This window comes from Coregonus clupeaformis, chromosome 29, assembly GCF_020615455.1.
Source record: "Coregonus clupeaformis isolate EN_2021a chromosome 29, ASM2061545v1, whole genome shotgun sequence".
NCBI classification, from domain to species: domain Eukaryota; kingdom Metazoa; phylum Chordata; class Actinopteri; order Salmoniformes; family Salmonidae; genus Coregonus; species Coregonus clupeaformis.
Genome location: NC_059220.1, coordinates 14,255,483 through 14,327,571, shown reverse-complemented (window position 1 = coordinate 14,327,571; position 72,089 = coordinate 14,255,483). Strand labels below are relative to the sequence as shown.

Below are 72,089 nucleotides of genomic sequence, written 5' to 3'. Positions count from 1 at the left end.
CAAGGCTAGCTGTTGTTTAGTCAGGCCGTGGTCATTGAGGTTTCAGGTTGTGTGTGTAATTTGTTGATGAGGAGTAAATTAGTTATAATGAAAAAATATACAGTAGGCTCATTTCATGCAAAAAAATCTATAGACTACTTTGTTACATTATTGCACAGAGGGAGAAAGTGCAAACTAACCCACTTTCCAACTGCCATGCCATCCCCCCAATACAACAGTTGTCAGTAACTGTTTTACATTATCTTGAGCTTATGGCTGCGTTTAGACAGGCAGCCCAATTCTGATATTCTTTTCACTAATTGGTCTTTTGACCAATCAGATCAGTTCTGAAAAAGATCTGATGTGAAAAGATCTGATGTGATTGGTCAAAAGACCAATTAGTGGAAAAAATATCAGAATTGGACTGCCTGTCTAAATGCAGCCCATGTCAAAATAACAAGGAAACAATGCTATTGCACAAGCTCAGTGGCCTTATTAGAGTGTTTGCCTTGAGATTGGAAGGTTGGGGTTTCAATCCCCGGTCGAGTCATACCAAAGACCAATGCCTCTCTTTATGGCACTCAGCATTAAGATGGATTGGGGGTAAGAGTCCTGTGCTGAAATCACGTTGCCTATCTCTACAGAAACAGGAGATAGGCTCCTGCCCTAAGGGCACTTCTGGCTCGGACAAGGCTTACTAGCTTCACTATTGCTTAGTGATTGAATTAGCAGTACAGTGAACACTGATTACAGTACGTTTTGTATACCTCAATGAATCTCCATGTATAGGAGGTAATCTCTACAATAGTATGGTGTGTCTCAGTGGTTGAGGGTGTGTGCTGAGTACTGTGTCCTCTGCAGATATGACTCTAACTCAGGAGGGGAGCGGGAGATCCAAAGGACTTTGCTGGAGCTTCTCAACCAGCTGGATGGCTTTGACTCCAGAGGAGATGTTAAGGTCATTATGGCCACCAACAGGATAGAGACCCTGGACCCTGCACTCATCAGACCAGGTACACAAGAACATTATCATATGGAAAATACAATACAGGCTATGCCCACCTAAATTCATCCTGAATTTGCGCAAGTAATGATTGGAGAGATCTTATATGATTGCCCCATGAGGCATCTCCTCTGATTTTGACATATCATTGTGTCCCCCCCCACTCCTCAGGCCGTATTGACCGTAAGATAGAGTTCCCCCTGCCTGATGAGAAGACCAAGCGAAGGATCTTCCAGATCCACACCAGCAGGATGACTGTGGCAGACGATGTGATCCTGGACGACCTGATCCTGGCCAAGGATGACCTCTCCGGAGCTGACATCAAGGTGCAATACTGACGTTACAGCAATCAGCTGGGACATAGTAATTAGACTAACTGTGAAAATGCAGCCTACTGTATACACCTCTTTCTGGAAACCAAACATTTATTTTACTTTCACCTTCTGGTTTTGCTGTCATCCTGTGGCACCTTAATGAATTTTCACTGTTAGTGTTTGTAACTTTGTCTCTCTCTCTCAGGCCATTTGTACAGAGGCAGGGCTGATGGCGCTGAGAGAGCGCAGGATGAAGGTGACTAATGAGGACTTTAAGAAGTCAAAGGAGAACGTGCTGTACAAGAAACAGGAAGGGACACCAGAGGGATTGTACCTCTAAACACGGGCAGAACTCACCTCGGCAACATCCTAGTCTTTCACTTACTGCTTCGAAACTGTTATTATCGCCCAGTAAAACTTTTCATATCTATTCATTGTATCGTTGGGTCTAGATGTAGCCAGCTGTTTGGTAGTCAATTCTGCAGCTATTAAATGAAAGTTTGATTTTGAACAAATGAACGATCTGTATTCTGGTCTTACCATAACCTTCTAAGTATTACCCCTTGAAGTACAATAATAACAAATAAACCATTTGGGAAACTGTTTGTTCTGTAGTTCAGATTTTTATTTCAAATAAAGTACATATTTATATTTTGAGTTAACCATGGTAAATTCTTGTTTTACTATTTGATTAAAGGAATGTTAGAATTCATGTTAAGAAAACAAACAATTAGAATATTTCCATAATGTGCAGCTGACTGCTGTTTTCAATCAGGGAGGAAGGAGATAAGTGGATAACAACTTTGCATATAAATAAACTGAGTGACAACTTAGACACATGTAAAGACAATTAACAAACCTACTACAACCAACAAAAATATTAAAGTGCAATGCCACAAAGTATGTCAATCCATCAAATATATTTATAAAGCCCTTTTTACATCAGCAGAAGTCACAAAGTGCTATACAGAAACCCAGCCTAAAACCTCAAACAGCAAGCAATGCAGATGTAGAAGCACGATGGCTAGGAAAAACTCCCTAGAAAGGCAGAAACCTAGAGAGGAACCAGGCTCTGAGGGGTGGCCAGTCCCCTTCTGGCTGTGCCGGGTGGAGATTATAACTACATGGCCAGATTTTTCTCCAAAATGTTCAAACGTTCATAGATTTTAGAGGTTGAAATAGCAGGTGTGGTAGAAAGAGAGAGTTGAATACAGCAGGTCTGGGGCAAGGTAGTACGTCAGGGTTCCATAGCCGCAGGCAGAAGAGTTGAAACTGGAGCAGCAGCACGACCAGGTGGACTAGGGACAGCAAGGAGTCATCAGGCCAGGTATTCCTGAGGCATGGTCCTAGGGCTCAGGTCCTCCGGGAGGGGAGGGAGAGAGAGAGAGAATTAGAGGGAGCATACTTAAATTCACACAGGACACCAGATAAAACAGGAGAATAACACCAGATATAACAGACTGACCCTAGCCCCCCGGCACATAGACTATTGCAGCATAGACACTGGAGGCTGAGACAGGGGGGGGGTCGGGAGACACTGTGGCCCCGTCCGACGATGCCCCCGGACAGGGCCAACCAGGCAGGATATAACCCCACCCACTTTGCCAAAGCACAGCTCACACACCACCAGAGGGATATCAACAGACCACCAACCTACTACCCTGAGACAAGGCTGAGTATAGCCCACAAAGATCTCCTCCACTGGTAGCTTCTTGCTGCTCCAGGTGGTTGTCCTGCCCTTGAACCTGCATTTAAAAAAGGACAGTACCATACGGGACAAAACATTATAAGAGGTCAGATTAATGCAGCAGTTTACTGTTATCAGTTATTGTTTATTCTCAATGACTTCAAACTGGAATCTCCTTTTCTCCAGCTGAGCTTTCCTTCGTACCACCACCTAGCAGTAGTGATGGACAAAGAGATAGGGAGAAGTTGTGATGAAAGGGTAGCAGTGGTAATGCATTGAATCTAGTGTAAAAGGAGTTTTGCTTTAATGCGTTCAGACTCACTCAGAAACACCAATAATAATGTCCAGAGCAAGGATGAGGGCAACAAAGCCTGGATTGATGGTCTTCATGTCCATGTGTGGGTGCTCATGGTGAAAGAATAGGATCTTGACGGAGTCCCTCGCCACCTCTAGTCTCCGGCCGTCCATCTCGAGCCCAAACGTTTTGCTTTTCAACTAGACGGGATGGCAACACAGTTACATTTCACTGCGTAGTTAAAGCAAAATATCACCAGACATACCAGCTTGACCAGACCTTTATACAAAACACCTTTCCTTTGAATTATTTCTTAAAATATGAAGCCCTTAAATAGAACGTTACAAAGAGATATTCAATGAATTTACAATCAAACAGAGAGCCTTTTTGAAGGGTCTTAAAGCAGATAAAGCTCTTACATTAAAATGTCTCATCTCAATGTAGTAGGCCACAGTTGCTATGTTCACTGGCTCTTTGTCTGTCCTGTTGTCAGTCAGGCAGATGGACACTACCTGGTACAGCTCCTGCACCTGAGGAGGGGGCCGACCGGCACAGATGACACATTCATAAAGACAGATCTCTCTCACACACACAATCCCAAACAATCATGTATTAGAAAACGTGCCTGCTTACTCACACATATGTATAAGATCTGTGTTGTATCCAGTGTCCAGCTTTAATACCAACAGTGTTATTTAATAAAAAAATGCAAAGGAAGGATGCATACCTTCGTATCTAATTCTTGGTTTTTGCAACAGTTGTGAACTCCACTTTAAATATGAATTGAATATCAATGACAATACAAATGAAAGAGAACATAATTATTGATCACTTAGCATATATTTTACAAATATTAATACACTGTAAAACATTAACAATAAATTGTTTCCTTCATGATTTTACTCACTGGACTGTGACGTCTGTCATCCATGAGGGGGCTCCGTGTCTTGTCAGGTCTGAACCTACCAGCTCCATCACAGTCTGATTGGTTATTTTCCCTGAACTCCCCCCAGGTATCATAGTACCTGTCTTGTGCTTAGCCAGTATCTCCAGGTTTATTAGACGACACTTGGGAGTCACTGATGAAGAGTTCAATAACATGAGATATTTCCAATTTCATGTATAATTCCAAACTTACTCAGGTCACCCAGAGAAGACATCAGATAGACATAGCCTACAGAGTAATGTGTGTGTATTTATACAAAGGAAACCATTGCCCACTTAATTTATGTCCAAGCCTGTCTAAAATCATACTGATATACATGGCAAATCCCACTGCAGATCAGACATATGAGCCAATACTATAGAAGACTGTGGGTGCGTTCGAGTGGATCACTTTTGTCTAGTCAGTGACCATAATTGGTCACCGCTTTTCAAAGTGTGTTGCATTATGGGGATAAAAATTGTCAGACTTACGCCTACAGTACATGTCGACTGCATGGACTTTACAAAATTAATGTGATCAAAGGTCATGAAGTTGACGGCAGCCGACTGAAAGTTTCTGCAGTTGCTCTTCTCCAACTTCATCCTGCAGCCATCGCCTGCATTGTGGGAGGCTCTTTTGTCAACCAATCATTAGGGTGTTTTTGTTTGACCCACGTGAACGTGACCAAAGACGTGACTGAAACAGGGACCAACTCTGCCGCAATTCATGTATACAGTGGATATGTACAAATAAATGTGATTTGAGGCTCTCACCAATTGATTGTACAATGTACACACATATTTACAGTTTGTGAGTCTGTGATATGGGGGTTGGAGAACTGTTGATTCCGATATTTTATTTATTTAACCTTTATTTAACCAGGTAAGCCAGTTGAGAACAAGTTCTCATTTACAACTGCGACCTGGCCAAGATAAAGCAAAGCAGTGCGGAAAAAACAACAACAACACAGAGTTACATATGGGGTAAACAAAACGTACAGTCAGTGGCGGTTCTAGACACATTTTACTAGGGGGGCCAAGGAGGGGCCAGTGTTTAATCAGGGGGGCACACATAAAAAAACTGGCAACACATGATATTCAAAGATTATAAACTTTATTTTACTTTAAAATCATATGACATTTATTATAACACGTATTTTGTACAAGAGTGCAGATGCAAGAGAGATAGTGCCATAAAAATGAAAAAAAATAAAAATAAATAAAAATTAAAAAGTACAGGGTACAAATACAGGGTTCATATTCAATGTGAACAAAACTCCAGGATACAACAAAGGGTACAACAATGTGCCATTTCCTATTTATGGAAGCCCCACTACTGTGGACAGTTGATTCCACATTTTGTTTTAAGAAAGAAAACTTTCTGAGTGATTTATAAACAAAACACACTACCCTGTATCCATTTAGGTAAAATAAACCAAATCAGAAAAGAAATTCAATTCAAAGAGGCTTTAATAGCATGACCATATTGACATACAGTATTGCTAAAGCACATAAACAGGGAAACGTGTTACACATTAACATCCAGTAGTCCAATAGGATGCAGACAATAAACATTAAGTTAACATTCGTTTAAAAGCAACAATCATGTCAACACAATGTAGCAATATGAACAACACTGATGGATATCAGCAACAACATGAAAACAAGAATATTACAGGTGTCTGTGTGTGTGTGTGTGTGTCTGTGTCTTTGTGTACTTCACTGTCAGTTGATGAGCAGGTGTACAAAAAAAGGCTTTACAACATATATGGGCAAGTCCATTTAGGACAGCACATTTCCACCATAGTTCACATTAGGAAAAAATGACAGCATGAATGCTCACTAAACAAACATATACTACATATACCTTTTTATACACATTTTTTTCAGTAATTTTTTAAGAGTGAAAGGGAAGTAAGCAATCGCTCATCATAGGATCATACATATTTCAGTTACAATATTAGTTACAATATTAGTGTTAGTTAGATCATCATGTCAAAGCTGGACCTGCAAAGTCTGAACGACACAAGTGTGCAATGATTGGAGTGATTTTGTTTCTTTTTTTTCTTGCTTTGCTTGTTTTCAAAAGGAAAAATCATAGTTGGTAAAAAATAAAATAAACTTTCGTTGAAAGGTATCACACTGTATAATTTACAAATATCTAAAGAGGTTTAGTGGATGCCATAAAACATCTGTGGAGCTTGAAGATTTGTAGTACATAGATGTTTGGCAGAGATAATTCAAAAGAATAAAATCATAAACTCTATCTATCTATCTATCTATCTATCTATCGAGAGAGAGAGAGAGAGAGAGAGAGAGAGAGAGAGAGAGAGAGAGAGAGAGAGAGAGAGAGAGAGAGAGAGAGAAGTGTTTCCTTAGAGCAGTACATGCAGCAATCACTTAATGGAGTGATGTCATAATGGGCCACAAAACTTTGGGGATGTGGATGGAAAGTTACAGGCAGGAGAGGGGAACCAACAGAAGCAGGTCTTGAGACATGAGTTTGCCCCTTTTTGAAAACCTCTTGAGAGAGGATTGGTGGGATATATATACATACATACAAACATACATACACTCTAGTAGTGTGTGGAACTACTGGTACTGTGAGGAAAAAAAGATAGATGATGTAAAATGAAAAATAAAACAAGCTTCAGCTTCTTAAGACACGGTGGGTTCATCTAAGTAGACACATGTAACTTCATGTGGACACCAGACTGTCTTTGTCTACACATCTAACTTCATATGGACCCCAGACCGTCTCTGTTTACACATGTAACTTCATATGGACACCAGACTCTTTGTCTACACATGTAACTTCATATGGGCACCAGACTGTCTCTGTCTACACATGTAACTTCATATGGACACCAGACTGTCTTTGTTTACACATTTAACTTCATATGGGCACCAGACTGTCTCTGTCTACACATGTAACTTCATATGGACACCAGACTCTTTGTCTACACATGTAACTTCATATGGGAACCAGACTGTCTCTGTCTACACATGTAACTTCATATGGACACCAGACTGTCTCTGTCTACACATGTAACTTCATATGGACACCAGACTCTTTGTCTACACACGTAACTTCATGTGGACACCAGACTAACTCCATTCATTTTACCGGTGGTATTGAGAACAGATAAACCCACCGTGTCTTAAGAAGCTCAAGCTTGTTGTTTTATTGTTCATTATATCTATTTTTCCTCACAGCGGCACTCATACGCTACTAGCGTATATATCATATAGATACACTACAGCAACAGGATACGGCGGTTGTGCTGTCTGGCAAAACGGTCCACAAATACATCAAGATCCAGAGCCTTGGCCCTTCTGGACTCTATGCTCAGGACACCAAGATCACTGAGTCTCTCATCACTAGTGGTGGACCGCAGGAAGGTTTTTTATCAGTTTCAGTGTGGAGAAACTGCGTTCGCGTTCGCAGATGGCAGGATACAGTTTTTGGGTGCGCCACTCTAATTTACCCGTGTAGAACGTTGCCGTGTAGAGCGTTGCATTAGTTCCGCTTTTGGCGCTCGCGTGTAAAATAGTTATACATTCATAATTTTTTATTTGGTCAGCACGGGGGGGCCACAGGGGTGGCCAGGGACATTTCCAGGGAGGCACGGGCCTCCCCCGGCCTCCGTGTAAAACCGCCACTGCGTACAGTCAATAACACAATAGAAAATCTAGATACAGTGTGTGCAAATGTAGTAAGTTATGGAGGTAAGGCAATAAATAGGCCATAGTGCAAAATAATTACAATTATAATTTAGTATTAACACTGGAGTGATAGATGTGCAGAAGATGATGTGCAAATAGAGATACTGGGGTGCAAATGAGCAAAATAAAAAACAATGTAAATAACAATATGAGGATGAGGTAGTTGGGTGGGCTAATTACAGATGGGCTGTGTACAGGTGCAGTGATCGGTAAGCTGCTCTGACAACTGATGCTTAAAGATAATGAGGGAGATAAGTGTCTCCAGCTTCAGAGATTTTTGCAGTTCGTTCCAGTCATTTGCAGCAGAGAACTGGAAGGAATGGCGACCAAAGGAGGTGTTGTCTTTGGGGATGACCAGTGAGATATACCTGCTGGAACGCATACTACGGGTGAATGTTGCTATGGTGACCAATGAGCTAAGATAAGGTGAGGATTTGCCTAGAAGGGATATAAATAACTTTTATAAACAATGGAAACACTGCCATGTTGCACTATGCCTTGCTGTTGGAAAACCACATCGGTGTCTGACTTTCGGCTATCGCAGATGCACCTCCTAAACTTGTCTATAGTAGGTTGCTTTCGCCTTAACACTCAAACGAACCCATTCTCTTGCTTACACTGGATGCAGTTGACAGTGATGTTGTCATAGCACAGGTGCAACAGCAGTTGATATGGCAGGTGAGTCATCACAACAGACTGAGGTGACATACTGGTTGTGAGGACATACATTCAGCTTCTCCATACTGAGTTAGATTTGCTCAACTCTTGCGTCCTCTCTCGCTTCACTTTGAGAAAGTTATTAGAGGAGAGGCTGCGAGGAGAATGAATGTGGAAGAAAATGAGCTTGTATCGCGGGTCATCAGGCAACACAGTTCACAGTTCTGGGTGACTTTAACCTCCCTACATCTGCCTTTGACTCATTTCTCTCTGCCTCCTTCTTTCCACTCCTTTCCTCTTTTGACCTCACCCTCTCACCATCCCCCCCTACTCACAAGGCAGGCAATACGCTTGACCTCATCTTTACTAGTTGCTGTTCTTCTACTAATCTCACTGCAACTCCCCTACAAGTCTCCGACCACTACTTTGTATCCTTTTCTCTTTCACTCTCCTCCAACACTACTCACTCTGCCCCAACTCAGTCGCAATCTTCGCTCTCTCCTGCTACTCTCTCCTCTTCCATCCTATCATCTCTTCCCTCTGCTAAATCCTTCTCCCTCCGGTCTCCTGATTCTGCCTCGACCCTCTTCTCCTCCCTTTCTGCATCTTTTGACTCTCTATGTCCCCTATCCTCCCGGCTGGCTCGGTCCTCCCCTCCTGCTCCGTGGCTTGACGACTCATTGCGAGCTCACAGAACAGGGCTCCGGGCAGCCGAGCGGAAATGGAGGAAAACTAGACTCCCTGCGGACCTGTCATCTTTTCACTCCCTCCTCTCTACTTTTTCTTCCTCTGTTTCTGCTGCTAAAGCCACTTTCTACCACTCTAAATTTCAAGCCTCTGCCTCTAACCCTAGGAAACTCTTTGCCACCTTCTCCTCCCTGCTGAATCATCCTCCTCCTCCCTTCTCCCGCTCTGTGAATGACTTCGTCAATCATTTTGAAAAGAAGGTTGACGACATCCGATCCTCATTTATTAAGTCAAATGACACCGCTGGTCCTGCTCACACTGCCCTACCCTATGCTTTGACTTCTTTCTCCCCTCTCTCTCCAGATGAAATCTTGAGACTTGTGACGGCCGGCCGCCCAACAACCTGCCCGCTTGACCCTATACCCTCCTCTCTTCTCCAAACAATTTCCGGATACCTTCTCCCTTACCTCACCTCGCTCATCAACTCATCCTTGACCGCTGGCTATGTCCCTTCCGTCTTCAAGAGGGTGAGAGTTGCACCCCTCAAAAAACCTACACTCAATCCCTCCGATGTCAACAACTACAGACCAGTATCCCTTCTTTATTTTCTCTCCAAAACTCTTGAGCGTGCTGTCTCTAGCCAACTCTCCTGCTCTCTCTCTCAGAATGACCTTCTTGATCCTAACCAGTCAGGTTTCAAGACTGGTCATTCAACTGAGACTGCTCTTCTCTGTGTCACGGAGGCTCTCCGCACTGCCAAAGCTAACTCTCTCTCCTCTGCTCTTATCCATCTAGACCTATCTGCTGCCTTTGATACTGTGAACCATCAGATCCTCCTCTCCACCCTCTCCGAGTTGGGCATCTCCGGCGCTGCTCACTCTTGGATTGCGTCCTACCTGACAGGTCGCTCCTACCAGGCACCACGTGCTCTCACCACTGGTGTCCCCCAGGGCTCAGTTCTAGGCCCTCTCCTATTCTCTCTATACACCAAGTCACTTGGCTCTGTCATATCCTCACATGGTTTCTCCTATCATTGCTACGCAGACGACACACAATTAATTTTCTCCTTTCCCCCTTCTGATAACCAGGTGGCGAATCGCATCTCTGCATGTCTGGCAGACATATCAGTGTGGATGTCGGATCACCACCTCAAGCTGAACCTCGGCAAGACGGAGCTGCTCTTTCTCCCGGGGAAGGACTGCCCACTCCATGTTCTCACCATCACGGTTGACAACTCCATTGTGTCCTCCTCCCAGAGTGCAAAGAACCTTGGCGTGACCCTGGACAACACCCTGTCGTTCTCTGCTAACATCAAAGCGGTGACCCGATCCTGCAGGTTCATGCTCTACAACATTCGCAGAGTACGACCCTACCTTACACAGAAAGCGGCACAGGTCCTAATCCAGGCACTTGTCATCTCCCGTCTGAATTACTGCAACTCGCTGTTGGCTGGGCTCCCTGCCTGTGCCATTAAACCCCTACAACTTATCCAGAACGCTGCAGCCCGTCTGGTGTTCAACCTTCCCAAATTCTCTCATGTCACCCTGCTCCTCCGCACACTCCACTGGCTTCCAGTTGAGGCTTGCATCTACTACAAGACCATGGTGCTTGTCTACGGAGCTGTGAGGGGAACGGCACCTCCTTACCTTCAGGCTCTGATCAGACCCTACACCCAAACGAGGGCACTACGTTCATCCACCTCTGGCCTGCTAGCCCCCCTACCTCTACGGAAGCACAGTTCCCGTTCAGCCCAGTCAAAGCTATTCGCTGCTCTGGCACCCCAATGGTGGAACAAGCTCCCCCACGACAGCAGAGTCACTGACCACCTTCCGGAGACACTTGAAACCCTACCTCTTTAAGGAATACCTGGAATAGTATAAAAGTAATAGGATCTGGGTGTTTGAGCAACAGGGCAGAGGTGAAACGCCCCTTCAGTAGACGGAAGGCCTCATCGGCAGCAGGACCACCTTTGAGGAGAGAGTTGAGAGAAGAGGCGATGGAGCTGAAGTTAATGAAGCGGCAGTAGAAGTTGGAAAAACCCAAAAAACGTTGTCCCTTTATGGTGGTTGGGACTTGCCATGACCTGACTGCGTCGACCTTCCTCTCCTCCATAACCACTCCCTGCGGGCTGATCCGATATCCCAAGAAGGAGACAGCGGCCTGATGCAACTGGCACTTCTCCGCTTTGACGTACAGATGGTTTTCCAGGAGGCGTCCCAGGACTACCCGGACGTAGGCGATGTGATCCTCCAAGGTGGCCGAGTAGATCAGGATGTCGTCGATATACATGACCACCTGACTCCAAAGCATGTCCCAGAACACCTTGTTGACGAATGCCTGGAACACAGACGGAGCATTGGCTAATCCATAAGGCATCACCAAGTACTCATAGTGCTCAGACATCGTGCTAAAGGCTATTTTCCATTCATCCCCCTCCCAGATTTATGAGATTGTAGGCACTCCACAGGTCCAGTTTAGTTAAAAAAACGGGCCGCGTGGAGCTGTTCGATGGCGGCCGACACCAACAGGAGAGGGTAGCGGTACTTGGTGGTGATGGAATTGAGACCTCTGTAGTCGATGCACGGACGTAGACCTCCCTCCTTGGCCACGAAGAAGAAGCCTACCGACGCAGAGAAGGTGGATGGGTGGATGAAACCCTGTTGGAGAGCCTCCTGGATGTACTCATCCATGGCCTTGGTTTCAACCACCGACAGGGGGTAGGCTCGGCTGAGCGGAGGTGTAGATTCTGCTAGCAGGTCGATGGCACAGTCCCAGAGGCGATGAGGAGGGAGACAGGTGGCGCAGGTCTTGGAGAAAACCTCCCGGAGATCCTGATAAACCTCCTGGATGTTGTGCTGGAGGGCACCAACGTGGCTTCAATATTTTCGTGAGGCAGTATTCTGTAACATATACAGTCGTGGTCAAAAGTTTTGAGAATGACACAAATATTAATTTTCACAAAGTCTGCTGCCTCAGTTTTTATGATGGCAATTTGCATATACTCCAGAATGTTATGAAGAGTGATCAGATGAATTGCAATTCATTGCAAAGTCCTTCTTTGCCATGAAAATGAACTTAATCCCCAAAAACATTTCCACTGCATTTCAGCCCGGCCACAAAAGGACCAGCTGAAATCCTGTCAGTGATTCTCTTGTTAACACAGGTGAGAGTGTTGACGAGGACAAGGCTGGAGATCACTTTGTCATACTGATTGAGTTAGAATAACAGATTGGAAGCTTTAAAATGAGGGTGAAATCATTGTTCTTCCTCTGTTAACCATGGTTACATGCAAGGAAACACGTGCCGTCATCATTGCTTTGCACAAAAAGGGTTTCACAGACAAGGATATTGCTGCTAGTAAGATTGTACCTAAATCAACCATTTATCGGATCATCAAGAACTTCAAGAAAGTCCAGCAAGCGCCAGGACCGTCTCTTAAAGTTGATTCAGCTGCGGGATCGGAGCACCACCAGTGCAGAGCTTGCTCAGGAATGGCAGCAGGCAGGTGTGAGTGCATCTGCACACACAGTGAGGCGAAGACTTTTGGAGGGTGGCCTGGTGTCAAGAAGGGCTGCGAGGAAGCCACTTCTCTCCAGGAAAAACATCAGGGACAGACTGATATTCTGCAAAAGGTACAGGGATTGGACTGCTGAGGACTGAGGTAAAGTCATTTTCAATGATGAATCCCCTTTCCGATTGTTTGGGGCATCCGGAAAAAAGCTTGTCACCTTACACCTTAGCCAAATACATTTAAACTCAGTTTTTCACAATTCCTGACATTTAATCCCAGTAAAAATTCCCTGTCTTAGGTCAGTTAGGATCACCACTTTATTTTAAGAATGTGAAATGTCAGAATAATAGTAGAGAGAATGATTTATTTCAGCTTTTATTTCTTTCATCACATTCCCAGTGAGTCAGAAGTTTACATACACTCAATTAGTATTTGGTAGCATTGCCTTTAAATTGTTTAACTTGGGTCAAACGTTTTGGGTAGCCTTCCACAAGCTTCCCACAATAAGTTGGGTGAAGTTTGGCCCATTCCTCCTGACAGAGCTGGTGTAACTGAGTCAGGTTGTAGGCCTCCTTGCTCGCACACGCTTTTTCAGTTCTGCCCACACATTTTCTATAGGATTGAGGTCAGGGCTTTGTGATGGCCACTCCAACACCTTGACTTTGTTGTCCTTAAGCCATTTTGCCACAACTTTGGAAGTATGCTTGGGGTCATTGTCCATTTGGAAGACCCATTTGCGACCAAGCTTTAACTTCCTGACTGATGTCTTGAGATGTTGCTTCAATATATCCACATACTTTTGCTTCCTCATGATGCCATCTATTTTGTGAAGTGCACCAGTCCCTCCTGCAGCAAAGCACCCCCACAGCATGATGCTGCCTCCCCCGTGCTTCACGGTTGGGATGGTGTTCTTCGGCTATACAAAACAAAAGTTGTCCGATGATGTGCTTTCAGAAAAAAAGGAAATACAGCTATGAGAAATCACTACATAGGATCAGCAAGACTACTTGATATCCATATCTTACCATATATTTCACTAATGAAATTCTACATCACCATAGCATAGCCTGAGTAGTATGTAGTAAAGGGAGAGGCCAATCCAGTAAATTCACAGAGGAACATCAGAAGCGTCAGACTCACCGAGACAGCCAGAGTAGATGCTCTACTACTCTGAAAGACAAGCACTAATGAGACTATACAAAGCTTCTCTACCCTCATCTCGGTGTTTCCTCTCTCCTTCCCGACTCTGAAGTGTACACTCAGGTGTGCTCCTTTCCACACTGTTAAGCTGTGATGATGTCGTCATCCACGCAGGAAATGTACACAAGCATCCCTCAGGGTTCACATTGGCTGAAACCTCAGAGCTCATTCTTAAATAAAGGTTGATAAGCCAGTATGAGGAAACAAAACGTTTAGTTCAAATAAACACTGTTTTTATCAGTTTCACAACAAATCTTTGACATAAAAATAGGATATTTAAACCATCAAAATATGGATTAAGAATCCATAAAAAGCTGGAAATATAAAAATATGGAAATATGGATATGCATTCCATCAAAATATTGAATTAACACTAATACGTGTAACATCATTTATTCACACATCTGTTTGAAAAGTAAAATGCATGAGGACACTTGGTCGTTCTATTGGTCAGTGCACAACTTCTGGGTGTCCACAGTGGAGTGTCTGAGGAAGCCAGGCCCCAGTGCACTGTGGGAAGGGTTTTAGAGCCTCAGTCCTCCAGCAGTATGTCCACCTCCTCCATGGGAACCCTCAGTCTGAGCTCCTTCTCTGTCATCAGATCCAGGAACTCCTGCACGTGCTCAGGGAAGAGCTGCACCGCGTCCATGTATAAACCCTTTGGATGGATGGACGCGCACACACACGTCAGAAACCATGTCATATATTTTGACCAAAACACACCAAAGAGCTAACTAATTATCACAGTTTCATAATTTCATCGGTCACTGTGCTCACCTTGGCCCATGGGACGTCCTGAAGAGCCTTGTAGAAGATCCCTCTTCCCTTCTCCACCTTCCCCTCTGACACCTACAGTACACAAAACAACAGACGTCAGCTACAACACAACAAAACACCAGACGTCAGCTAAAGAACACAACGAAACACCAGACGTCAGATATAGTACACCACAACAAAACACCAGACGTCAGCTGCAGTACACCACAACAAAACACCAGACGTCAGCTAAAGAACACCACAACAAAACACCAGACGTCAGCTGCAGTACACCACAACAAAACACCAGACGTCAGCTAAAGAACACCACAACAAAACACCAGACGTCAGCTGCAGTACACCACAACAAAACACCAGACGTCAGCTACAGTACACCAGAACAAAACACCAGATGTCAGCTACAGTACACATCAACAAAACACCAGACGTCAGCTACAACACACGACAAAACACCAGACGTCAGCTACAGTACACCACAAAACACCAGACGTCAGCTACAACACACGACAAAACACCAGACGTCAGCTACAACACACGACAAAACACCAGACGTCAGCTACAACACACGACAAAACACCAGACGTCAGCTACAGTACACCAAAACAAAACACCAGACGTCAGCTACAGTACACCACAACAAAACACCAGACGTCAGATACAGTACACCACAACAAAACACCAGACGTCAGCTACAGTACACCACAACAAAACACCAGACGTCAGCTACAACACACAACACCAGACGTCAGCTACAACACACAACACCAGACGTCAGTTACAACACACAACACAACACCAGACGTCAGCTACAACACACCACAACACAAGACGTCAGCTACAACACAACACTAGACGTCAGCTACAACACAACACCAGACGTCAGCTACAACACACAACACAACACCAGACGTCAGCTACAACACAACACCAGACGTCAGCTACAACACACCACAAAACACCAGGCATCAGCTACAACACACAACACCAGACGTCAGCTACAACACACAACAAAACACCAGACATCAGCTACAGTACAAAACACCAGACGTCAACTACAACACAAAACACCAGACGTCAACTACAACAAAACACCAGACGTCAGCTACAGTACACCACAAAACACCAGACGTCAGCTACAGTACACCACAAAACACCAGACATAAGCTACAACACACAACACCAGACGTCAGTTACAACACACAACACCAGACATCAGCTACAGTACAAAACACCAGACGTCAACTACAACACAAAACACCAGACGTCAACTACAACAAAACACCAGACGTCAGCTACAGTACACCACAAAACACCAGACGTCAGCTACAGTACACCACAAAACACCAGACGTCAGCTACAGTACACCACAAAACACCAGACGTCAGCTACAGTACACCACAAAACACCAGACATAAGCTACAACACACAACACCAGACGTCAGCTAAAACACACAACACCAGACATCAGCTACAACACACAACAAAACACCAGATATCAGCTACAGTACAAAAGACTGGACATCAACTACAACAAAAACACCAGACGTCAGCTACAACACACAACAAAACACCAGCCGTCAGCTACAGTACACCACAAAACACCAGACGTCAGCTACAGTACACCACAAAACACCAGACATCAGCTACAACACCAGACGTCAGCTACAACACACAACAAAACACCAGACGTCAGCTACAGTACACCAAAACAAAACACCAGACGTCAGATACAGTACACCAGAACAAAACACCAGACGTCAGCCAAAGTACACCACAAAACAGCAGACGTCAGTTACAACACACAACAAAACAGCAGACGTCAGATACAACACACAACACCAGACGTCAGCTACAACACACAACACCAGACGTCAGTTACAGCACACCACCAGACGTCAGCTACAACACAAGACGTCAGCTACAACACACAACACAACACCAGACGTCAGCTACAGTACACAAAAACAAAACACCAGACGTCAGCTACAGTACACCACAACAAAACACCAGACGTCAGCTACAGTACACCACAACAAAACACCAGACGTCAGCTACAACACACAACACCAGACGCCAGCTACAACACACAACACCAGACGTCAGTTACAACACACAACACAACACCAGACGTCAGCTACAACACACCACAAGACGTCAGCTACAACACAACACTAGACGTCAGCTACAACACACAACACCAGACGTCAGCTACAACACACAACACAACACCAGACGTCAGCTACAACACACGACAAAACACCAGACGTCAGCTACAACACATGACAAAACACCAGACGTCAGCTACAGTACACCAAAACAAAACACCAGACGTCAGCTACAGTACACCACAACAAAACACCAGACGTCAGCTACAACACACAACACCAGACGTCAGTTACAACACACAACACAACACCAGACGTCAGCTACAACACACCACAACACAAGACGTCAGCTACAACACAACACTAGACGTCAGCTACAACACACAACACAACACCAGACGTCAGCTACAACACACAACACAACACCAGACGTCAGCTACAACACAACACCAGACGTCAGCTACAACACACCACAAAACACCAGGCATCAGCTACAACACACAACACCAGACGTCAGCTACAACACACAACACCAGACATCAGCTACAGTACAAAACACCAGACGTCAACTACAACAAAACACCAGACGTCAGCTACAGTACACCACAAAACACCAGACGTCAGCTACAGTACACCACAAAACACCAGACGTCAGCTACAACACACAACACCAGACGTCAGCTACAACACACAACACCAGACATCAGCTACAACACACAACACCAGACATCAGCTACAACACACAACAAAACACCAGATATCAGCTACAGTACAAAAGACTGGACATCAACTACAACAAAAACACCAGACGTCAGCTACAACACACAACAAAACACCAGCCGTCAGCTACAGTACACCACAAAACACCAGACGTCAGCTACAGTACACCACAAAACACCAGACATCAGCTACAACACCAGACGTCAGCTACAACACACAACAAAACAGCAGACGTCAGATACAACACACAACAAAACACCAGACGTCAGCTACAGTACACCAAAACAAAACACCAGACGTCAGATACAGTACACCAGAACAAAACACAAGACGTCAGCTACAGTACACCACAACAAAACACCAGACGTCAGCTACAACACACAACACCAGACGTCAGCTACAACACACAACACCAGACGTCAGTTACAACACACCACCAGACGTCAGCTACAACACAAGACGTCAGCTACAACACACAACACAACACCAGACGTCAGCTACAGTACACAAAAACAAAACACCAGACGTCAGCTACAGTACACCACAACAAAACACCAGACGTCAGCTACAACACACAACACCAGACGTCAGCTACAACACACAGCACCAGACGTCAGTTACAACACACAACACAACACCAGACGTCAGCTACAACACAACACAACACTAGACGTCAGCTACAACACACAACACAACACCAGACGTCAGCTACAACACAACACCAGACGTCAGCTACAACACACCACAAAACACCAGGCATCAGCTACAACACACAACACCAGACGTCAGCTACAACACACAACAAAACACCAGACATCAGCTACAGTACAAAACACCAGACGTCAACTACAACACAAAACACCAGACGTCAACTACAACAAAACACCAGACGTCAGCTACAGTACACCACAAAACACCAGACGTCAGCTACAGTACACCACAAAACACCAGACATAAGCTACAACACACAACACCAGACGTCAGCTACAACACACAACACCAGACATCAGCTACAACACACAACACCAGACGTCAGCTACAACACACAACACCAGACGTCAGCCAAAGTACACCACAAAACAGCAGACGTCAGTTACAACACACAACAAAACAGCAGACGTCAGATACAACACACAACAAAACACCAGACGTCAGCTACAGTACACCAAAACAAAACACCAGACGTCAGATACAGTACACCAGAACAAAACACAAGACGTCAGCTACAGTACACCACAACAAAACACCAGACGTCACCTACAACACACAACACCAGACGTCAGCTACAACACACAACACCAGACGTCAGTTACAACACACCACCAGACGTCAGCTACAACACAAGACGTCAGCTACAACACACAACACAACACCAGACGTCAGCTACAGTACACAAAAACAAAACACCAGACGTCAGCTACAGTACACCACAACAAAACACCAGACGTCAGCTACAGTACACCACAACAAAACACCAGACGTCAGCTACAACACACAACACCAGACGTCAGCTACAACACACAACACCAGACGTCAGTTACAACACACAACACAACACCAGACGTCAGCTACAACACACCACAACACAAGACGTCAGCTACAACACAACACTAGACATCAGCTACAACACACAACACAACACCAGACGTCAGCTACAACACAACACCAGACGTCAGCTACAACACACCACAAAACACCAGGCATCAGCTACAACACACAACACCAGACGTCAGCTACAACACACAACAAAACACCAGACATCAGCTACAGTACAAAACACCAGACGTCAACTACAACACAAAACACCAGACGTCAACTACAACAAAACACCAGACGTCAGCTACAGTACACCACAAAACACCAGACGTCAGCTACAGTACACCACAAAACACCAGACATAAGCTACAACACACAACACCAGACGTCAGCTACAACACACAACACCAGACATCAGCTACAACACACAACACCAGACGTCAGCTACAACACACAACACCAGACGTCAGTTACAACACACCACCAGACGTCAGCTACAACACAAGATGTCAGCTACAACACACAACACCAGACGTCAGCTACAACACACAACAAAATACCAAGACATCAGCTACAGTACAAAACACCAGACGTCAACTACAACACACAACAAAACACCAGACGTCAGCTACAGTACACCACAAAACACCAGACGTCAGCTACAGTACACCACAAAACACCAGACGTCAGCTACAGTACACCACAAAACACCAGACATCAGCTACAACACACAACACCAGACGTCAGCTACAACACACAACAAAACACCAGCCGTCAGCTACAGTACACCACAAAACACCAGACGTCAGCTACAGTACACCACAAAACACCAGACGTCAGCTACAGTACACCACAAAACACCAGACATCAGCTACAACACACAACACCAGACGTCAGCTACAACACACAACAAAACACCAGACATCAGCTACAGTACACCACAAAACAGCAGACATCAGTTACAACACACAACAACACCAGATACAACACAAATCACCAGACATACACTACAACACACAACAAAACACCAGACGTCAGCTACAGTACACCAAAACAAAACACCAGACGTCAGCTACAACACAACACCAGACGTCAGCTACAACAACACCAGACGTCAGCTACAACACACCACAAAACACCAGGCATCAGCTACAACACACAACACCAGACGTCAGCTACAACACACAACACCAGACGTCAGATACAGTACACCACAACACCAGACGTCAGCTACAGTACACCACAACACAACACCAGACGTCAGCTACAACACCAGACGTCAGCTACAACACTAGACGTCAGCTACAGTACACCACAACACAACACCAGACGTCAGCTACAACACCAGACATCAGCTACAACACACAACAAAACACCAGACGTCAGCTACAACACACGACAAAACACCAGACGTCAGTTACAACACACAACAAAACACCAGACGTCAGCTACAGTACACCACAACAAAACACCAGACGTCAGCTACAGTACACCACAACAAAACACCAGACGTCAGCTAAAGAACACCACAACAAAACACCAGACGTCAGCTAAAGAACACCACAACAAAACACCAGACATCAGCTACACCACAAAACACCAGACGTCAGCTACAGTACAACAAAACACCATACGTCAGCTACAGTACACTTCAAAACACCAGACGCCAGCTTCAGACATACTTCCAAGTCTCCTTCATCACTTGATTACTGGAACAAACCTGAGGTTCTGATAACTGTAATGATTTAAGGGTGTTTTAAAGAGGTGTATTAACAGGAAGTTAATGTTTTAAAGAGGCGTCTTACCAGGAAGTTAATGTGTTTTAAAGAGGTGTCTTACCAGGAAGTTCATGTACATCCTCCACAGCAACGGGCAGTGGACCCCGTGCTCCGTTGCTATGGCATTCTCAAACAGCGAGCGGATACGGTTGCTCAGGCCGTTCTCTGGCAGGGTGGAGAGGGTGTCGCCATAGCAATTAGACCTGCCAAGAAGAAAACAAGACCTCATCAAAAAACATCCAGTTAGTTAACGAAATGAATCTAAATGTGAGCTACTATAGTAGTACTTTCCATTTGTGTGTGTGTGTGTGTTCTGTTATTGACATTATTAAGTGATACTGATTAGAGCCTTCCATCTTCAGTGTTCTCACCTCTGAACAGAGTCCACCAGCTGCTTCCTCTGCTGCTCTGCACTGATGGCGAACAGGCGTGGCATGACACTGGCACTAGCCTTGGTCAAGCTGTGGAAGAAGCGTCGAGCCCTGCCGGCGCTGTGGTAGCGGTTCTCCACCTGCACGTACAACTGCCACAGGGGGGCGCTAGAGGCAAAGTGGGCCAGGGCCGAGGTCAGCGCCAGTCTGATATGGCTAAGTGGGTACACGTTGGTGCTGGTGTGGTAGCGCAGCAGCGCCGCCTGCTGGACAGCCAGGGCCTCACAATCTGAGACAGCGCTCTGTGTCTGTATGTCACTGATAACTTCACTGCTAGATGACTCCTGTGCTGACATACTGGAGTGTTGCTCCAGCCTCTTCCTGGCCAGACTGTAGACTGCATCAGCAGCATCGACCCCCACAGTCAGGTACTGGAACAGGGCGTAACACCCCACCAGACCTTTGACCCGCCTGGGCTTCTTGGAGTGCCCCTGCCCCGCGGCCCCCTCCTCCAGCCCAGGCAGGGAGCTCACCACAGCCTGCTCATAGGCCTTCCTGGCCTTCAGAACGGCCACTGGAGCCAACTGTCCCAAGAAGGGGGCATACGAACTACCCTCTGCTAGCTTGGTGAGGATATAGACCGCTGGTGAAGACATGGCGGTCGTAACAGTTGTCCCTGCTCCGCCCGTACCCCTTCGCCAGGCCTCCTCTACCTCCAGCTGGGCGTAGAGCAGGCAGAGGTCACACAGGGCAGGGTCTGCCAGCCCTCCTGCCACGCCCAGTCCCAGGGCTGTGTCGAACACCTTGTGGGCCTCATCCAAATTCCCTAGCAGCCACTCCAGGTGGGCATACTCCCTCCACAGGCTGAGGCGGCCCCGGTTCTCTGGCTCCTTCAGCAGGCGCTTGGCCAGGCGTTTGCTCCTCTTCCCCTGGAATTTCACATGCCTCTTGTTCCTGCCGCGCACGCACCTCAGCACCTTAATGTTACATACAGAGTGGGAGGACAGGAGAGACAGGAGAGACAGGTGCATTAGTGGGAGAATCTCAATGGAGAATGAGAGGGAGAAGGACACAAAGTTCGGCATTAAAATGGAATGAAAATACGTAAATTTCATCCTGACTTTACAATTAGGTTTAAATTCCTTCACGATTGAAGAAAGCCTCTCAAACCAAAGTAATCGCACATGGCTGAGCATATGCTTGCCTGGCTCTAAAGCTTATAGCTTGGGTAACATGGGTTTACCTTGAGCTTCTCATACTGGATCCAGTGCAGTGAGAGGACAGCTCTCTCCTGAGCAGAGAACAGAGGCAGAACCATCTGGAACACGTTGTCTAGAAATTCCTCCCCCTGCTTACACAGCCCCGCCCCCCTCCTGGCACCCTGCAGAGAGGTCATGTGACCCACGGGGCTGACCCCAGGGACAGGGAGGTCATAGGAGGTCAGAGGTGAGTCAGGGTGGTGAACATCCCCCAGCAGAGCCTGGTCGTCCAGCAGCAGGCTCCAGGAGGGGGCACTGTAACAGGAAGTGTCAGCAGGCAGACCCAGAAAGTGCAGGAAGGACAGAAGAAGACGCAGCTGGAGGTCTGGGCGGACCAGCCGGATCAAAGACGGCCCAATGTCATCAAACAGCACCTACATGGAACACACACATGCAGGCAAGTGGTAAGACATAAATAGCAACCCGTTTTTAATGGTAGATATATCCCAGTTTTGGCACCACTATCACCAGTAATCACAGCCAATACCTGTCGGTCCGGGTCCTCACAGTCCTCCACCGATTGGCCCTTGGTTTTGTCCGGCCTCCACGGCAGCCAATGGATGGCCTCGCGTGATGTCTCCACGTCCAACCAGATCCTCCACTTGGGCCATGTCTTATCCTTCACCTCCGATTCTTCCTGATCTTCATCATCTTCATCATCTGTCACATAGAGGTTCCAAAGGTTAACATTACATTTTAGTCATTTAGCAGACGCTCTTATCCAGAGCAACTTACAGGAGCAATTAGGATTAAGTGCCTTGCTCAAGGGCACATCGACAGATTTTTCACCTAGTTGGCTCGGGGATTAGAACCAGCGACCTTTCGGTTACTGGCACAACGCTCTTAACCACTAAGCTACCTGCCGCCCCAGACGGGTGCTAAAGTAGGTTGGACCAGTGAGGATGGACACACTATGATTTAGTGTTGTAACGTTACAACACTGTTACTAGTGTAATTACAGTGTTATAACACAGAAATAAGAGCAACCATGTAAAGTGTTAGCACAGGTTTTAGTATAGGCAAGGCTATAAAGTTGTTAACCTTGTTCACTGGGTTGGAGCCAGCCCCCTCTCTCCTGCTGGGTCATCCAGGCTCTCCATCCACTGGCCCCTCTCTCCCCGACACGGGGCTCCCCACTGTCCCAGAATGGCTCAAAGAACTCCACCTGGAGGACCACAAAGGGCAAAGGCCAATGGGATGGTTTAATACAACACAGATATTTATATAAATCAATCCCTCAATAATACAGTAATTAATACTGTACAATCACACAGAGGGTGGAGGAGAGGGAATGTCAGGTATTACAAAAATGTAATAATTTCAAACATATCATGTTTCATGGGTTGATGGGCAGTTGTCTTTATCTACACTGAGGTCAGCAGTTCTCCTGACAGGAAGAACAACATTAGGCTGCACTGCAGGACAGCCTGCAGGTCAGTAACTAGATGTAATGAATTAGCCCCTCCATGCTAGTGCGTGTCTCTCTCTGCAGACCAGACCTCCATGGAGAACAGTAGAAACTCATTAGAGTGTGGAATAAAATGTGGTCCTGTTTAATACTGCAATCGTTTCTGGAGGAGACACTGCTTAGATCATTTTCTAATAATCAGATGATTACAGAGTAAAGCCACAGAGAGTCTCTCTTGTCGTCATTAAGATTAATTTATTTTGCCTGAAAAGGAGATCTTCTTTCTAATTACTTGGTGACGAATCCAACAGCAGAAGCATTTTATATATCCATATAGTCATCTTACATTTGGTGGCAGCGTTGGGATCCAACCCATTTATATTCTTACTAAATAAGAACACCGTCTCTGAGACAAAAGACAGACAGGCTCTGAACATGGAGCTTTGGGTATCAGTACTTCCAAATCTGGTAGAAATCCTATATGGTGTGATATCTTAACAGTACAGAGCTAAATTGGCCTAGGCTGTGTTCCAATAGCCACACAATCCATACCACTTTAAATGCATGGCCAATACATATTGCTTCATGATAGCGCTACGCTAGTATGGACCTTGGAACAGAGACGTAGTGTTAAGGGACTGGACGATCTCTCATCAAAAAAATACAGCCCTGATCAATTAAAACAGTTAATGAAAGCTAATGCTGGGTTTACCATGCGGACACACACACAGCAACATGTCCTTCCTTCATTCGAGGTATTATACATTCATAATCATGTCTCCATTATCTAATGCTGCTGGTGCTGGGGGGGACAGTGAGCTGTGAGCCACTGCAGCAGTCCTGACAGAAGAGAAAACAGGCCATTATGTGTTCTTTCTCGAATTAGAATGCCCCACTGCTGGAAAAAAGTATCTATTAAAACCTGGTCATGCATTTTAAACGCCCCCCTTAGTAAAGTTTCCATGTAGTGTGTAAAGTGACAAGGCCCAGACCAGTCTGAAGGGCACTCTCTGGAGAGGGCCCCAGCACTGCTTTAATGCCAGTGACAGAAAACAAACAGCATTGGTGCACTGGCTTTGGATCAACAGCCAATACAGTAACACAGACCCCAATTCATCATCAGTCTATTCTGGAGGGAGCTACCAGCTGTATATGCGTGCATGTGTTTGAACATGTGTGTTCTTTGCAGAGGTACTTGGGGAATGACTGTGTGTGTGTGTGTGTGTGTGTGTGTACCTGTTGTCTGGTGGGTAGGTCCTTGACAGTGTCTGGCTTGAAGAAGGTGAAGTCCAGCAGGCCCTGGAACAGACACACAGCTTTCTCTGAGTGGCCGGCCTGCCTGAGGAAATGACACTGCTGGAGGAAGATGGCTGCAGAGAGAGGGGGAGAGACCATACAATACCACATCATTAATTATAATAATTCCTTCCACAAAGCACCCAGTTCAGTTCCACCTATTAGAACCAGCACATGTGCATTAGTTTAGTATGAGCTCTTAAAAGATGAATACATTGAAAAATCCTCAGACTTTGAGAAAAAAAATAGTATGATGAGGAAGACAGTGAGAGATTGAAGATTATTATATTTTTTAAGTAATAACAGATAGACAATCTTCTCTGAATGAAAAATTCAGCAGGCGAATTAAAGCCGCACATCCCTGAGGTCACATGATATGGCAGCTTCTCAAAAGCTTTTTATTGCCCCTCACAGTCGTCTTCATTATTCATCTGAATAATTATCAAGTTATAATTAATGCAGCCGTCTCCTGCAGATGTTCCCTTTAAGTTCGGGTTACATTGCCCTGACTTGTAACCTGGTCCCAGATCTGTTTGTGCTGTCAATGGCCATAGGAGTTGGCAAGACAGCACAAACAGATCTGGGACGAGGCTACCTGCCTTGTACTGCCAGTACAGAGACCGTATTTATTTTCTAAAAGGAACCAAACAGTCAGAGACCAACAGTCTCCCTCAGAGGTCAGGTGGAGATATATGCCCAACATTGCTATGTAAGCAGAGGCTACGGTCGAATTTTTGTACATACGGCGTACATCTCCCACACTGTTTGATCTGTCCACAGTGCAGCTTCAGATATGCTAGAAATATGTACTATTCAACCACAAGAGGGAGTCTGGGACCACCATCTTATAACAGGAAAATCACAAAAAATCAAAGAGCTTCTGTATCAATTAGGTTGATTTGAGAAAACAAAAGATGCCACGAGTGATGACATATTTGAACCTGAAACAGCCTATTTTCTATGAGTTGCAGCAGGTGATCTATGAACCTACACTACCATTTCAAAAGTTTGGGGTCACTTAGAAATGTTCCTTGTTTTCGAAAGAAAAGCAATTGATCAGAAATACGGTGTAGACATTGATAATGTTGTAAATGGCTATTGTAGCTGGAAACAGCTGATATTTTATGGAATATCTATATAGGCATACAGAGGCCCATTATCACCAACCATCAGTCCTGTGTTCCAATGGCACGTTGTGTTTGCTAATCCAAGTTTATCATTTTAAAAGGCTTAGTGATCATTAGAAAACCCTTTTGCAATTACAGTTGAAGTCGGAAGTTTACATACACTTAGGTTGGAGTCATTAAAACTCGTTTTTCAACCACTCCACAAATTTCTTGTTAACAAACTATAGTTTTGGCAAGTCGGTTAGGACATCTACTTTGTGCATGACACAAGTCATTTTTCCAACAATTGTTTACAGACAGATTATTTAATTTATAATTCACTGTATCACAATTCCAGTGGGTCAGAAGTTTACATACGCTAAGTTGACTGTGCCTTTAAACAGCTTGGAAAATTCCTTGAAAATGATGTCATGGCTTTAGAAGCTTCTGATAGTCTAATTGACATCATTTGAGTCAATTGGAGGTGTACCTGTGGATGTATTTCAAGGCCTACCTTCAAACTCAGTGCCTCTTTGCTCTTTTTCATGGGAAAATCAAAAGAAATCAGCCAAGACCTCAGACATTTTTTTATAGACCTGGTTCAACCTTGGGAGCAATTTCCAAACGCCTGAAGGTACCACTTTCATCTGTACAAACAATAGTACGCAAGTATAAACACCATGGGACCACGCAGCCGTCATACCGCTCAGGAAGGAAACGCGTTCTGTCTCCTAGAGATGAACTTACTTTGGTGCGAAAAGTGCAAATCAATCCCAGAACAACAGCAAAGGACCTTGTGAAGATGCTGGAGGAAACAGGTACAAAAGTATCTATATCCACAGTAAAATGAGTCCCATCTTGACATAACCTGAAAGGCCGCTCAGCAAGGAAGAAGCCACTGCTCCAAAACCACCATAAAAAAGCCAGACTATGGTTTGCAACTGCACATGGGGACAAAGATCGTACTTTTTGGAGAAATGTCCTCTGGTCTGATGAAACAAAAATAGAACTGTTTGGCCATAATGACCATGATGTTTGGAGGAAAAAGGGGATTGATTGCAAGCCGAAGAACACCATCCCAACCGTGAAGCACGGGGGTGGCAGCATCATGCTGTGGGGGTGCTTTGCTGCAGGAGGGACTGGTGCACTTCACAAAATAGATGGCATCATGAGGAAGGGAAATTATGTGGATATATTGAAGCAACATCTCAAGACATCAGTCAGGAAGTTAAAGCTTGGTCGCAAATGGGTCTTCCAAATGGACAATGACCCCAAGCATATTTCCAAAGTTGTGGCAAAATGGCTTAAGGACAACAAAGTCAAGGTGTTGGAGTGGCCATCACAAAGCCCTGACCTCAATCCTATAGAAAATGTGTGGGCAGAACTGAAAAAGCGTGTGCGAGCAAGGAGGCCTACAACCCTGACCAGCTCTGTCAGGAGGAATGGGCCAAAATTCACCCAACTTATTGTGGGAAGCTTGTGGAAGGCTACCCAAAACATTTGACCCAAGTTAAACAATTTAAAGGCAATGCTACCAAATACTAATTGAGTGTATGTAAACTTCTGACCCACTGGGAATGTGATGAAAGAAATAAAAGCTGAAATAAATAATTCTCTCTACTATTATTCTGACATTTCACATTCTTAAAATAAAGTGGTGATCCTAACTACCTAAGATAGGGAATTTTTACTAGGATTAAATGTCGATTACAGGCTCACAGGTCCTCAACTGGCAGCTTCATTAAATAGTACCCGCAAAACACCAGTCTCAACGTCAACAGTGAAGAGGCGACTCCGGGATGCTGACCTTCTAGGCAGAGTTGCAAAGAAAAAGCCATATCTCAGACTGCCCATCTTAATCTTTTATTGGCCAGTCTGAGATATGGCTTTTTCTTTGCAACTCTGCCTAGAAGGTCAGCATCCCGGAGTCGCCTCTTCACTGTTGACGTTGAGACTGGTGTTTTGCGGGTACTATTTAATGAAGCTGCCAGATGAGGACCTGTGAGGCGTCTGTTTCTCAAACTAGAAACAAATGTATTTGTCCTCTTGCTCAGTTGTGCACTGGGGCCTCCCACTCCTCTTTCTATTCTGGTTAGAGACAGTTTGCGCTGTTCTGTGAAGGGAGTAGTACACAGCGTTGTACAAGATCTTCAGTTTCTTGGCAATTTCTCACAAAATGTGCACCCAGGGGGGCCAGGTCCGAGTTTGGGAAACCCTGGGCTAAAGAACGTGAGGCACTGGGCTTAGGTTTCTGTTTGTTTAAACCTTATCATTACCTCCTGTCAGTGGTCAGAAACATGATGCAGCACAAACCTGTTTAGGGGTCTGTTCAGGAGAATGAAAGATGTTACAGAACATTGCAGATACAGTGCATTCGGAAAGTATTCAGACCCCTTCACTTTTTCCACATTTTGTTACGTTACAGCCTAATTCTTAAATGGATGAAATTGCTTTTTTTCCCCCTCATCAATCTACACACAATACCTGGACATAATGACAAAGGATAAACAGGTTTAGAAAATGTTTCAAATGTATAAAATAAAATAAACAAGTATTCAGACCCTTAACTCAGTACTTTGTTGAAGCACCTTTGGCAACGACTACAGCCTCTTCTTGGGTTTGATGCTACAAGCTTGGCACACCTGTATTTGGTGAGTTTCTTCCATTCTCTGCAGATCCTCTCAAGCTCTGTCAGGTTGGATGGGGAGCGTTGCTGCACAGCTATTTTCAGGTCTCTCCAGAGATCGGGTTCAAGTCCGGGCTCTGGCTGGGCCACTCAAGGACATTCAGAGACTTGTCCCCAATCCACTCCTGCATTGTCTTGGCTGTGTGCTTAGGGTCATTGTCCTGTTGGAACGTGAACCTTCGCCCCAGTCTGGTCCTGAGCGCTCTGGAGCAGGTTTTCATCAAGGATCTCGCTGTACTTTGCGCAGTTCATCTTTCCCTCGATCCTGATCAGCCTCCCAGTCGCTGCCTCTGAAAAACATCCCCACAGCATGATGCTGCCACCAACATGCTTCACTGTAGGGATTGTGCCAGGTTTCCTACAGATGTGACGATTGGCATTCAGGCCAAAGAGTTCAATCTTGGATTCATCAGACCAGATAATCTTGTTTCTCATGGTCTGAGAGTCCTTTAGGTGCCTTTTGGCAAACTCCAAGCGGGATGTCATGTGCCTTTTACTGAGGAGTGGCTTCCGTCTGGCCACTGTACTATAAAGGCCTGATTGGTGGAGTGCTGCAGAGATGGTTGTCCTTCTGGAAGGTTCTCCCATCTCCACAGAGGAACTCTGGAGCTCTGTCAGAGTGGCCATCGGGTTCTTGGTCACCTCCATGGCCAAAGCCCTTCTCCCCCAATTGCTCAGTTTTGCCAGGCAGCCAGCTCTAGGAAGAGTTTTGGTGGTTCCAAACTTCTTCCATTTAAGAATGATTGAGGCCACTGTGTTCTTGGGGACCTTCAATGCTGCAGAAAAGTTTTGGTACCGTTCCCCAGATCTGTGCCTCGACACAATCCTGTCTCGGAGCGCTACTGACAATTCCTTCCACCTCATTGCTTGGTTTTTGCTCTGACATGCACTGTCAACTGTGGAACCTTACATAGACAGGTGTGTGCCTTTCCAAATCATGTCCAATCAATTGAATTTACCACAGGTGGACTCCAATCAAGTTGTAGAAACATCTCAAGGATGATCAATGGAAACAGGATGCACCTGAGCTCAATTTCGAGTCTCATAGCAAAGGGTCTGAATACTTATGTAAATAAGGTATTTCAATTTTTTATTTGCAAACATTTCCAAAAACCTGTTTTCGCTTTGTCATTATGGGATATTGTGTGTAGATTGATGAGGGAAAAAAGTAATGTAATACATTTTAGAATAAGGCTGTAACGTAACAAAATGTTGAAAACGTCAAGGGGTCTGAATACTTTCCGAATGCAAACAGATATAATTGTCGGTCATGTGAAGGAATCATGTCAGTTCTATTTGACATTTAGATCTGCAAAATTCCACAATGTTTGCCTACTGAACGAGTCCCTGTGCGCCATGGCTCTGCCACACCCACAGACATCTGGCAATGGCATTAAGATGTACATATAACCACAATAATGGAGCTAGCTAGCCAGCTAATTCAATTTAGTCTGTCACGAGCTAATTCAACCACATCAAATCCATACCAAAGGCTTCTGGAAGGAGTTTAAAGGAGATACAGTGCTGAGAAAAAGTATTTGCCCCTTTCCTGATTTTCTATATTTTTACATATTTTTGATACTGAATGCCATCTTCAACCAAAACCTAATATTAGCTAAACGGAACCGGAGTTTACAAATAACAAAAAAAACATGGATTCTTATTTTATTTATTTAATTAACAAAATTATGCAACACTCAATTCCCCTGTGTGAAAAAGTAATTGCCCCCTTACACTCAATAGCTGGTTGTGCCACCTTTAGCTGCAATGACTGCAACCAAATGCTTCCTGTAGTTGTTGATCAGTCTCTCACATTGCTGTGGAGGAATTTTGAGGAATTTTGGCCCACTCTTGCATGCAGAACTGCTTTAACTCAGGGACATTTGTGGGTTTTCAAGCATGAACTGCTCGTTTCAAGTCCTGCCACAACATCTCAATTGGGATTAGGTCGGGACTTTGACTAGGCCATTCCAAAACTTCAAATGTGTTGCTTTTTAACCATTTCATGTAGACTTGATTTTGTGTTTTGGATCATTGTCTTGCTGCATGACCCAGCTGCGCTTCAGCTCACAGACGGATGGCCTGACATTCTCCTGTAGAATTCTCTGATACGGAGCAGAATTCATGATTCCTTCTATTAAGGCAAGTCGTCCAGGTCCTGAGGCAGCAAAGCATCCCCAAACCATCACACTACCACCACCATGCTTGACCGTTGGTATGAGGTTCTTACTGTGGAATGCAGTTTGGTTTTCGCCAGACACAATGGGACCCATCTCATCCAAAACGTTGAGTCAAGTTTGCCAAAAAGCACCCGGATGATCATCAAGACTCTTGGAAGAATGTTCTATGGACAGATGAGTCAAAAGTATAACTTTTTGGGTGTAAGGGGGCAATTACTTTTTCACACAGGGGAATTGGGTGTTGCATAACTTTGTTAATTAAATACATAAAATAAGTATCACTTTTTTTGTTATTTGTAAACTCAGGTTCCCTTTATCTAATATTAGGTTTTGGTTGAAGATCTGATCAAATTTAATTAGAAAAATATGCAAAAATAGAGAAAATCTCTGTCCTCTGTCTATTATGCAGAAGCTATCTCAGGGGAAGTCCTTAATTTATATAAGTTATTCATACAAACATAATTATATATAGAGTATATAGTATGTGGCTTGGACCATTACCCAGCATGTGCTCATCAGTGCCCGGCAGCACCTGGTGAGAAACCATGCTCCCATCCTGCACCGCCGCCAGCGTGCTCAGACACTTCCCGTACACCGCGTTGACCTTTGACACAGAGAAGGTGCTGAAGTGGCTCTGCGTGAACAGAAGGTACTTCCTCCACAGGGGGGCGCTGTTGGGGTGCAGGAACACAAGCTTTTTCCACTCCTTCAGCAGGGCTGCCGGCTCCCACAGCTCCCTACAGAGCCGCAGTCGCTCCAGCTTCAGTTCCACGCAGCTGGGGTTATTCTCCACTGCTCGATCCAAAATGGCTACCTTCTTCTCCAGCGTGGCCCGCACTGACCTCTTCCGCCGCTCTGTCTCGTTCTCAGAGATGTCACCAAACACCCCAGGCGCCCCAGCTACCTCGTCCTGTAATACAGATCGGGAAGTTATCATGTGATTTGATGTATCAAGATACAGGCCAGGGACGGGAGTTTTTCCCTGACACGTTGAAATGTCCCGGAGAAACTCCTGGCCCTAGTGAAATGTAATGTGATTTGATGGGACTGATTGGTGTGGTGTGTAATTGTGGGGTTTTAACGTTGAGTAGTGTACCTGGAAGTGGACAAACTGAAGCCAGGTGTGTGTGTCCGTGGGGGTTTCCCTCAGCCTCCTGTTGAAGTCCTCCACCCGTTCAGACAGCATGGCAGCAGCATTGTCCCTGGGAGTAGAAGTTTGTTCCTCTACCTTGCCCTGCTCCGCCTTCCCTTTCCCCTGGAGCCACAGGGAGGTGGAGGAGTCATACACCCCCAGAGGGTTGACCCAGGAGCCCTGGCCCAGGGCAGAGCCACCCCCCTCTGCCTCACCTTCCAGGCAGGAGGGCACAGGGATGAAGGGTAAGGCGGTGGTGGTGCCCTCTGGTGGAGATCTAGGCAGCGTGGGTTTGCCATCAGACCTCAGCAGCTGGCGGACGTTGGGTGAGAAGTAGCGGTTGGGTCTCTGTCTCCTGTCCACTCTCTTCTTCTCTGGGCCAGACTCAGCCCAGCTCACGGCCTGAGACCGCAGGTCCAAACCCAGAGAGGAACAGCCTTTCCTCTTGTACCTTTAAAGACATTACAGTCACATGTAGAATCACTGTAAAGAGAAACAGCAATGTATTGAGAGCGTTGTGAATTGGGGTGCAGCTCAGTGAAGGAGGGCAGGGTGAGAAAGAGAGAAAAGGGGAGAAATAAAGTGAGTTGTCTGCATCAACTGACCTCCTCCAACAAGGAGCAATACGCCAAGCACCAGTCCAATCATGGTTATATTGATCACATTTCACGTCGCTTGCTGTGGTGTGTGTGTGTGTGTGTGTGTGTGTGTGTGTGTGTATCGACTCCACATTAAACCCGATATCATCTGGATATCAACTGGAACTCCATTTTTTGCCCTTGTCCAGTTAATAAAAAAGTTCAGTGGGTCCTACTACACCGCTTCTGTGGACATGCATATATATTGTGGCAGATCAGGGGGTTGGGTCAAGACGTTTACACAGATCAGACACGGACAGAGTATGATTAGCTCGGTTTCAAGGGTGTTTATTAATAAAATAATCAAAAGAAAAGGTTAGGTCTCCCCAATGAGACCCTCTCCAGGATACCATCTCCAACTACACAGAAGTGACCTTACTTCCCCCAGTCCTCTCCCATGTGCTGCCCTTCTGGCAGCTTTATGGGCCTTGCACAGCAGGTGAGCAATCCGCCCTTAATTACTCACCAGCTCCCAATCAGCCCCAATTAGTCCTGTCAGAGGAGCCCGTCGAGACCTGGCACGTCCAGCAGATGGAGCCACCGCCTCGTGATGTATACCCCATCTGTTACCAGGCCTCGACGAGTCTCCCCCGGTGGCTGACCTGCTGTACGCCACAATATATATACACACAGTTGAAGTCGGAAGTTTACATACACTTAGGTTGGAGTCATTAAAACTCGTTTTTCAACCACTCCCCACATTTCTTGTTAACAAGTCGGTTAGGACATCTACTTTGTGCATGACAAGTAATTTTTCCAACAATTGTTTACAAACAGATTATTCCACTTATAATTCACTATCACAATTCCAGTGGGTGTAAGTCGCTCTGGATAAGAGCGTCTGCTAAATGACTAAAATGTAAATGTAAAATGTCAGAAGTTTGCATACACTAAGTTGACTGTGCCTTTAAACAGCTTGGGAAATTCCAGAAAATGATGTCATGGCTTTAGAAGCTTCTGATAGGCTAATTGACATCATTTGAGTCAATTGGAGGTGTACCTGTGGATGTATTTCAAGGCGTACGTTCAAACTCAGTGCCTCTTTGCTTGACATCATGGGAAAATCAAAAGAAATCAGCCAAGACCTCAGAAGAAAAATTGTAGACCTCCACAAGTCTGGTTCATCCTTGGGAGAAATTTCCAAACGCCTGAAGGTACCACGTTCATCTGTACAAACAATAGTACACCATGGGACCACGCAGCTGTCATACCGCTCAGGAAGGAAACGCGTACAGTCTCCTAGAGATGAACTTACTTTGGTGCGAAAAGTGCAAATCAATCCCAGAACAACAGCAAAGGACCTTGTGAAGATGCTGGAGGAAACAGGTACAAAAGTATCTATATCCACAGTAAAACTAGTCCTATAATCGACATAACCTGAAATGCTGCTCAGAAAGGAAGAAGCCACTGCTACAAAACCACCATAAAAAAGCCAGACTACGGTTTGCAACTGCACATGGCGACAAAGATCATCCTTTTTGGAGAAATGTCCTCTGGTCTGATGAAACAAAAATAGAACTGTTTGGCCATAATGACCATCGTTATGTTTGGAGGAAACTGGGGGTTGATTGCAAGCCGAAGAACACCATCCGAACCGTGAAGCACGGGGGTGGCAGCATCATGCTGTGGGGGTGCTTTGCTGCAGGAGAGACTGGTGCACTTCACAAAATAGATGGCATCATGAGGAAGGAAAATTATGTGGATATATTGAAGCAACATCTCAAGACATCAGTCAGGAAGTTAAAGCTTGGTCACAAATGGGTCTTCCAAATGGACAATGACCCCAAGCATACTTCCAAAGTTGTTGCAAAATGGCTTAAGGACAACAAAGTCAAGTTATTGGAGTGGCCATCACAAAGCCCTGACCTCAATCCTATAGAACATTTGTGGGCAGAACTGAAAAAGCGTGTGCGAGCAAGGAGGCCTATAAACCTGACTCAGGTTACACCATCTCTGTCAGGAGGAATGGGCCAAAATTCACCCAACTTATTGTGGGAAGCCTGTGGAAGGCTACCCGAAACGTTTGACCCAAGTTAAACAATTTAAAGGCAATGCTACCAAATACTAATTGAGTGTATGTAAACTTCTAACCCACTGGGAATGTGATGAAAGAAAAAAGCTGAAATAAATACATCTCTCTACTATTATTCTGACATCTCACATTCTTAAAATAAAGTGGTGATCCTAACTGACCTTTGACAGTGACTTTTTACTAGGATTAAATGCCAGGAATTGTGAAAAACTGAGTTTAAATTTATTTGGCTAAGGTGTATGTAAACTTCCGACTTCAACTGTGTGTATATATACAGTGGGGGAAAAAAGTATTTAGTCAGCCACCAATTGTGCAAGTTCTCCCACTTAAAAAGATGAGAGAGGCCTGTAATTTTCATCATAGGTACACGTCAACTATGACAGACAAAATGAGAAAAAAAATTCCAGAAAATCACATTGTAGGATTTTTTATGAATTTATTTGCAAATTATGGTGGAAAATAAGTATTTGGTCAATAACAAAAGTTTCTCAATACTTTGTTATATACCCTTTGTTGGCAATGACACAGGTCAAACGTTTTCTGTAACTCTTCACAAGGTTTTCACACACTGTTGCTGGTATTTTGGCCCATTCTTTCATGCAGATCTCCTCTAGAGCAGTGATGTTTTGGGGCTGTCGCTGGGCAACACGGACTTTCAACTCCCTCCAAAGATTTTCAATGGGGTTGAGATCTGGAGACTGGCTAGGCCACTCCAGGACCTTGAAATGCTTCTTACGAAGCCACTCCTTCGTTGCCCGGGCGGTGTGTTTGGGATCATTGTCATGCTGAAAGACCCAGCCACGTTTCATCTTCAATGCCCTTGCTGATGGAAGGAGGTTTTCACTCAAAATCTCACAAAACATGGCCCCATTCATTCTTTCCTTTACACGGATCAGTCGTCCTGGTCCCTTTGCAGAAAAACAGCCCCAAAGCATGATGTTTCCACCCCCATGCTTCACAGTAGGTATGGTGTTCTTTGGATGGAACTCAGCATTCTTTGTCCTCCAAACACGACGAGTTGAGTTTTTTTAACCAAAAAGTTATATTTTGGTTTCATCTGACCATATGACATTCTCCCAATCCTCTTCTGGATCATCCAAATGCACTCTAGCAAACTTCAGACGGGCCTGGACATGTACTGGCTTAAGCAGGGGGACACGTCTGCCACTGCAGGATTTGAGTCCCTGGCGGCGTAGTGTGTTACTGATGGTAGGCTTTGTTACTTTGGTCCCAGCTCTCTGCAGGTCATTCACTAGGTCCCCCCGTGTGGTTCTGGAGTTTGGAGTGTGACTGTTTGAGGTTGTGGACAGGTGTCTTTTATACTGATAACAAGTTCAAACAGGTGCCATTAATACAGGTAACGAGTGGAGGACAGAGGAGCCTCTTAAAGAAGAAGTTACAGGTCTGTGAGAGCCAGAAATCTTGCTTGTTTGTAGGTGACCAAATACTTATTTTCCACCATAATTTGCAAATAAATTCATTAAAAATCCTACAATGTGATTTTCTGGATTTTTTTTCTCATTTTGTCTGTCATAGTTGACGTGTACCTATGATGAAATTTACAGGCCTCTCTCATCTTTTTAAGTGGGAGAACTTGCACAATTGGTGGCTGACTAAATACTTTTTTTCCCCACTGTATATACACACAGCTGTGGAAAAAATTAAGAGACCACTGCACATTTTTCTTAAATCAGCATCTCTACATGTATGACAGCCATTCCATTCTAGTGTCTGTTGAATTCCAACACAGGCACCCCTCATTCTACTGAATTAGGTACTGATTAGGTGATCACATGAAACAAAATCTTATTTAACGAGGAAAAGTATAAAAACCACTGCTGTGATCATCACTATCCTCTTGCAATAGGACCAGCTGGATGGCAAAAACAGTGCTAATTGAACCTCAAAAGTAATATTGATCAAAAAATAAAACTATTGACCATGCCAAAAGAGTTGAAAAGGAAAGTTTTGAGTGAGGAAAAGAAGGGTTCAATTCTGGCTTTACTGGCAGAGGGATACAGTGAGCGTCAGGTTGCTTCCATCCTTAACATTTCAAAGACGGCGGTTCATAAGAACAAGGTCAAGCAGCAGACATTGGGGACAACAAAGCTACAGACAGGCAGAGGGCGAAAACAACTCTCTACTGACCGGGATGACCGCCAACTCATTCAAATGTCACTCAACAACTGTAGGATGACATCAAGTGACCTACAAAAAGAATGGACAACGGCAGCTGGGGTGAAGTGCATGGCGAGGACGGTTCGAAACAGGCTCCTAGGGGCAGGGCTGAAGTCGTGCAAAGCTAGAAAAAAGCCCTTCATCAATGAGAAGCAAAGAAGAGCCAGGCTGAGTTTTGCAAAAGACCATAAGGATTGGACCGTAGAGGACTGGAGTAAGGTCATCTTCTCTGATTAGTTCAATTTTCAGCTTTGCCCAACACCTGGTCGTCTAATGGTTAGACGGATACCTGGAGAGGCCTACAAGCCACAGTGTCTCGCAACCCACTGTGAAATTTGGTGGAGGATCGGTGATGATCTGGGGGTGCTTCAGCAAGGCTGGAATCGGGCAGATTTGTCTTTGTGAAGGACGCATGAATCAAGCCACATACAAGGTCATCCTGGAAGAAAACTTGCTTCCTTTTGCTCTGACATTGTTCCCCAACTCTGAGGATTGGTTTTTCCAGCAGGACAATGTGCCATGCCACACAGCCAGGTCATCAAGGTGTGGATGGAGGACCACCAGATCAAGACCCTGTCATGGCCAGCCCAATCTCCAGACCTGAACCCCATTGAAAACTTCTGGAATGTGATCAAGAGGAAGATGGATGGTCACAAGCCATCAAACAAAGCCAAGCTGCTTGAATTTTTTCACCAGGAATGGCATAAAGTCACCCAACATCAATGTGAAAGACTAGTTGAGAGCATGCCAAGACGCATGAAAGCTGTGATTGAAAATCAGGGTTCTTCCACCAAATATTGAGTAAAGTTAAAACATTACTATTGTGTTGTTTAAAAATTTACATTAACATATTTTCTTTGCATTATTCGAGGTCTGACAACACTGCATATTTTTTGTTATTTTGACCAGTTGTCATTTTCTGAAAATAAATGCTCTAAATGACAATATTTTTATTTGGAATTTGGGAGAAATGTTGTCAGTAGTTTATAGAATAAAACAAAAACGTTATTTTTACCCAAACACATACCTATAAATAGTAAAACCAGAGAAACAAATAATTTTGCAGTGGCTCTTAATTTTTTACGCAGCTGTATATATATTATATAAAAAAGACACATCCTTAGAAATACGCTAATGAAGACAACTATATCTCATTCCAAAATCATTGGCGTTAATATGAAGTTGGTCCCCCCTTTGCTGCTATTACAGCCTCCACTCTTCTGGGAAGGCTTTCCACTAGATGTTGGAACATTGCTGTGGGTACTTGGTTCCATTCAGACAAGAGTATTAGTGAGGTCGGGCACTGATGTTAGGCCTGTCTCGCAGTCGCCGTTCCAATTCATCCCAAAGGTGTTAGATGGGCTTGAGGTCAGGGCTCTGTGCAGGCCAGTCAAGTTCTTCCACACCGATCTCGACAAACCTTCTCTGTATGGACCTCGCTTTGTGCACGGGAGCATTGTCATGCGGAAACAGGAAAGGGCCTTTCCCAAACTGCTGCCACAAAGTTGGAAGCACAGAATCGTCTAGAATGTCATTGTATGCTGTAGTATTAAGATTTCCCTTCATTGGAACTAAAGGGCCTAGCCCGAACCATGAAAAACAGCCCCAGACCATTATTCAATATGGCACTATAAATTCGGCAGGTAGCGTTCTCCTGGCATCCGCCAAACCCTGATTCGTCCTTCAGACTGCCAGATGGTGAAGCGTGATTCATCACTCCAGAGAACGCGTTTACACTGCTCCAGAGTCCAATGGTGGCGAGCTTTACACCACTCCAGCAGACGCTTGGCATTGCGCATGGTGATCTTAGGCTTGTGTGTGGCTGCTCAGCCATGGAAACCCATTTCATGAAGCTCCCGACGGACAGTTCTTGTGCTGACGTTGCTTCCAGAGGCAGTTTGGAACTCGGTAGTGAGTGTTGCAACCGAGGACAGACGATTTTTAAACGCTACGCGCTTAAGCACTCACCGGTCCCGTTCTGTGAGCTTGTGTGGCAGAGACCTTTTTGCTCCTAGACGTTTCCACTTCACACTAACAGCACTTACAGTTGACCGGGGCAGCTATAGCAGGGCAGAAATTTGACGAACTGACTTGTTGGAAAGGTGGCATCCTATGATGGTGCCACATTGAAAGTCACTGAGCTCTTCAGTAAGGCCATTCTACTGCCAATGTTTGTTTATGGAGATTGCATGGCTGTGTGCTCGATTTTATACACCTGTCAGCAACGGGTATGGCTGAAATAGCCAAATCGACTAATTTGATGGGGTCTCCACGTACTTTGTGTATATAGTGTATTCGGAAAGTACTCAGACCCCTCCCCTTTTCCACATTGTGTTACGTTAACAGCCTTAGTCTAAAATCGATAAAAAATGTCCCTCAATCTACACACAATATCCCATAATGACAAAGCGAAAACAGGTTTTTAGCATTTCATTTTCAAATTTACTAAAAATAAAAAACATAAATACCTTTTTTACATAAGAATGGGAGAAACTCCCCAAATACAGGTGTGCCAAGCTTGTAGCGTCATACCCAAGAAGACTCGATGCTGTAATCGCCGCCAAAGGTGAGTCAACAAAGTACTGAATAAAGGGTCTGAATACTTATGTAAATGTGATATTTCCGTTTGTTTTTTTATTTTTATAATGGGGTATTGTGTGTATATTGATGAGGGGGAAAAACAATTTAATCCATTTTAGAATAAGGCTGTAACAACAAAATGTGGAAAAAGTCAAGGGGTCTGAATACTTTCCGAATGCACTGTATGTATGACAACAATATATACCCCACCACGAGCACACATCCTATCCACGTCATTATTCAACATAGAGAGCGCGCTTTGACAGGAAAGAAGGAATTTACACCCTGACTGTGGGCTGAAGGCAGTCAGATGGCTGAAGTAGTAAAACTGCCTGTGAGAGATGGATTACTGCAGCGCTGCAGACCCAAAACTCTCAATGCAGCTTTTATTATCAACACCCCCAACCCCGCCCACCTACCCCTGCTCTCTGGCCACCCAAGCCCCCGTCTCCATTGCGATGATGCGTACTGTAATGGAGGCTCTGGCACCTGCAGCTGACTGACTCCCTCTCTGACTGACTCCCTCTCTGACTGACCTTGCATTGGGAACAGAACCAGGCTGGAGGGTAAACTAAACACTGCTGACCAACAGATACGCTTTTAACACTATCGTGCCAACCTGAACCGTACGGTGCTGGCTCAGATATTTTCGTTTCCGCATTGTCCTTTCCAGTGCACTTCCAGCAACTGTGGTGGATGCACAGCCAAGCCAGTGCAGTATAGCTCAGCTCTGTCCAGCTCAATGGTGTGGACAGGGTAAGTGTGGGTTGATGACAGCTGACGGGCAACTACACCAGAGCTGAGATGGCAGTAGAGTGTGTGAGAGAGAGAGCGAGAGAGGGGAGAGGAAAGGTGGGGAGAGAGCAGGGTGTAGTAGCCAGGGCTGTGGGAGGAGAGAGAGAGAGAGGTGGTGCAGAGATGAGGGGGAGGCGGAGGGTGGAGCAGTGGAGGGGGAAGGGACGTTACCTACCTAGCGATATCTCCTCTGTAAAGTGATTTGTACTCCCAGTTGGCACGGTCTGCTCTCCTGTCCACGCAGAAGGGCCGATCGGTGGGGGTCTGGAGGTCGTCCAACCACACAAAAGACCCCTCCATCTGAAACTGCGCCTCCTCACTACAGACAGAGATAGTCAGGATCAATGCAGAGTATAGGCCACAGGAGGTGTTTGGTAAGACTTAGCGAATCAGCGTTTTCATGATTGGAACAAAAGACAATATAGGGCTAGTGGTGCTACCTCACACAAACATGATGCCATAACTATAACGGAAATTGATAAGAAAGCCTTTCATAAAACAGACATAATCGTTAAACATTGACAGTACAGTAACAGATTAGTCGTTAAATATTGCCAGTACAGTACAGATAAAAAAGAATGGCATCATTAGGCTAATTTGACTGTAGGATAAGTTACACAAGTCTCCTGTGGAGGAGCCAGTCCTTGAAAGAGAGAAAGACATAGAGACAGTGTGTGGGTGTGTATACAGTACCAGTCAAAAGTTTGCACACTCTTGGCATTCTCTCAACCAGCTTCATGAGGTAGTCACCTGGAATGCAATTAAATTAACAGGTGTGCCTTCTTAAAAGTTAATTTGTGGAATTTCTTTCCTTCTTAATGCGTTTGAGCCAATCAGTTGTGTTGTAATAATAATAATATGCCATTTAGCAGACGCTTTTATCCAAAGCGACTTACAGTCATGCGTGCATACATTTTTTTGTGTATGGGTGGTCCCGGGGATCGAACCCACTACCTTGGCGTTACAAGCGCCGTGCTCTACCAGCTGAGCTACAGAGGACCAGTTGTGACAAGGTAGTGGGGGTATACAGAAGATAGCCCTATTTGGAAAAAGACCAAGTCCATATTATGGCAAGAACAGCTCAAATAAGCAAAGAGAAACGACAGTCCATCATTACTTTAAGACATGAAGGTCAGTCAATACGGAAAGTTTTCAAGTGCAGTCGCAAAAACCATCAAGCGCTATGATGAAACTGGCTCTCATGAGGACAGCCACAGGAATGGAAGACCCAGAGTTACCTCTGCTGCAGAGGATAAGTTCATTAGTTACCAGCCTCAGAAATTGCAGCCCAAATAAATGCTTCACAGAGTTCAAGTCACAGACACATCTCAACATAAACTGTTCAGAGGAGATTGTGTTAAATCAGGCCTTCATTGTCGAATTGCTGCAAAGAAACCACTACTAAAGGCCACCAATAAGAAGAAGAGACCTGCTTGGGCCAAGAAACACGAGCAATGGACATTAGACCGGTGGAAACTTGTCCTTTGGTCTGGAGTCCAAATTGGAGATGTTTGGTTCCAACCGCCGTGTCTTTGTGAGACGCGGTGAGGGTGAACGGATGATCTCTGCATGTGTATTTCCCACCGTAAAGCATGCAGGAGGAGGTGTTATGGTGTGGGGGTGCTTTGCTGGTGACACTGTCTGTGATTTATTTAGAATTCAAGGCACACTTAACCAGCATGGCTACCATAGCATTCTGCAGCGATACGCCATTCCATCTGGTTTGGGCTTAGTGGGACTATCATTTGTTTTTCAACAGGACAATGACCCAACACACCTCCAGGCTGTGTAAGGGCTATTTTACCAAGAAGGAGAGTGATGGAGTGCTGCATCTGATGACCTGGCCTCCACAATCCCCCGACCTCAACCCAATTGAGATGGTTTGGGATGAGTCGGAGGGCAGAGTGAAGGAAAAGCAGTCAACAAGTGCTCAGCATATGTGGGGACTACTTCAAGACTGTTGGAAAAGCATTCTGGGTGAAGCTGGTTGAGAGAATGCCAAGAGTGTGCAAAGCTGTCATCAAGGCAAAGGGTGGCTGTTTGAACAATCTCAAATATAAACTATATTTTGAATTGTTTAACACTTTTTTGGTTACTACATGATTCCATATGTATTATTTCATAGCTTTGATGTTTTCACTATTATTCTACAATGTAGAAAATAGTAAAAATAAAGAAAAACCCTTGAATGAGTAGGTGTGTCCAAACATTTGACTGGTACTGGTACTGGTACTGGTACTGGTACTGGTACTGTCTGTCTGTCTGTCTGTCTGTCTGTCTGTCTGTCTGTCTGTCTGTCTGTCTGTCTGTCTGTCTGTCTGTCTGTCTATCTATCTATCTATCTATCTGTGTGTGTCTGTATCTGTGTCTGTGTGTTTGTGTGTGTGGCAAGGGACTGGGGGTAATTTCATTGGCAGCTCAGAGACTAGCCAGGCTTGATGTCGCAGTTGAATTCAGAGTCTGAGTCAAGGAGAGCTACTACAACTGGCAGTCAGCCAAGACCCCCAGAGTATACCTCCCCTAACGCACTGAGCCACGGACACCGCATCTCCCTCCAACCCGGCAACATTTAAACCCTGAAACAGAACAACTACTACAGTAAAAAGCATATTACGGTAGGAGTGCTGGTCTAGGATCAGTTCCCCCCTGTCCAAATACTCTTATTCATTATGATATAAATTGCAAAACTGATCGTATATATTCCCAATAGAGCATGTATCCTGGGTCTCACTGGGAACCAAAGGAGTGAGGTCATACCTCGGAGGAGTGCTCTCAGCATTTTTTAGGAGGTCACTGGGGTAGATAGTATCTGAATCTGAGCCACTGCTTGCTGGGGAGGGTTCTCCACTCTTGTTCTTGTGCTTTTTCTTTTTCTTCTTCTTCTCCTTCTTTTTCTTCTTCTTGGATGGGACGTCATTCTTATCGTCCCTCTCTGGTATAATGAGTCTGCTGAAAAATGTTAGAAGTATACATTTAAGTATAAATATCACAAGCCGTTGATTTTGTGGTGAAACTACCACCACATGTCAATGCTGAGATCATATCATCCCACAAAAGTATAAGATATTTGGAGGTCAACAAGACTGTTGTCATGACTCTCCCTGGGTGAGGATCAAAGGTCTTACATCAGCTTGGCAAATGGCTGACAACAACCAGACCGGGGAGGGGGGGCTGTGCCGGTCTTGACACCTGAACACTGCCATAAATTAGAGGAGGAGAATCTCTCTCTGGCCCTCTAGTATGGTGAAAGGAATGCCTTTGTTTCATAGACTTTTTGCCGCCCAAAAACTTCAACATCCAACAATGAACATTTGGACAATACATTTCAACATCCAAATGTTGGGAATGATGAAAAATGGAATATGGAAAATGTATGTATATTTTGTGATGTCATTAAAAAAGGTATAAAGGCATTATAACGAAAACATTGTGACTTGAAGAGCTTTTACACTGTGTATATCAGGCTTACATCCTATACGTTGGGTAGAAAATATCAAGGAGGAAGACAATGTTTTCGTGAAGATAGGAATGTGATTTCAGCTTTCTAACAAGATCATAGTGATGATAATAGTTTTGCCTTGTAACTAGCCATGCCCGACGGAGCTCAGAGAGCGTGTCAGTATGACCGAAACGCCCCTCTTTACCAGAGCGCATAAAAGATTGAGTTAAGAATGATCAGATCAGAAGTACTCAAGCTGCAGCTTTTGTATCCATTGGTTACGACCCTGAAAATCAACACGAGGTGAAGACGACAAAGTTGCCTCCACTAACAATAAATGTTACGGCTGAGTAGCTGTTCTAAGTACTGTATCTAAGAAAGTGAATTTAAGTGGGACCATCCTGTTGCTCTCTTCAAACCCTCGTCTACTACACTGCTCGCATCACCCCACAGGGGATCATCGACATGGCTGATTAGCCATCCTCAGAAGACCACTTCCAGAACGAGTGAAAGTAAACAGACAACTAAGAAGAAGGACATTGTGACCTCTTGTGGACAATCAGAGCCTTACATCTAAAAGGCCATTCGAAAGAGAAGGCCCAATCGACCCCTTCCCACGAAGGCCTGGGTCCAACAGAGATACACGACGAAGACCTCCAACACGTAAATACATTCATTACTTCTTACCAAACGGGTGGCAGTTCGGGCAAGGTATTAGGATTACTGTGAGCGTAGTTCCATATGTATCCAAGTGTTTTTTACTCAATCTCTCTAACTCGCCATCTTTTTTAACAAGTGTCATATTGTGTTAGTTCGCTAGGGACCCGTTTTCATTGTATTAAGTTTCTAATCCCTACCTATACTGTGTACGTGTTTGCATCTTGTGTTGTCATTTTTAATTAGTTAGTGAATAAATAATTAAATCAATTTGTGTGGTACGGAATGATCAATAAGACCCGGGTTCGTGCAGACTTAAAGGGTCTACGACTTTCAGAATGAGACTGATATGAGGTAAATTATTAATAAATGACTGTTAAATGACAAGAGATATCTAGATATCTTTAGAGTTAATTCGGGAAACGGTAACTCGTTAAATAACTTTTCCCATGGTAACCCAAATTCCTAATGAGTTGATTGTTACATGATTAATTTAATCTAGTAACAATTAAACATAGTAGGTAATTATTTGAGAAATAATAGTTATCACAATAATGAAAGTGACGTCACGACACTGTGTAGTAACATTCAAAGCTACTCAATAAAACCTCCAGTGCTTCTCAAAGGGGCGGAATGTAATACTATTAAGTCACAGTGAAAGGGAAATAATTGGATAACGATTGAACACTTATCATAACACAACACCTTGTTTCTGCCGATTGTGTTTCGTTGGCTTTCTCAGTGGCTCGTTGGTGAAGAGAGAGAGCGTCGTCGGTACGGAAACTTTGATTGCTCAGCCATTCTAGCTCTGAGGAGAGAGAAAAAATAGTAATGTCAAATCAATCACAATTAGTTCTCTAGGGCTTTTAAGCACAGGAAATAATCAGGTTTGGCGACAGCTTTTTTCAGATGGAAGCCCACTGATACAGTAAATGCACTAAAGATAAAGTAGTCCAAAGTCAAAGAGTTGTCAGATCACATTGTGCCAATGGGCTTAGAGTTGAATTTTATGAGGACATTATAGTACACCTTTTTGGTTAGATTAAGGTTATGGTGAGGGCCCAATGCACTGCTAACCTTCAGTCAGTGAGTGTAGGAAAATTGTTTATCATGCTTATCCACCTGGCAACATCATTGAGTAACTAACGTTAATGTTTATCAAAGTATAACTATGGATGCATATTGTGGGGGATGTTATGTTACGAGCAAAGACACTTAGCTAACTAGCTATAGCATAATTGTGTTCTGCGCAATTAAGTTAACAAGCTAGTGAAACTAGGAAGCTGACACTTTCGGGCAGGAACGTTGCACTTGCGTTTACTTTTATTAGATCTCTCTTTGAAATGCCGTCACAGAACGGTGGCTAACTGGTTGACACATCCACTAAACATAAATAAACATTTGTGGTCTTACCTTTAGGTGCATTCTCTGCTTTTGTATTTGATAATCCTGCAAAAGCTGGAAATAGCGCCATGTTGTTCTCCTCTGCATGTAAACAGTCGCATGAATATGACGTCACCTCGAACGCGCCTGTGTTTTTTTTGGAGAGGTAGAATTTTAGGAATCGCATCATTTTAGGCTACTAAAATCATGTTATCTTGAATGCTAATTGTATGATTTAGTTTAGCTTATTTATCCTTGAGCATGAGCACACAAACTCACTTCCATAGACTGATAAAACCGTCAATCAGTCCATTAATTGTTGCAGGCTGCGAGATTATTGCCTAAAAGTAAATCTTGGTTTGAATGCATAAATCTAATTCACAAAATAGACTCGAAATCAGCATAGGATTTATAATATTTTAATTCTCTATTCCTTCATCGACACACCTGTCATTTTAAATTCCGCGACTACAAGTAAATAGTTCCGTGTATGTTTGCGGTGACCAATCACCACCATTCCTCCCGAAAAACTCAAATCGAGCTCGTCAGATGAGGTATGATTTTGAGAAACTAGACAGACTGAAATAAACGTCTTGTCGACATTAACCGTTATAATATTACAAAATGCTCTGTGATACAAAGTAGACTGTCCGGCCATACCGTTTTCCTAAACTACTCGGCTAACATTAGGCGCCATTACTTGACGCATTGCAGATCCAACGTAGCCAATCCTGGGCTCGCGTACAACGAGCAGACTATTGCAGGTCAACTGTAACCAATGAGGAGCGCCGTTTCAAATATAACTGCAATTTCTCCAGCGTCAATAGACACTGGCCAGTGTGTTTGAGTATTCTTCCGCAGAGATAAAACAGTGCGTTACATAAAGTAGAGCGCCCTGTTCCAGCTCCTGCGCATCAGAAACTTGTCAATTCATAGGCACTGGATGCAGTGAGTAGTCAGCGCACAGACCGGAATGTGTCGAATTAGACTACAGCTGTACTGTTGGCCACATGACCAAAGCCAATGTCACAACCTATTTTGTGCCTATGTCAATCATTTACAGTTTTTTTTGCAACTGTTTCTTTTGTAAATATGACACTTTATTAGGTTTTAGGTTCTTTAGAATCACAAAACAGCATGCAGAATTTGGATAATCAACCTAGTAATTATTTGCATACCCTGATCAATATACAAATGCATGACCTGAATATGCTTTTCACGTAATTTGAGAATAATAAAATATAGGCTATAGATATTGAATAGTGATCCACTGAAGGCATGCTCCCTATAATTTCATTATTAGAAGAAATTACAGATTTCGACAAATGCTGAAAACAAGTTGGTTCTGAGTTTGCAAAAACATTGGCAATAAATATATATATTTTTTAGCAGTTTTATAACCAAACAGGCCAACTATAGAACTGCATTATTGGTAAGTTTGTCAATGACTGATATTGGGTAATTAATATTAATTCAATATGACAAATGGGCTAGCCTAAATAAATCTTAATAATTGTCTGATTATCGCCATCGGCTTAATTTTTTTAAATAATAATGTAATGCACATTTCATAGCTTCAATTATCATGAAGTGATGATGGAATGCCAGCTATTCTACCAACAACATCTTATGTGTGCTTTTTCCTTTTAAATACTCTGTCTGGTGTTGCTCATCTCCAATGCAACAATAACTCAAGGAATGGCTGGTCAAATGCAGGTGTATGAATATATGAGTAGAAGTACTTTTACCAGTAAGTGTCAGATACTGTCTGTATGAAATAATAAATAAATAAATACATTTGGTGAGTGCTTACATTTGTCCTATTTCACACATGTAGGCTACAAGTGTGTATTATATTGGTCTGTGTTGTTCTATGTATTTCGGCTTAGCTTTTTGTGCCACTGCAGCTCTGCCAGGCAAGTTTGCTGAGGAGGGAGGGAGGGATACAGGGTGCCTGTCCTGCAGTGGGAAAATGCGGAAGTGAGTGAGGAGGGTTTTCAGCGGCGGAGGAATACACTAAGCTATATAGACACAGATCGCGAGAGATACACACCTTCAGCCCATCAGTAGAGGTTCCGGGAATTGGTCAATCTCGTAGTCTAGTTTTAGAAAACCAACACGTCCAGCGCCGACAGACATGGTGAGTATTATATTATGTGGTGCGTTGGAAATATGAACATTCTATTTAATAAAATATAATTTAAGCAAGCAATGCTAAGGTTTCCTCGTTGCATGAACGCAAGCTTTTCCTGCAGAGGAAGATTCGCGTGAACTGTTGAACGACGGGTGTTTTGGGGTGTTACATGTTTGTTTATGGGATCCTTCCTATAATTCATATGCACTGCTGATTGTGTTTTTGATGGTCGGATATTATTTAAGACGCATGATGATAACTCAAAGTATATTTTTGTCTGATGATCGAGGCAATAACTTCATTCATCATGTCAGCGAGCCAGACCTGACTCCATGCGTCCGTGAATCAGTAGCATTTTACGGTTTTATGTTTAACAAAACCCATGTACTGAGCCGGTAATGGAACGTGTTAAGATCCGGTAACAGCAAATATGTGTGATATAGAATGTGGGCTATTCAATTTTGATCAAACTAAAGCTGCAAAACCATTGAGATGTATACATTTTCCACAAGCACAGGCCGACTTCTCAATGCAGCGAACAAATAGCTATATGTTGATGTGGTTCGAGCGAGCAGTGCATGCGAGCTGCTGCTGGACCTATCGTACCCCCCCATACAATCACTGTCATTCAGAATTATATAAAATATTCTAGAAATTTTACAAGATATTGCATTTGTATTAGGCGACTTTGATCTGATGGAACAGTTCACCAGATCGTGTATCATTTTTACTATGATCAATCTTTTTCAGGTTATATTACTGTTGTATGATGTAGAATGCATCGTTTCATTTATATTTCAGCCTCGGGGTTTCTCCCTAATGTCTCCTATCTATGGTATTAAAGGCTACATCTTTGCAATATGAATGGGGTTTGATTCAAGCTGTGTCACTTTTTCTATGGTCATCTATTCTTACAAATAATTTATAGACTTGTTATAGGATTTCTGGTCATTAATGGCTTCAATTTGATCAAAAATGTAATCTGTGACATTATGGTATACTATTTGTCAGATCGAAAGTGATATGGTACTCTTGGAATAACAGTAGCTGCCCTATCTCTGACATGACTGTGCATGCTTGATTTATGCCTTGGTCTTACCACTTTTTATACACCGATATGGAACAATGTAGATAATATCATGTTGATTTCGGTTGGTAATTACCATTGTCACAGGAGGTTTAACCTCCAAGATACTTTTCTATCGCATGTCTCCATGGGAGGGAATCTCAAAGTAAGTCATGTTCTTGTGCTGAATGCACACATTGTTTCTCCTAAAGCATGGAAGGAATGTCTCCACCAAAGTGGGGATAACAAAGCTATGGATTGTAGTCTCTGAATCAAGCCTCTCATCTGGACATACACACAAACACATCAGTGTGACCACTGGGCTGGATACATTGGGTCCACTGTTTCGGCCCTCGCTCGGATGTTTGATTGGGTGTGGTGGACAATCATAAGAAGGAATCTTTTTAGGTGTGTGTTGCTGTGCTGTGAAGGCGTGTACGGAAAGGTTGTGTCAACTCCTCCTCTGTAGTAATGCCTCCGCACATGGGTGGGTCCTCTGCTCTCTCTGCTGTAGTTGTGGGGTCATTGACCCTGCCCCACTCTATAGAGTCACGCCACAGGATCCTGCTGTGTGCCCTAACAAGGAAATGAACGTGCTAGAAGACAGACCCATTGTATTGAGCTGATCTGCTCTATCAGAGTTAGTGTGGTGACTCCATGTAGAAAGGCCATTGCACTGTATGTGACTGGACTGTTTTTATTCTCGCTTTACTGGCACGGAATGGCCACAAGCTTTATGTTAGTATAAATGCAGGGTGACTGACAGCCTTAGCAGTGCCTCCCACTATGCCTCTCAACTCCAAGTGCAGACAACAAGACTCAGGGCTCCGATTATAGTATTTATCCAAGGTAGGGTTAATGTAGCTAGAAGGGGAAAAAAGGCCATGTCTGTATAGGCCTACCATTCTGTGATAAGTTGCAAATTCAACATGTTCATGCTATTCAACAATAAGCAGCAATAACCAATTGATGTCGATGTGCTGAATATTGCTGCAAGTGATTGATGAGAAAGGTTGGGTGTAGGCTATATGATTATATAGACGATGACTATGCACATGATATCACATGCTCATATGAAGGGGTAGTTACTGATTAACTCCATCCCTCTGCTGTAGGCTTATGTTGGAGTCTGGTGCAACACATCACATCTCATTTCTGAGACTTATGTTTTATTGTACATTGTCCCTGTTCAAATCAACTTAAATAAATACAAGTGGAGCTCCAGTCATGTGGGCAGACACACAGATACACACATGGAACATAGCAGTGACCGGAAGTCCTCACTCACAAACCTCTGTGTGGCACTACACTACCACCACATGGCTCTCAGGGACCACTTGTCAATGTGATTTGAAAGTGGCAATGCCACGCTGCAGCAGCTATGGTGTTTTTAGCTCTCTGGGCCAGGATAGCATAGCAGCAGCTATGGCAGCAAGCGGTGCTCTCTCATACCGAGGCCAGATTCCTGGAGAGGTTGTGCAGTGCTTGCGAATCCAGGACAGATTTCTGGCAGCCGTGTGTTGGGGTCTCGGTCCCTGCCTGAGGGGCCAGAGAAAGGGAGGTCCTGGCTGGGGTCCAGCAGTGCTGTAGGCTGGGGTTACAGTGGGCTGGCCCTGAGGATCCAGCAGGGTGAGGAGCAGGAGGAGGACCTCCCTTCTGGGCACACTGCCAGAGAATGCTGCTGCTGCCACTGATCAAGGAACCCAACAGAGAGAGAGACTGAGAGGGAGCCACGGACAAGAAAATAAAAAAAGTACAGGACAGGGAAAGACCGTACAAACATACAGAGGTAAAGAGAGGTGTAGGTAACACCAGATAAACAAACAGGCAAGCAAAGCCAAACAGATTAAGCCAAAAGTAAAGATGGGTGTAGGGCTACAGGTTCAGGTAGAGAGAGAGGGCGAGAGGGAAAGAGGCTAAGGGCCTAAGGATGGTTCAGAGAAAAACAAAGCCAAGGTATAGCCTAGCCCTAAATGAAAGCTAATGTATCACAGAGGGAGGTACAGTGTTTCCCCTAGGATTTTCTTCAACAGCAATGGTAGAGAGGGGATGCAGCGGATGGGTTGGTCCTGTGGGGCAGGCAGCCGTCAGCCTAAGCATCTAGCCTCTCTGACCCTGGATGCTCTGGCTCTGTCGTCTGTCCAACTAGCCTGGCAGGGGACCCTAAGCATCATGTGACCATGCCCTAATCACGGAAATGATTCTTCAGACCCCCTCGTTGGTTTCTGTAACTGTAGCACCGCGCTGACAGTCCGGATTGCGGCCGGCGGGGTGGCGAAAAGCAGAACACAATACATTAACCCCAGAGCTTCTGTTGAAACGTCCCATGTGGAAGTTAGGATTCCCAAGGACATCCAATACAGACAGCAGCCCCAATGTTAGGCTGCCGCAACAGTACAGCGGGAGGTAGCCAGTCAGTCACATCACTGCCACAGTACCTCTGGTTTCAGGCTTCAGGTCAGGTAAACCCTGCTTCATTATCAGTCTAGTCCTCTTCTCTGTCTGGTGCTTAGTTCAGCCAGCTGAGCCCCACTCCCAGAGACTTGACACAGCTCCCCACGTCTAGCAGCCAGAGACCTGACCAGCACAGCTTCAGTCATCCAGATAGGCAGGCTGAGGAGACCGAGGAGAACCATGTTGCCCAAGAAGGCACCCTGCTACCAGGACGATGACCTGGTTTCTCTGTCCATGGTATATGAGCTTCTGGACCAGCAGCAGTTCTTCTATAAAGAGTTGATTGAGCAGCAGGAGAGGAACTACAAGTCGTTCCTGCAGATGCTGGTGGACTCTACCAACAGTCGCATCGACAGCGTGGTCAAAGAGGTACAGGACATGAAGAATGGCCTGCAGATCACCAAGACCGAGCTGGGGGACGTCAGGCGCCAGGGCAACGTGAACGCCAAGCGTGCAGAGTGCCTGGCTGAAGGGCTGGTGATGGTGCGGGAGTCCATGGATGCCCTCCCCTCTAAGGCCGGGGGGTTCAATGGGAAGCCCAAAAAGGGTAATCTACTTCTGGACGGCAAGCCAGAAACGAGGATAGCAGATACCTGGCAGGACCAGCCTAAGGCAAAGAAGCTGGTGGCCGACCTGACTGACCTGCACTTTGACAAGTTTCAGGTCCCAACGCTATGCTATTCCCTCTGCATGAGTGATGGGGAAGCTGAAACTGGTTGAATACTGTATGAGTGATCTAATTGGGTACCTGCTGTGGTGTGCTCTAGTGTTGGGAACGAAGATGGTAGAACAGGCTCTAATTTTGGACAGTACTCTTGTGTAGCCGTGTAGAGTGAGAGCAGATATTGTGGGGAAAATGGCTGGTTTGGCATGAAGTGTAGCCTATATGATTCTCTATATGTGACTACCAGTGTCTTTACTGCCCTCATGCATTGTGTGTGTTTTACTGTAGGCCTATATTAAATTCAAGTGGGAAATGTGTCCGGCATACCTCCGTAGAGGGACGTGAGGAGTGAAAACTTCTGGTTTCATCCCGAGGTGATCATTGTATTCATATCTCATCAGCAGATGAGTTGTGTTGTTGAAATGTAAATATGAGTGCGGAACAGATCCGCTGTGTGGTGACTCGTAGAGAACAACCGATAATATCGGCATGGCCGATTTTCCCCATTATAGCGCAGAAACTCCCTGCATGCCGGCACCACTCATTGCTGTCCTTGAGGAACATCTGGGCTGCTTGCTATAGCTACCCACTCATGCTGCATATACATTTAGCACACTTTAATAATGCCACACCAAATGTTGAAAGTGGTAATTAATTTACAATGTCCATACAGGCTGCTGCACTTTACAAAGCAACGTACCGGTAGCGTTCTAGATAGCTAGGTAAACAACAACATTCAGCAAAGAGCTAACTTTGCTAGCTATGAAGCTAACGTCAGTTCACTAACGTTACCCTAGAACTTCATTTGTGATAGCAAAGCATAACACAAAATATGCTAATGTCAAAGCTGATCGTCACCAAAAATGTTGTTAATTCACTGAGTTGGCTAGCTACATGTCTTTCCCGTACCAAGACGAACTACCCAAGTTGAACTACACAAGCCAAACTGCCTGGCTACATGATACACAAGCGGTGCCTTTTCTCTTAAAGGTGACAACACACATTTTTATAAAAGAAAACACAAGGCTACTTATATGAAAATGTTGTTGATCAGTAGGCCTATCTGGAGGCGAAAGAAACACACATCGGTTTAGGCGAGGTGCTGGCTAGCGGATTAGAACACTTGGAGAGAAAAAAAAAAGGAGAGCCGCACACTCTAGGAGCTCAGATGCAATAATTTAATAACCAATGTTTCGACCGACAAGCTGTCTTCATCAGGGTATAATGTTCAGTAGGCCTAACATAGTCCCAAATGAAAGGGAAACAGATTGTTTGTCATCTGTAGCCCCAAAGACCACTGGAATCAGCTAAAACAAGCTCAATAACTCAATGCATGCATACACTCCTATTGAATATGAACTCACCTGTGCCATCTTGATTTAACCAGTTTATCAAGAGATTGACCATTTTTAAATGTTTACCGTTATGTAGTTAACTTGTTTAAAAATAAAGTAAAATTGATTGTGTTTGTATAATTGATTTGTTATTGCATACATGGTTGTCTCTGGAAAAATGTCTCATCAAAATGTAAAAATTATATTATTTATCGGCATAAAATATTGGCCATGGACCTCCTTGACTCGCAAAAATTGGCATTGGTCGTGCTCTAGTGGTGAGCAGAGCGGCAGAGGAACCAATCAACATACATGTTAAACTGCTGTGCAATGATTGGCCTGGCCTCTCCTCCGTGGCATCAGGTTACTGTATTCTCTGCTCTGCCTTAGATGGATCATTACCGTGGCTACATAATATATGATCTGTTGCTCAGAGATCACTGGCTAATATCTGCTGCTCAGAGGTGGGCTGGGATAGGAAAGGGTAGAAATTGGGCAGTTTTCTGTAGTGCTGCTTGTGTTCAGAGTCGTCAGCCATTTATCTTTTTCCCCTCTCTCCCTCTTTTTGTCCTCCTCAGGCCGACCAACTAACAGAGGAGCAGATTGCGGGTAAGCAGTTCAGCACACACACACATTTGAGCTGTGTATGAATATTTAATGTGAGTGAGGCATGTCTGCTAGCTCCTGACCACTGATGTAAACATTACATTAGCATCATCACTAACGTCTACACAAAGTGGTAGACCAACGCACGCACACACACAGAGAGCGGCATTCCTGTGCTGTTGCCTCTTCAAAAAGTTGAAGGAATAAATTAATCACTGATGCATTTTGTTCATGTCTTGTGATAATCTTGGGAAAATTAATGCATTTTTTAAAATAAATTCAATACGTTTAGTTAATTTCCTAGCAAGTTTAATACATTTTTGAACATTGTGGAATTCTATTTTAATGTCTGGATTCCGTGATTCCATCCACGTTCTCCGCAACGCAGATATTATACGGCCCTAATAATGGGCAGATACCTCAATAATGGCAGACAGAGATCTAGCAGACATACCTGTTGTTGACAATACTTTTATCTGCTCACCTGTACATTGAACAAATGTAATCCTTTCAAGCAGAGGTCATCTCATAGCCCAGGAGGTCAATCTTAGGTGTGATTATTACTGGTTGAAACCTTAACCTAATTAAGTAGCCTACACTCTTAGGAAAAAAAGGTTCCTTATAGAACCAAATAGTGTTCTGTCGCTTTCTTCATCTATGGAACCCCTAAAAGTTCTATATAGAACCCTTTTATAGGGTTCTTTGATCAGAACCCGACGGGTTCTTCTTGACTGAACCAAAATTGGAATATAGAACCCTGTATTGTGACATTTATGAATTATGGCTACTACTTAGATAGTAATATTTTTTGCTTATAATATAATAAACAATTAAATAATGGACAAAAGAATACCAGCATAGTTTTGAGATTTTATTGTCATTATATGCAAACATACTTTGGAAATATGCACTGGTAGCCAGGGAGGCATCTCTTTGTTTGAATGATGGCCCACGTCAGTCTTGGTACCAACTCTGGCTGACTCTGGCGAAAACAAGTTTATAGATATATATATATTTTTAAACATACCTTTTACATAAGTATTCAGACCCTTTGCTATGAGACTCGAAATTGAGCTCAGGTGCATCCTGTTTCCATTGCGCATCCTTGATGTTTCTACAACTTGATTGGAGTCCACCTGTGGTAAATTTAACTGATTGGACATGATTTGGAAAGGCACACCTGTTTATATAAGGTCCCACAGTTGACAATGCATGTCAGAGCAAAAACCAAGCCATGAGGTCAACGGAATTGTCCTTAGAGCTCCGAGACAGGATTGTGTCGAGGCACAGATCTGGGGAAGGGTACCAAAATATTTCTGCAGCATTGAAGATCCTCAAGAACACAGTGGCCTCCATCATTCTTAAAAGGAAGAAGTTTGGAACCACCAAGACTCTTCCTAGAGCTGGCCGCCCGGCCAAACTGAGCAATCGGGGGAGAAGGGCTTTGGCCAGGGAGGTGACCAAGAACCTGATGGTCACTCTGACAGCGCTCCAGAGTTCCTCTGTGGAGATGGGAGAACCTTCCAGAAGGACAACCATCTCTGCAGCACTTCACCAATCAGGCCTTTATGGTAGTGGCCAGACGGAAGCCACTCCTCAGTAAAAGGCACATGACATCCCGCTTGGAGTTTGCCAAAAGGCACCTAAAGGACTATCAGACCATGAGAAACAAGATTACGAAAATTGAACTCTGGTCTGAATGCCAAGCGTCACGTCTGGAGGAAACCTGGCACCATCCCTACGGTGAAGCATGCTGGTGGCAGCATCATGCTGTGGGGATGTTTTTCAGCGGCAGGAACTGGGAGACTTGTCCGGATCGAGGGAAAGATGAACGGAACAGAGCACAGAGAGATCCTTGATGAAAACATGCTCAGGACCTCAGACAGGTGAGAAGGTTCAGCTTCCAACAGGACAACGACCCTAAGCACACAGCCAAGACGATGCAGGAGTGGCTTTGGGACAAGTCTGAATGTCCTTGAGTGGCCCTACCAGAGCCCAGACTTGAACCCGATCTAACATCTCTGGAGAGACCTGAAAATAGCTGTGCAGCGACGCTCCCCATCCAACCTGACAGCTTGAAAGGGTCTGCAGAGAAGAATAGGAGAAACTCCCCAAATACAGGTGTGCCAAGCTTGTAGCGTCATACCCAAGAAAACTCGAGGCTGTAATCGCTGACAAAGGTGCTTCAACAAAGCACTGAGTAAAGGGTCTGAATACTAACTGTCAAATAAATTCTGATTTTGCTTTGTCATTAGGGGTATTGTGTGTAGATTGTTGAGGGGGAAAAAACGATTTAAGCCATTTTAGAAGTGAAGGGGTCTGAATACTTTACGAATGCACTGTACAACCCCAAATAACCCTTTTTTCTAAGAGTGTAGATCAGATAAAAGTCAATTTCAAAAGTCAGTGACTAATTGTCTAATGAAGTTCTTACTGTAGCTCAGCTGTGATCTTTTTCCTTGTATTTGTTTGGACACACAAATAGCAACAGTTAGCCTATCTTCTTCTCTGCAGAGTTCAAGGAGGCATTCTCCTTGTTCGATAAGGATGGCGACGGCACCATCACAACCAAAGAGCTGGGTACTGTGATGAGGTCGCTGGGACAGAACCCCACAGAGGCTGAGCTGCAGGACATGATCAACGAGGTCGACGCTGATGGTGAGTTAGTTCCGCCTGCTAGGGTCCAACAGTGTAGGGAGAAGTTTCCCCACACGCTGATCTTGGGTCAGTTTAGCATTTTCCCCAGTAATGGATAAGGTTAGGATTGGGGGAGGGGAAGCTGATCCTAGATCTGTACCTATGGGAAACATCACCCTGGAGCGGGTCCAACTAGGGTTATAAAGTTCCCAGGTTTTCCAGAAATCTGGGTCGAGGATTCCTGGAATAGGGCAGGAGGGAAGGAGGGAATCCTCCAACTGGGATTTCTGTAAAAGCTGGGAATGTAAATAAGGAGTGGCTGAAGTACTACTCAATTTCTGTGTGTGTTTGTGTCGGTTCAGTCACTATATAGTTCACCAGCTTGTAGTCCTAAAAAATTTAAATGAGTTCAGCCATTCCTATGGTGAAAATGAATGGTGAAAGAATAGGCTTTTGGGATAAACTCTGAAAATAAGGTCTGAGGTTATGTTTTGTTTTCTTATACGTTTTGTTCTATGAGTTATGAAGCCTTTTATGTGCTTTTTTTGATTACATAAATCTTTCAAAATTCACAAAAAGTTACTTTAGCTAATGAAGATTATCTCATAGAACAAAACGTATAAGATCACCTAAGCCTGTGTTTACCACAGACCTTATTTTCACTGTTTATCCAAAAACTCAACTTTCCCATAGGCTTTAGCCAACGAACCATGGTGGAGTTGGTGTCTACAAAAAGACGCCATTACTATTGCTCTCTATACTGCTCTCCCTTCTGGAAGTCAACCCGATGGTGAAGTTATTGATAGTTATTGATGAGTTTATCCACGGCCTTACTTGTGTTAGTGCTGGGACTGGAAGTGTTGTCATTGAACAACATGGCTCCTCTCCTCTGACTGTCACTATCTAGGTCAGGCAGACCTAGCGACTGGCTGCAACAAAGCCAGTTAAATAACCGCAGTAGGTAATAATCCACTCTGAGCTCTGCTCTGCTGGGCTGTACATTCTCTAAGGCCCCATGGCCCAGGGAAGTAGCTCACAGCAGCTGTGGTAGATCCTGCCTACACACAAACAACAGTAGCAGTCAATTTATTCACACACTGGGAAAGGTGGAACAGCCAGTCTGTGCATTATACGGCCTATACTTGAGGAGAGACCCAGCCCCATCCGGTTAATAGAATGCAACAGTAAGATAGGCACACACACTCACTGGGGAACAGCCAGACTGTGTACTATACTGCCCTGTATAAGTAATGGAATAGTCAGACACACACACACACACTGGGGACATGCAGAGGGGAGAACAGAACAGACACACACACTGGGGACATGCAGAGGGGAGAACAGAACAGACACACACACTGGGGACATGCAGAGGGGAGAACAGAACAGGCGTTCATTGATTCACTGGGGAACTGTATATCAGCCATGCACCACCAGGGGAGGGGACAGCTGTGTGCTCAGGAGAACAGTCTTTCCCAGGAATCACACACATGATCACACACACTTAAACAGCTGAGGGCTGTACCTGGAGACCTCTGGGTTACACACACACACACACACACCCTCCTGACTAATCCAGGTTAATTATGATCGGTGTTAGTGTGAGTGTCTTCTCCCAAGGGTTTAGCCAGGCCCCCTGTTTTTCTGATCCAGTGGCCTGCACCGCTCTCTGTGACCATATCATGGATCACTCTGCTTTACATTAGAGACAGCTCAACCCCTGCCAGAGCCTGTTGTAATGGTCTACAGTACACAGCCCACTCTGAAACACACATACCGGTCTGTGTACTGTACTGATCAGTAGGGTTGGGCGGTATCCAGATTTTCATACCGTTTCTGTACCATACCGGGATATGCTGTAATATCGGAAGTGCACACAAGGGGTGCTATTCTTTTGTTGTCAATTTCTTTAGCACAAAACTATTTAGGCAACATGGATCTCAATGCAAGCGGAAAATTGATTGTCTCTGCTGTAACCAAGAAGCTTGATCTTGCCATCTATCCACTTGACTAGCAAGTTAGCAAACCAACTGCATAGCTAAAGCCCTGAGCTGAATATCATTTATTTGGCACATCTTAGATAGTTATCTTATAGTTATAAGCAGTGGCGTAGCACGCAGCCCTCGCAAGGCAAGGGAGTCCCCCCAACTCAAATTATTTTAATTGTATTTTTTTACGGTATTGAAAATCCTGCCGTCAGTATATGTAAATACCCCAGTATACGGTATATCGCCCAAGCCTACTGCCCTGTATATGTAATGGAATAGTCAGACACACACACACACACACACACACACACACACACACACACACACACACTGGGGACATGCAGAGGGGAGAACAGAACAGGCGTGCTTTGATTCACTGGGGAACTGTAGATCAGCCATGCACCACCAGGGGAGGGGACAGCTGTGTGCTCAGGAGAACAGTCTTTCCCAGGAATCACACACATGATCACACGCACTTAAACAGCTGAGGGCTGCAGGGATTTTTCTGCCATTTAAATACTTGTGCCTAAGCTTTGTTTTGGGCCGCTTAAGTCCAAACAATGTGAAAAAATATATTTATTTTTGGGGGGGATGGAAAAACTCTTTCAATGTAAAGTTAAATGACTAAAACCAGATATAAAGTATGTAGAAAAGATAATGGAACTATATATTTTTTAAATAATATAAATCTTTGAGAACTAACAATCACCAAAATCAAATCTAGAGAGTCAGTGAGAATTGAAAAATTCCCCAAACAATTAATTTAGCAGTATTGATTTATGTTTGAGCAAAATAACACAGCATTAGCCATGGCAAAATGCAGGAAATTTGCTTTAAAACTGCAACATTTTCTCTCAGCTCTATGAAGACATTTTTAGAATTGCAGGACATTTGCTTAAAAATGCCAAAATGTCTCTACACTGCCAAGATGGGGGGAGCCTATTTTTTTTTCTTAAATTCAGCCGCGCCCCCTGCCACGCCCACCACGTAAGCCCCTTTGATCAAGAAAAAACCCTGCCTAAGCCCCTTTTATATACCCATGGCTGTACCTGGAGACCCTCCTATTACACTGCTGTAGTGGTCTACAGAACCCCGCCCGCTCTGGACAATGCATGGCCCATTCAACTGGGGTTTTAATCCCAGATAAGTAACTATCAATTCTGTCTATCCACCTCTACCGGTCTCCCCCTTTCCAACTGTCTACAATAATCAAGCTAAACCCTCTCTCTCTCTCCACTTCCTCATCCTCTCTCCCTCCCTCCATCTCCCAGGCAACGGAACCATTGACTTCCCAGAGTTCCTTACTATGATGGCCAGGAAAATGAAGGACACAGACAGCGAGGAGGAGATTCGCGAGGCGTTCCGGGTATTCGACAAGGTAAGGATTGTGCCAGCCGTGTGTGTGTGGGGTAGGGTTTTTTATTTTATATAATATATATATATATATATATACCTTCACCTCATTTAATATCGACAATGTATACATTGCCACTGTTTGTCAAGCAGTATATGATCAGTGATATCCTGTATGGTTGCTCTTACTGCATACATAAATTACACTAGTATGTTAAAGTCCCTTTGTAAAAGACAGGCGGCAGGTGTGTTTACTGTGAGGTCACACTCACATATCTCACCTCGTCTCCCCTGCAGGATGGGAACGGTTACATCAGTGCAGCAGAGCTCCGTCACGTCATGACAAACCTGGGAGAGAAGTTAACAGACGAGGAGGTCGATGAGATGATCAGAGAAGCCGACATCGACGGAGACGGACAGGTCAACTATGAAGGTAAGAAGAGGACAATGGAACTGTCTAACTCTATCTATCTAGTTCTGCTGTGTGGGAGTGTACAGTAGTTCTCAGCAGTGTCCCTATGGGGGCCTTGATTCAGGACAGCTGTCACCCACTCAGTCATCCTCACCATGCTAATGTACAGTACAGGCAGTCTTTTGTTTCTACAGCTCCAATCCACCTCTTCTCTCATCACTTTGTACTGCCCGATCCACCTCTTCACTCTCTACCACTCTCATCCCCCTCTTCTCTCATCCCTTTCTACCATCCTGAGCCCCCTGTTCTTTCTTATAGAATTGGTCTCACTCTCTGTAATGGGATATTGGGCTTACGTAAACAGTCTCCGTGACTATGACAGATAACAGTTTAATTGAATTGTTTTATGATCTGTCTGTCTCAATTTGTCTGTGACGGACATGTTTTACAGTGGGGGAAAAAAAGTATTTAGTCAGCCACCAATTGTGCAAGTTCTCCCACTTAAAAAGATGAGAGAGGCCTGTAATTTTCATCATAGGTACACATCAACTATGACAGACAAATTGAAGGAAAAAAATCCAGAAAATCACATTGTAGGATTTTTAATGAATTAATGAATTAGGTAAGCAGCTTGGTTTGAAGAAATCAACTGTGGGAGCAATTATTAGGAAATGGAAGACATACAAGACCACTGATAATCTCCCTCGATCTGGGGCTCCACGCAAGATCTCACCCAGTGGAGTCAAAATGATCACAAGAACGGTGAGCAAAAATCCCAGAACCACGCGGGGGGACCTAGTGAATGACCTGCAGAGAGCTGGGACCAAAGTAACAAAGCCTACCATCAGTAACACACTACGCCGCCAGGGACTCAAATCCTGCAGTTCCAGACGTGTCCCCCTGCTTAAGCCAGTACATGTCCAGGCCCGTCTGAAGTTTGCTAGAGTGCATTTGGATGATCCAGAAGAGGATTGGGAGAATGTCATATGGTCAGATGAAACCAAAATATAACTTTTTGGTAAAAAACTCAACTCGTCGTGTTTGGAGGACAAAGAATGCTGAGTTGCATCCAAAGAACACCATACCTACTGTGAAGCATGGGGGTGGAAACATCATGCTTCGGGGCTGTTTTTCTGCAAAGGGACCAGGACGACTGATCCGTGTAAAGGGAAGAATGAATGGGGCCATGTATCGTGAGATTTTGAGTGAAAACCTCCTTCCATCAGCAAGGGCATTGAAGATGAAACGTGGCTGGGTCTTTCAGCATGACAATGATCCCAAACACACTGCTCGGGCAACGAAGGAGTGGCTTCGTAAGAAGCATTTCAAGGTCCTGGAGTGGCCTAGCCAGTCTCCAGATCTCAACCCCATATAAAAACTTTGGAGGGAGTTGAAAGTCCGTGTTGCCCAGCGACAGCCCCAAAACATCACTGCTCTAGAGGAGATCTGCATGGAGGAATGGGCCAAAATACCAGCAACAGTGTGTGAAAACCTTGTGAAGACTTACAGAAAACGTTTGACCTGTGTCATTGCCAACAAAGGGTATATAACAAAGTATTGAGAAACTTTTGTTATTGACCAAATACTTATTTTCCACCATAATTTGCAAATAAATTCATTAAAAATCCTACAATGTGATTTTCTGGATTTGTTTTTCTCATTTTGTCTGTCATAGTTGACGTGTACCTATGATGAAAATTACAGGCCTCTCTCATCTTTTTAAGTGGGAGAACTTGCACAATTGGTGGCTGACTAAATACATTTTTTCCCCACTGTATGTGATTATGTCTGGATCTGAGAAATGTAATTTCTGGCTTGATCAGTGGTTGGTTGGTTTCTGTTCATTCTCCTCATCTGTTTTTGTTTTGTTCTTTTGTCCACAGAATTTGTACAAATGATGACAGCAAAATGAAGCTCTCCCACCCTTCTCCTGGCCTCCTTAGAAGACAAAAAAAAATCAGTCATGTTTTACTTACCTCTTGCAAAAATCATACTGTTTCTGTATAGAAAACATAACTGAATGTTGAAAAATGACAAATCTGTCCACATAAAAGAAGTAAAAAAATAAATAATGAATTATCTGCATGTACTGGTTAGTGGTCCTGTCCCCAAAGATGAGTTTAGACATCAGTAATAAGATAAATAATACCTGTAAACAAAATGTCAACAACTAAAGAAAGCACTTGGTGACCTGCCTATTGGTTTCAGTTGCTAGTGGTAATGTTTGGGCTGGCCAATTTTGTTTTTTTTCTTCCTGTTTCTGTTCTTCATGCATGCAGCTTGAGACTGGTGCCACAGTCTGGCCAATGGGCTCACTCTGATTCTACAGCGGTGCCGTGGGTACCGTTGGTGGGTTTTGGTACAGTCTATATTGAGACAGAGACGAGCTCAGAAGAGATAGGGGTGTGTGTGTGTGGGGGGGGGGTCAGTCACACTAAACCACAGGAGGTTGGTGGCACCTTAATTGGGGAGGACGGGCTCGTGGTAATGGCTGGAGCGGAATTGGTGTAATGGTATCAAACGCATGGTTTCCATGGGTATGATTCCATTCCAGCCATTATTATGAGCCATCCTCCCCTCAGCAGCCTCCACTGTACTAAACTCACATAGAGATGGAATTAATGGGACCTTTGCAGTTTGCTTAATTCATTACAAAAAGAGATATTTTTAAGATAATGAGCATTTACAAAATAAATCAATTTAGAACTATGTTTGGCATGTTGGGAATATTTGAAGTTCTGTTTCCTTGTTGTGCGTGGAACCTTGGGTAGGATTGGAGGGTGGGAGGCGTGCTGGAGAGTCGGGTTGGTCCTGACTCTTTTTACCTGCTAGGGGAACTCTTTGTTTTTTGGCAAGGGAACGCGGATGTACTGTCAATGTTTCTACCTTCTGTTTCTCGACTCTGACCATGGTTGCGTGTGGGTTTTGAGTGACCTACAGCGCATCATAGGGTCTTCAACACCAGAGTCTTCTCTAGACTGTTCATTTTGAGTTCAGTTTACGTTCATTCCAAGTTGTACATGCTAGTCTTTTTTTTGTTTTTTTTTTCAATAAAATACCATGAACTTTAACCTTATAACTCTCCCATCCTTTCCTGTGTGCGTTGTGCATGCATATCTGTCAGTTACGACACTGAGTGAATTTGTTTTACATTAGAATAGGACAGGTTTGATAATACAAATGTCTCTCCTTGAAGATTCTGTCCTTTAACTTATTAACCTCTAAAAGTCTAAGCCGTATATGGAATTGTTTTAAGATGGTCATACCAAGGATCATTTAGCTATTTGATTTGGAATTTTAGGACCTCTTTTGGTATAAAGATAAAATGATTTGATAAAATATTGAATTTGGCCATTACTACTATAGCCCATAGAAACACATTGAATAACACATTCTTAAATGGCAAAAAAGACAGTAAAAAAAGAAAAGAAATGTATCATAAGGTTTTGAAGTGTCTGGCCTATATCTAGGAGATCTAAGAAAGCTCAGGAAATGTTTTTGTTTTTTTGGACACCTATTTAACCCTTATTTTTGTTGGCCATACTTCCATTCATTTGTATGGGTTACCTTCAGATGAGTCCTGTGACACTTGTGGGGGTCGTAGCGCAAAACTGAGAACACCATCGTGAGATTCTCCCCTTTCCACAGTGGGGTGATATTAGTTTGTAGCCCAAACGGTTCGGACACTACAGACAGAAGTTGGCACATCGGCGTTACTGACTTCAGACGAGTCCCGTGGGACCGCTAGGCCATCTTCCACCGCAGATGCGGAAGGCTGACACAGGCAGATGCGGTGGATTGAGATGCAGCCCATGCAAAAAAACATATCTCTAGCTTAAACTGACAGATTTTTTTATTTTGTTACTTCAATTCAATAGACCCGTAAGGATTAATGCACACCCTCACCCTATCTCTTCTTCTCTGACATTTAATTACCCCATTCTGATAATTGCCAGGCCTATGATTTGATGATGACTCATCTAATTTTAGATCAAAAGATACAGCCCACGTTTCATCGTGTTCTACCAGATACCAGAAGGAGATCACTATCCAAGCAAGTTCAGTGGCTGAATGGATTGGTGCGAACCCACCACTGTTAATTTGACAGTACCCCTCATCCCCCTCCATCCTGTATCAGATGGTGACACGTTAGCTTGAAACTATTGGCTGTCCTCAAAGTCTAGCAATGATCCTGAGCTGAGCATGCTTCCCTTCCCAGCCAACCCTCTCTACCGCTCACTGCTGCCTACACTCTAGGAACCACTTACAGCCGAGAGAGAGACTGGGATCACCATAGCAACACATATCTTTTTTGGGAACCATGTTACTCTATGATTATGTGTGTTACGTTTCATGAGGACTTCTCTCCCAAGCCGAGCGGTTGGTCGTCGAGAACGTCTGCTTTCACAGTGAGAGAGCGAGAGACCGTGGGTTGCCAAGCAACAGCAGGCCCATGCTGGGATGACGGGGATTTGAAAAGGCACGTGGGAGTTTGTGGAGAGAGGGAAAGAGAGCGGGAGAATATCTATCTGCTGTTGTACAGGGCCCTCCGCTCACAAAGCCACAGCATCGATTGATTTCTCCCCCCACCCCACCCCCTCGCAGTGATATATAGGGATGTGTGTCCCAGCTTCCAGTGTTGTAGAGTCAGACCAACTTGACTTCCTCCTTCTCAGAAGTGATGCTTATGCAATGGGACTTGTTTTAATATGCTAAACCCCAGTCATCATTCTTCAACATACTGCAAAGGCTTCAAGATGGCTTCACACAGTTGGCCAATTAGGGAAGAAGTAGACAACCATGGATGAGCATTTCTCTGCCGTGCATGTGTTCACTGGAGCTGAGCTGTGCTGTAGAGTGGTGGGGAACAGAGCGCGGTGACAGGTGCGTGGGAGGAGGAGAAGAGGGGGAGGAGAGAGGCTCAGCGTAGCCCACGCCTCCTGGCCCCTCTGGCAGACAAGCCGCACATTGCCTGCCATCATTTCAGCTTCCCCGTTTAAGGCACACTAGCACTCACAAACCAAACCCAGGGAAAGAATTCAGAGCTGACAAGCAGATATGCTCCTGTAGGTTATTGTGCAAGATTTCGACCCAAAGCTAACCCTAACACTACCATTTCCTTCACTGGGGGCTAAGAGGAGATCTGTCCCATTTCCTTTACTGGGGGCTAAGAGGAGATCTGTCCCATTTCCTTTACTGGGGGCTAGGAAGGGAACTGTCCCATTTCACGGGATCTGTAGGCCTCCCACTTCTATCCTCCAACTCAATCCCACCCCCACATCCTCTCATCCCCTCCAGTCCATGGTGCTTGGGTGACAGCATGCTCAGAAGACAGCAGAATCCTACACTGAGCCTAGCCGAAACTGACTGTGATTGCGCCAATCAGTTGCACCCGAATTGGCTTTCAGCGCCGCTGGAGGAGACTTCATGGACTACTGCCTCCCTCATCTGCTTCCCTCTCTCTCTCCCTCTCTCTTTGCCTCTCTCACTTACTCATCTGCCTCCCTCCCGCTGTCCCTCTGCCTCTCTCCATTATTTCGCTTCCCCCTACCTCCCTCTGCCTTCCTCTTCATCTGCCCAACATTAACCCAGCCAAGGGTGATGAAACAGTCATCCACAATGACAGAGGCGCTTTGTTAAAAAAACAACACAACTAATAGGCACCAAACACAGTGAAAGATGCAGTCAGAGAAATGAAAGGGTTGAGAGGGTTTAGTTCTTGTTCTGGCCTGGGAGAGGTAGAGGTAGGGAAGCTTACTGTTGACAGGACCTCCCTAAGACCTGGACAGTGTCTTAAATGGCACCCTAATCCCTATAAAGTGCAGTAATTCTAACCAGAGCCCTGGTCAAAAGTAATGCACTATAAAGGGAATAAGGTGCCCTTTGGAACGCAGATCTGCTCACCCTGGTGTGTCACCTCTCAGTGGTTATGGGTGAATGACTCTGTCACTGTCTCCCTCCCTTTCTAACACCACCCTGCTGAAATATGGCACTTGATACCATTGGCTCCTGAATGAACTCTGTGCTGTGTGTGTGTGTACGTGACAGTGTGATTCGAGGGCCTATTTAATTAATAAATGATTGAAGGTTGCGATCCCTTAACTCCCCTCTCATATTCGAGCCGATGGAGCGCACTGGACAATTAAAGCTCTCTCTCTGTCTCTCCTTTCTATCTCCTCTCTCTCCTGGATGTGAGTCGCAGGCAGCGGCCCATGCTAAATCATTATGTAAAGATCTCTGTGTGTTGGTGTCCAGCGGAGCAGAAGAGCATGGTGCATGGTGGGGGGAGGATGGAATAACCATCTTTCTGCTGCTTGACACTGCCAATTCTCCTAATGACGATACATACAGTATATAGACTAGGCCTATACTGTATATGCAGTGTGTATGAGTGTGAATGTGCTTGTGGTAGGAGGGTTTATTTTCAAATAAAATAAAATAGTATTCGTCACATGCTTCGTAAACAACCGGTGTGGACTAATAGTGAAATTCTTACTTATGGGCCCTTCCCAACAATGCAGAGAGAAATAAAATAGAGAAAGAATAGAAAAGTAAAATGATGAAAGTAATAATAGATACACAATGAGTAACTATAACGTTGCTATATGCAAGGGCACCAGTAGCGAGTCGATGTGCAGGGCTACGAGGTCATTGAGGTAGACATGTACATATAACTAGGAATAAAGTGACAGATAGTAAACAGTAGCGTATGTGATGAGTCAAAAAAGGGCAAAAAGGGGCAATGCAGATAGTTAACCAAATAGCTACCTGGACTATTTCACTAAGTACTTAGCAGTTTTAGGGCTTAGGAGTAGAAGCTGTTCAGGGTCCTGTTGGTTGCAGACTTCAAATCAAATCAAATCAAATTTTATTGGCCACATGCGCCGAATACAACAGGTGCAGACATTACAGTGAAATGCTTACAGTGGGGGAAAAAAGTATTTAGTCAGCCACCAATTGTGCAAGTTCTCCCACTTAAAAAGATGAGAGAGGCCTGTAATTCTCATCATAGGTACACGTCAACTATGACAGACAAAATGAGAAAGAAAATCCCAAAAATCACATTGTAGGATTTTTTATTAATTTATTTGCAAATTATGGTGGAAAATAAGTATTTGGTCAATAACAAAAGTTTCTCAATACTTTGTTATATACTCTTTGTTGGCAATGACACAGGTCAAACGTTTTCTGTAAGTCTTCACAAGGTTTTCACACACTGTTACTGGTATTTTGGCCCATTCCTCCATGCAGATCTCCTCTAGAGCAGTGATGTTTTGGGGCTGTCGCTGGGCAACACGGACTTTCAACTCCCTCCAAAGATTTTCTATGGGGTTGAGATCTGGAGACTGGCTAGGCCACTCCAGGACCTTGAAATGCTTCTTACGAAGCCACTCCTTCGTTGCCCAGGTGTGTTTGGGATCATTGTCATGCTGAAAGACCCAGCCACGTTTCATCTTCAATGCCCTTGCTGATGGAAGGAGGTTTTCACTCAAAATCTCACGATACATGGCCCCATTCATTCTTTCCTTTAAACGGATCAGTCGTCCTGGTCCCTTTGCAGAAAAACAACCCCAAAGCATGATGTTTCCACCCCCATGCTTCACAGTAGGTATGGTGTTCTTTGGATGCAACTCAGCATTCTTTGTCCTCCAAACACGACGAGTTGAGTTTTTACCAAAAAGTTATATTTTGACCATATATCATCTGACCATATGACATTCTCCCAAGTGCAAATAGTCCGGGTAGCCATGATTAGCTGTTCAGGAGTCTTATGGCTTGGGGGTAGAAGCTGTTGAGAAGTCTTTCGGACCTAGACTTGGCACTCCTGTACCGCTTGCCGTGCGGTAGCAGAGAGAACAGTCTATGACTAGGGTGGCTGGAGTCTTTGACAATTTTGAGGGCCTTCCTCTGACACCGCCTGGTATAGAGGTCCTGGATGGCAGGAAGCTTGGCCCCAGTGATGTACTGGGCCGTACGCATTACCCTCTGTAGTGCCTTACGGTCGGAGGCCAAGCAGTTGCCATACCAGGCGGTGATGCAACCAGTCAGGATGCTCTCGATGGTGCAGCTGTATAATCTTTTGAGGATCTGAGGACCCATGCCAAATATTTTCAGTCTCCTGAGGGGGAATAGGCTTTGTCGTGCCCTCTTCACGACTGTCTTTGTGTGTTTGGACCATGATAGTTTGTTGGTGATGTGGACACCAAGGAACTTGAAGCTCTCAACCTGTTCCACTACAGCCCTGTCGGTGAGAATGGGGGCATGCTCAGTCCTCTTTTTTTTCCCTGTAGTCCACAATCATCTCCTTTGTCTTGGTCACGTTGAGGGAGAGGTTGTTATCCTGGCACCACATGGCCAGGTCTCTGACCTCCTCCCTATAGGCTGTCTCATCGTTGTCGGTGATCAGGCCTACCACTGTTGTGTCGTCGGCAAACTTAATGATGGTGTTGGAGTCGTGCCTGGCCATGCAGTCATGGGTGAACAGGGAGTACAGGAGGGGACTGAGCACGCACCCCTGAGGGGCCCCGTGTTGAGGATCAGTGTGGCAGATGTGTTGTTACCTATCCTTACCACCTGGGGGCGGCCCGTCAGGAAGTCCAGGATCCAGTTGCAGAGGGAGGTGTTTAGTCCCAGGATCCTTAGCTTAGTGATGAGCTTTGAGGGCACTATGGTGTTGAATGCTGAGCTGTAGTCAATGAATAGCATTCTCACGTAGGTGTTCCTCTTGTCCAGGTGGGAAAGGGCAGTGTGGAGTGCAATAGAGATTGCATCATCTGTGGATCTGTTGGGGCGGTATGCAAATTGGAGTGGGTCTAGGGTTTCTGGGATAATGGTGTTGATGTGAGCCATGACCAGCCTTTCAAAGCACTTCATGGCTACAGATGTCAGTGCTACGGGTCGATAGTCATTTAGGCTGGTAATCTTAGAGTACTTGGGCACGGGGACTATGGTGGTCTGTTTGAAACATGTTGGTATTACAGACTCAGTCAAGGACTCTCTCAACTTGGTGTGTCGGTACCGTTTGCCATGTGGTAGCAGAGAGAACAGTCTGACTTGGGTGGCTGGAGTCTTTGACAATTTTTAGGGCTTTCCTCTGACACCACCTGGTATAGAGGTCCTGAATGGCAGGGAGCTCAGCCCCAGTGATGTATGGATGTGAAGTAGTTGCCATACCAAGCGTTGATGCAGCCAGTCAAGATGCTCTTAATGGTGCAGCTGTATAACTTTTTGAGGATCTGAGGGCCCATGCCAAATCTTTTCAGCCTCCTGAGAGGGAAGAGGCATTGCTGTGCCCTCTTCACGACTTTGTTGGTGTGTTTGGACCATGATAGATCCTTAGTGATGTGGACACTCAGGAACTTGAAGCTCTCGACCCGATCCGCTACAGCCCTGTTGATGTGAATGGGGATGTGCTCTGCCCTCCGTTTCCTGTAGTCCACAATCAACTCCTTTGTCTTGCTGACATTGAGGGAGAGGTTGTTCGCCTGGCACCACACTTCCAGATCGCTGACCTCCTCCCTATAGGCTGCCTCATCGTCGTCGGTGATCAGGCCTACCACCATTGTGTCATCGGCAAACTTAATGACGTTGAAGTCGTGCGCGGCCACGCAGTTGTGGGTGAACAGGGAGTACAGGAAGGTACTAAGCACGCACCCCTGAGGGGCCCCTGTGTTGAGGGTCAGTGTGGCGGATGTGTTGTTGCCTGCCCACACCACCTGGGGGCGTCCCGTCAGGAAGTCCAGGATCCAGTTGCAGAGGGAGGTGTTCAGTCCCAGGGTCCTTAGCGTAGTGATGAGTTTGGAGGGCACTATGGTGTTGAACACTGAGCTGTAGTCAATGAACGGCATTCTCAAGTAGGTGTTCCTTTTGTCCAAGTGGGAAAGGGCAGTGTGGAGTGCAATAGAGATTGCGTCATCTGTGGATCTGTTGTGGCAGTATGCGATTTGGAGTGGGTCCAGGGTGTTTGGGATGATGGTGTTGATGTGAGCCATGACCAGCCTTTCAAAGCATTTCATGGCTACAGATGTGAGTGCATTTAGACACATTACCTTGGCGTTCTTGGGCACAGAGACTATGCTGGTCTGCTTGAAACATGTAGATATTACAGACTGGGTCAGGGAGAGGTTGAAAATGTCAGTGTTAGACACTTGCCAGCTGGTTAGTGCATGCTCTGAGTACACGTCCTGGTAATCCGTCTGGCCCTGCGGCCTTGTGAACGTTAACCTATTTAAAGGTCTTACTCACATTGGCTACGGAGAGCGTGATCACACAGTTGTCCGGAACAGCTGGTGCTCTTACGCATGGTTCAGTGTTGCTTGCCTCGAAGCGAGCATAGAAGGCATTTAGCTCATCTGGTAGGCTCGAGTCACTGGGCAGCTCGCGGCTGGGTTTCCCTTTGTAATCCATTATAGTTTGCAAGCCCTGCCACATCCGACGAGTGTCAGAGCCGGTGTAGTGAGATTCGATCTTAGTCATGTATTGACGCTTTGCCTGTTTGATAGTTCATCGGAGGGCATAGCGGGATTTCTTATAAGCGTCCAGGTTAGTGTCCCGCTCCTTCAAAGCGGAAGCTCTAGCCTTTGCATCTCTGTTTGTGGAGTAAAAGTGATCAAGTTTTTTCGCCTCTAGTTGCACAGGTGACATGCTGGTAGAAATAAGGTAAGACGTGTTTCAGTTTTCCTGCATTTAAGTCATCAGCCACTAGGAGCGCTGCCTCTGGATGAGCATTTTCTTGTTTGCTTATGGCCTTATACAGCTCGATGAGTTTGGTCTTAGTGCCAGCATCGGTTTGTGGTGGTAAATAGACAGCCACAAAAAATTATAGATAAACTGTTGGTATATAGTATGGTCTACAGCTTATGAGGTATTCTAACTCAGGCGAGCAGAACTTCAAGACTTCCTTAATATTAGAGATTGTGCACCAGCTGTTGTTTAAAAAGAGACACACACCACCCCCAGGAGCTTACCCGAAGCTGCCTGTTCTGTCCTGCAGATACATAAAAAAATCAGCTAGAATATTATCCATGTCCTTGTTCAGACATGTTTCAGAGAAACATAGGATATAACAGTTCTTCAGGTCCAGTTGATAAGATAGTCTCGAATGGAGCTAGTCCAGTTTGTTCTCCAGTGATTGTACATTCGCCAATAGAACAGAGGGTAGAGGCGGTTTATTTACTCGCCACTGTAGTTTAATCAGGGTAGCTCAGTTGGTAGAGCATGGCGCTTGCAACGCCAGGGTTGTGGGTTCGATTCCCACGGGGGGCCAGTATGAAAATGACTAAAATGTATCCACACCTCGGCCTCTATAGTGCTATCTCTTTCTCTTCCAAGTGTCAGGGATTAGGGCCTGGTCTGGGGTGAGCAGTATGTCCTGCACGCCGACTCATTGAAGTAGAAATCTT

The 72,089-nt window shown here is 44.7% G+C and overlaps 3 protein-coding genes across 4 annotated transcripts in view; 2 read left to right on the top strand and 1 right to left on the bottom strand.

Moving 5' to 3' along the window:
- Positions 1-1,901, top strand: part of LOC121544754 (26S proteasome regulatory subunit 4) — a 4,940-nt gene extending 3,039 nt beyond the window's left edge. The window contains exons 9-11 of the mRNA XM_041854873.1: positions 841-992; positions 1,154-1,308; positions 1,502-1,901. Coding sequence (XP_041710807.1) covers positions 841-992; positions 1,154-1,308; positions 1,502-1,636 — 442 coding nt within the window. The 3' untranslated portion in view covers positions 1,637-1,901. The remainder of the gene's footprint in view (positions 1-840; positions 993-1,153; positions 1,309-1,501) is intronic.
- Positions 1,902-13,626: 11,725 nt separating this feature from the next.
- Positions 13,627-47,485, bottom strand: nrde2 (NRDE-2, necessary for RNA interference, domain containing). Of its 2 annotated transcripts, XM_041854871.2 has the most exons (16): positions 46,487-47,483; positions 46,319-46,380; positions 46,070-46,186; positions 45,362-45,464; positions 43,318-43,509; positions 40,736-40,879; positions 32,302-32,788; positions 31,707-32,115; positions 25,174-25,307; positions 23,571-23,694; positions 23,017-23,189; positions 22,514-22,903; positions 21,271-22,247; positions 20,961-21,102; positions 14,761-14,832; positions 13,627-14,641 (listed from the first exon to the last, which is right to left on the bottom strand). In XM_041854871.2, exons 3-16 carry the CDS (start codon positions 46,128-46,130, stop codon positions 14,516-14,518), a joined length of 3,534 nt encoding a protein of 1,177 aa, XP_041710805.1. In that variant the 5' UTR covers positions 46,131-46,186; positions 46,319-46,380; positions 46,487-47,483; the 3' UTR covers positions 13,627-14,515. The 2 variants fall into 2 exon arrangements, with proteins under 2 accessions (XP_041710805.1, XP_041710806.1); XM_041854872.2 differs by having other exon boundaries at positions 43,318-43,506; positions 46,319-47,485.
- Positions 47,486-48,045: 560 nt separating this feature from the next.
- LOC121544751 (calmodulin-1) lies at positions 48,046-63,758 on the top strand. Its single transcript, XM_041854870.2, has 6 exons — positions 48,046-48,179; positions 54,270-54,300; positions 56,812-56,955; positions 60,194-60,300; positions 60,573-60,708; positions 62,571-63,758. The coding sequence occupies exons 1-6, from the start codon at positions 48,177-48,179 to the stop codon at positions 62,597-62,599; spliced, it is 450 nt and encodes a 149-aa protein (XP_041710804.1). The 5' UTR covers positions 48,046-48,176; the 3' UTR covers positions 62,600-63,758.
- Positions 63,759-72,089: the final 8,331 nt, after the last annotated feature.

Coding starts and splice junctions, on each gene's coding strand:
- LOC121544751 (XM_041854870.2), top strand. Junction 56,956..60,193: donor CAACGAGGTCGACGCTGATG/GTGAGTTAGTTC, acceptor TCCATCTCCCAG/GCAACGGAACCATTGACTTC. Junction 60,709..62,570: donor CGGACAGGTCAACTATGAAG/GTAAGAAGAGGA, acceptor TTTTGTCCACAG/AATTTGTACAAATGATGACA.
- nrde2 (XM_041854871.2), bottom strand. CDS start 46,130: ATGGCGCTATTTCCAGCTTTTGCAGGATTATCAAATACAAAAGCAGAG. Junction 32,116..32,301: donor TTCAGTTTGTCCACTTCCAG/GTACACTACTCA, acceptor TCTGTATTACAG/GACGAGGTAGCTGGGGCGCC. Junction 14,642..14,760: donor AGGACGTCCCATGGGCCAAG/GTGAGCACAGTG, acceptor ATCCATCCAAAG/GGTTTATACATGGACGCGGT.